General features: G+C 39.8%; 1 long non-coding RNA gene across 2 annotated transcripts; it reads left to right on the top strand.

Annotated features, from left to right (window-relative positions):
* Positions 1-19,589: 19,589 nt before the first annotated feature.
* Positions 19,590-50,291, top strand: LOC119261089 (uncharacterized). Of its 2 annotated transcripts, XR_008549154.1 has the most exons (4): positions 19,590-19,687; positions 29,916-29,959; positions 49,130-49,339; positions 49,971-50,291. It is a non-coding gene; the product is annotated as an uncharacterized LOC119261089 (long non-coding RNA). The 2 variants fall into 2 exon arrangements; XR_005128908.2 differs by lacking the exon at positions 29,916-29,959.
* The last annotated feature ends 12,991 nt before the right edge of the window (positions 50,292-63,282 follow it).

The following is a 63,282-nucleotide window of genomic DNA, read 5'->3' on the forward strand; positions in this document are numbered from 1 at the left end:
TTGTGTAGGTTGCCAATCATGCAGGTATACAAAATCAGAGCTAGGCATCAGTATGGACATATATGTTAGGAGGTAACTTGAACAGTGCTCTACTGTTCATCGCAAGCTCCTTATCATTTTGCCTTTTTCAGGCAACCTTAGATTTATTTATTAAATCCATCTTTATTAAACATCCTCTGTGTATGCATGATACATCGATGAATAAATCACAGCCCCTGTTTTTAAAAGGGTTGCTGCCTTGTGGTGGAAAGTTACCTCCTACCAGGCTGCTACATGGTCTCTGCACTGACTGCAGAGCCTGTACTCCCTGCAGCGGCGCTGATAGGGCACTGCCTGTGCTGATCAGTTGTTCCATATTTTGAACACCACTCCCAGATACAGAGATGACAGGAGTGCAATGTGCTAGACATATCAGAGAGGAACACAGGGTGATGTGAAGGTGGCAGGAGAAGCCTTTGACCCTGGAATCAGGGAAAGGGTGGGAGAGAGGGCAGGGAAGAGGATCCCTGGGCTCAGTCTCTAAGGATGGACAGGACATGCTGGCCGCCAGAAGAGGAAATATTTCAGGTGGGGGCACCACTAACTTGGATATAATCTGAGAATCAAACATGTGTTTGGAATTAGACTTCTACACGAGAATTAGCAGAGGTTTGAAACAGGAGTTTGGAGCTTGTATGACATGAGAAAGGGAAGGAAAATCTGGAACTGAATATGACTTTCCCCTTAGGCATACAAGCTATGTCTAGGGGTTCCTGACCTGTGTGCTCATAGAGGTCATGTCTCAGTGACTATATCCCATCCCCAGAATCTCATCTTAGCCAAACTGCAGAGACAGAGAGCTTTAATGAGACCCCTTTCCACTATCACCCTGGGAATCCACTTTACTACAATGAGTTTGTATTCTTTGGGCTTTTACTTGTGTCTTTCCTTGTGCCCCATACGTTTTCCTTTTATCCTTAGCATATTTTGCACATCTGTCTATCTCTCCCCTTGTGAGATTGCTCTGAGAAGCTCCTTCAATTTCTCTTTTAGTGGAGATTTGATACATGTATAAACAGTATGTGGATGGATGGGTCATGAGATTTTTCATTATATACTCTGATTTATTTATAGATAGATACGTGTAGATAGAGCTGGCCACTGTTTAAAAATTTAAAAACTCATTTATGCTTAACTACTAGCTAATGTTTATATTTCATATAGATGAAATGGTTTAATCATATCTTAGGAACTATAATCTTTCACCCTGGAGAAATCTCTAACATATAGCTTTAATAATTTCTTACAAATGATATCCACCAATAATAACTGTTAATAATAGTTTATAATGATTTTTCTGTTTATTTGTTTTAATGTGAGGAACTTTATAAAAACCAATAAAATATAAAATAAAGTATAGAACTTTAAAAAATTCAACAAACCCAGTGAATCCAAGAAATCCAAATCCAGTGAATCCAAGAATTGTTTCAGTGTGAAGCTCACCACATCTCTCAGGCCCCAAACTATGCTGGCCTCCTTTCTGTGAGCGAGGGCAGTGAGGCTCCCCACTGGTGGTTAAAGGGCTGGAAATAGACTATATGGCTATCCTTCCTAACTCTTAACTTCTAAAGTAGGCGTCAGAGCAGCTTTTGGCTAGTGCAATTGACTTGTACACAAAGTTGTTAAGAGGAGAAATAGAATCCTGTGTGTTGTAGATGAACCTATGAACGTGTCTTGACTTGATGGAAAGAGGAGAAAATAACAGAGAATTGTGAAACCAGAAGCAGCAATATACACAGCAGCTAGCCACTACTCTGCTGATGGGAATATATATCATCCAGTACAGAGAGACACACTCCAAGAGGTGTTCTGATCTTAAAGGGTAGAGAAAATAACAAAAATTATGATTAGCAAACACTTATTTTTGCCATTCTCTGTGTTAAATGTTTCATTCACACACACACACAATTTAATTCTCATAACAATCCTTATGAGGCAGTTATTTTCATACCCATCTTAGAATGATTGAACTGAAATTTAACAGGTAAACTGACCCAGGCTACGCAGAATTGCAGTGGCAACATCAGGACCCAAATACAAGTGGATTAACTCCAGAGCTCAGGTTCTGCCTGATGACAGCTAAAAGAAAGGATGCAGTGCATCTGGCTGGCATCTATGAGAGAGGCAGGCTCTGTGCTGGTGAAGTCTCTGTATCCCCTGTTAAGAAATATCCTAAATTGGCCAAACACTGTCTTAGAGTAGAGACCAGGCTGAATATTGAAATGAAGAGAAGAAAACCAATTAAAACTCTAAAGAACTTCTGTGGGTTCTTCCATGTTATTGATAGTACTGTTAGAACATGTTACTCTCTAAATGGATAGTGAAATGGTGAGTTAGTGGCTGGACGAAGAAAGAAAGACATTTGCAATGAAAGTGGCAAATATCTTATCTGAAATAGGAAAGTAGTATTCCATTTTCTTTCAAGAGGCAATAATAGGGTAGGTAATAAACCATTATGAAGCAAAAATGAAACCAAGAAGGCAAATGCATCCTTTGGACTGCAGCCTGTGGGACTTGGAATCCCCCACCTTCAGTTTTCAGATTCCTGTTGGCATTGTTTTTGATCATGATGTGTCAAGGGTGAATAGTAGAAAGTGGAGCATATTCCTCCACTTAGGAAGTGTGATGAGTTCACACAGGTGGAGTGATTGAATAAAATTGATTCTTTACTAAAGCAGGTCAAGAGTAGAAACCAACCAAGATGGACAGGAACTATGATTACCGAGGTGAACATGCAAAACTTGAGATAATGCAATGTTAGGTGAAAATAAAGGCCCCTTTGAGCACACCACCTTAAAGAATGGGAGTCAGGGGAAATTTACTTGGGAGATGAGACAGTTCTCTGAGTGTGAGGGACCCAGGGCCTGTAGGGACTTGAAGGGAAGATCTTACAGACAGAGAGGAAATGACTATGAAAGCAGGTGTGATCTGATACAGGTTGGGGCTGGAGAGCACAGGTCCTTAAGGTGAATTAATCAATCCAGTCTTTCATAAGGATACATAAACCAAAACATGAAAAATGCCTTTCAGCCACTCAGTTGGGGTTGGTGTTTATTCTTCATTCTGGGGAATCTGAGTTTGTAACTGCTCATATACCACACCTGATTTCATGCATGTTTTCTCTAAGATCATATATAAAACTTGGTCTGGTCAACAGAATTGTGGCTGGTCAACATGCTAGAACACAACCAGCCTGTCGTCTCTGAATGCATGCTTGCTGCCATGGAGACGTGCTGCCTGGGGGAGGTACACACAAGGGTGGATGACACAGGTGATAAGGTTAATTTGGTTTTAGAAGCTGCATATTTTCACTTCCAGAGGGAAACTTTTTGATTGATAAGCTATGACTCAATGTAGATTTTTCTTTCTTTCTTTCTTTTTTTTTTTAAGCTAACAAGTAGTTTTTCTGGGGATCCCAGGGGACACAGCTAGGAGATTATTTCGGGTATGTGGAACTAGTAAAACCGCTTGAAGTTTTTCTTAGTGTTCCTTTTGCTGATGGCCAGGTAGTGTGTTACCCAAATAAAAAAGAATGGATGTTCAGGGAGAACCTTTGGGGTGAGGTTCAGGAGAGGAAGAAAACAGAATTTACAGAGAAGGTAAGGAATGAAAGGCAGCTGAAAGGAAGGGCAGTAGACTATCAGAACTGAACACTTGCCTGTTGATGGTTTCTCTTCCTTTGATTGTGATGTCACCAAGTCCAGGAATAACAACCCTGAAAAAGATAAAGAAAAGATGGCACTAGATTCTGGCCTGCTTATTGGGGATAGAACTTGGCCTAGCGCAGCGGTTTCTTTGGTCCACATAGTGTTCTATGAACATTTTTAATTTATAGTTTTGAATGTTTATAAAATAAGTATATTCCTGAATTCCCACTTCTCTTGAAGATATAGGAAGACAAAACAGTATTGGACCTCATTTCCAAACAACAGCTGAATAGAGGGGATGTGAGTTCTCCCCCCAGCCCCCCACACCCGGTCCCTAGTCCTCTATAGCACTGCTTCCTGGCTGCTCTGCTCATGCTCCTTGCAGGCATATCAGTTAATATATTCTGAGAGACTAAGAAGGGCATGATATTTGGGGGTAAGGTGGAGTGGGAAAAAGGACAAGTGGGAGCCAGTTTTCTATGGTCCTTTCTTGTTTGGGGTATGATTTGGTCACTACAAGAGAAGAAAAATATGTATTTTATTATTTATTTATTTATTTATTTATACAAACACCAGGTACAGTCAGAAGCACAGGAGGGTGAGAGAATTCACCAGAGCCAGAGCGGGGAACAGAACAGGCAGACTGACGAAATACACTGCTGAGTGGAGCAGCGGGAGGCAGGAGAGGTCTGCGCGCCATGTGGGACCCTCGCCCGGTGGCCGGGGATCGAACCGGCGCTGCAGAGGCTGCGGGCAGCTTCGCAACCCAGCGCTCAACCACTGTGCCACCGGGGAGGCCCAAGAGAAGAAAAATATTATGTGACTGTCTTTAATTACAAGACAAATACCCAAGTATAACAGTCTTCAGGAATTTAAAAAGGAATATAATTTGAAAGATAGTGGGACTGAAGGGGAGGTCAGGTTCTTTACCGATTTATTGAGGATGGGCTACTTGGAGTAGGTTTACATTATAGAAGGAAGGTTTTTAACTTAACAATTAGAAGACATTGCTGAGAATTTTAATGAATTGTAACTGCTTTCTGGTGGACTGTTTCTGACATCACTGAAGAGAAAATTCAGAGGTCTGGTGCTTACAATTTTCTCCTGCTTCTCACCGGGTGGGTTTAAAGAGACTGGACTGGGTTTTTAAATGATACTATCACATTCTGTGGCTTTTTATTCTTTAAAGCAGGAAGGCTGTTTTTATGGTGGAAATAATGCATTTTACTTCAGATCCTTTTTTTCTGAAGCTATGAGTTCTTTGAAAAAGATACCCTAAGATGCTATAGGGTTTAGCCAAAAGAGCATTGCTTGAAGCATTGAGAGCAAGTCCTCCTTTTGTTACATCGAGTTACAAATGGAAACTGGGTCACACTAGTGGAAAATCTAGTAGAAATAAACTTCAGTGTTAAAATAATAGAGGAAGGATTCTTTTGTTGATACCCCTGGTTAAAATGGGTGATATTTTCAGTTTTAGCCACAAAGGAAAGAAGAAAGAAGGATTTCAGGTTAGCTAAAAGGTTAATTACAAGTATTGTCTGTAATATAAAACATGTAAAAGAATTTAGGAATATTAACCCAAGGGTAAGATTTGCTAAAGAAAGTAGAGTGACTAGGGAGAGATATAAAGCAGAATTTCATTTATTTTATGCAAATCAAGCATTCATTTATGGAAATAAAAGATTAGCATATGACTCACATGTGGACCTGTCATTCCTTGCTCTAAAGCTTTTGATGATTTCCATTCGCTATAGAACAAAGTCCAAGCTGCTTGTACAGACTTTAAGGCCCTCTATTATCTGGCTCCGACCTACTTCCCCAGCCTGGAATTTACCATTCTTTCCTCCCCCATCTACTCTTATGCTCTAGTCTCCCGAACTAATTGCTGTTCCTGTTCCCTGGACCTGCTGACAAAGTGTACTTCACATGGAATGTTCTTCCCACCTTCTCTGTCCTTAGACATTCCATTCAGCTCAGATATTCACTCGTTTTCCCATAAAACCTTCTCCAGCTTCCCCAGGAGGCGTTAAGCTCTTTCATCTCTGAAGTCTCATAGCACTTTGGTTTTATCTACTTTAGTTCCTTCGTTTTTTTTTCCTAAAAGATTTATTTGTTTATATATACAAGCACTGGGTACAGTCAGAAACGCGGGAGGGTGAGAGAATTCACCAGAGCCAGAGAGGGGAGCAGAGCAGGCAGAAGGACCGAAGCACACTGCTGAGGGGAGCAGCGGGCGGCAGGAGAGGTCTGCGCGCCATGTGGGACCCTCCTCTGGTGACCGGGGAGCAGCCGGGAATTGAACCGGCGCTGCAGAGTCTGCGGGCAGCTTCCCAACCCAGCACTCAACCGCTGCGCCACCGGGGAGGCCCTATTTTAGTTCTTAATCCCTTTCTGTTTTGTATTATGACAAAGTTGTCTCTCTCAGTATACTGTCTAGATCATGTTCACATTTTATTTCTAACAGTGCCTGCATCAGGTTCTTGCAACTTTACTTAATCATTGACTATTGACCAATATTTCCAATGTTTACTTTGAAAAAAATACTTGATTGATCAGGCTATGTTAACATTCCAACATGTTGTGTATTTAAGTTCTAATCTAACATGTCCATTGTCAAATCTATCAACTTCTCCAATCTGCTCTGTTTTTATTAGCGGTCTCAGCATTTTTTAAATCAATCACTTTTCTAGTTTGGGTGTCATTTTTGACTCAATAATTTTATTCTCTCTGTAAAACATAATATAGTTTGAGCTCAAATTTTATTGAATTTTCTTTGAGATAATTTTCATTCTCTCATTTTTGCCTTTGTTTACTTTTAGTTAAGGTTTGGTCACTTCTTAGTTACTTAATTTCCAGAGTACTTTGCTGAATAACCCTTCCAATTACAAACCCTTCAGAGGACCACTATCGACAATACTTACATCATGTATACTAAAATCCTTGCTTCTGAATCTGCCACCGTATAAAATGGAAGCTTCTTCACTTTCCTCTGCTGCTACAATAGGTATCAAATAATAACAGTTAAGACTATAGATTGGAACCTGGCAGAACTAGGTTTGTCCTCACACTTATAGCCTGGAAACTGGAGCATTTTAGAACTTCCAAAGCCTCATTTTCCATCTCTCTAAAAACTGTCCTGGGACTGGCATGTGATGATGCCGGTAAGTGATTAGCAGAGCTCATGGGAGGAAAAAGATCTCAATAAAGATTAGCAGCAATTGTTCCATTTCCCATAACACTCCAGGATGACTGCTCTGCTCTGGGTAACTAAGCCTTCTTACTGTGAGGAAGGGTGAAGAGCAAATAGCAGAAAATTCCAAGCAAGGGTCCTGCTGAGAACTAAGCACATCCTATTCATGGGTCAGGAGTTTATGTTTAGTACCAAGGAAAGTAAGGGGTGACTGCTGGGAGGTGGACAATTGCTGAAAGACCCTTAATTTAGACAGAGCGCAAGTGGTATGAAAAAGCTAGATAGGAGAGGTCTTTTACTGATCTAGACAGATTGTGTTCTTACTGCTAGGGTCTGGAGATCTGGGACGTTGTTGGTTCCTCTGGCCCCATGTTGGTCGTATGCCCAGGGGAGTCATGTGACAGAGATGAACAGAGCCTCTTCAAGAGAATAGGGGAGGATTAAAGCAGTTCACAAGACTTCATAGGGGTTAAGTCTCAACACTATCAGGCTATGACTGCTACGGCCTGAGTTCAATCCCCAGCCGGGGGCTAAGCTAACCCACATATGGCACAGCAGACCTCTCCTGCCTCACCCCCTTCTCCCCTCAGCAGTATATTTCAATAGATCCATCCATTCTGCTCTCCACTCTGGCTCTGGTGAAGTCTCTCACCCACTGTGGTTCTGGCCTACACCCCAGTTCTTCTATGCATAAATAAACAAATAAATCTTTTTTTTTTAAAGGGGGGGAAAAAAAAACCCAAGCATCTGAACCATGTTTTTCTCCATTATCAGTGATGATTATTGGCTGAAGCTAGTAAACCTGTAGCTGGGATTTGATTTGATCCATAAGACATCAGAAGCATTGTCAGTATTGTTGATTCTTAATGGTGCATACCTGAAACTTATGTACTGTTATGATGTAATGTTACTTTAGTAATAATTAAAAAAAAAAAAAACACTTACAGTGTTGTTCCAAAATGCCATGTTCTAGCTGATTCATTCTTTTTGGCACAAGAGTTATTTACTCATCCACTTAATATACCTTATGATTTTGTTTGTTAATAATGTAGTAAGAGTTTCAAACACTGAATAGTTTCTAATTTGTGTCTGAGTGTTTACATATAATTTGTGAGAATTAAAAAATTCACAATTCTATGTGAATAACATTTGACACATGAGGAGAGCTCATATATTTGTTCAATCTGAAGTATAGTTAATTTTATTGCATACTTTGAGATGCTTACTGATTTGGCTTATCACATTATTTGTCAAGTCTAGAACAGACAGTGGCATTGGAGAATCTTGTATGGGAGAAATCTGCCATAATATTAAGTAGGAGTAACATTTAATCCCACTGCATGGATTTCCTAACAAGCATGGAGGAAACATGGAAGAGAGAAAGGAGACTTGTACTTGTCCCAGGGCTCTGAACAGAACCAGGTTTTTACTAACTACCTGGGTAGCTTTGGGTACCCAGGTCTAGCTGCTCTAGACTTCCATTTTGTTGTCTGCAAAAGAAAGGGAGGGAATTCTTATTAATTTCAGCAGATTAAACATACACTTTATCTGTGCTTTCTCTTCAAGCTCTACTTAATTTTGCAGTAAGGAAATAAGGCACTAAACATAAGTATGAAGAGTGAGAGAGGACATCACATTGAAAGCAGGAAAAGAGAGGTAACTCAGTAAGTGGTTACTGAGCTGACTTGAAACAGAAACCTCAGCTGGGAGTAGGCAAGGCTCAGAGGAGTAATGTAATTGCAGAGCTTAGAAAGTAATCTGAGTCCACATGAAGTCCACATGAATCCACTGTGCATTATAGTCAGAGATAGGAAAATTGGCTGAAGATATGTATCAAAAGCAGACATAGAAAGGCGACCCTCCCTAGCCCTGCCTAATATCTCTGGAGATGAGGAAATGCTGGATGGACTCATTTTTGGTCCAAATGGTCTTTCATCCTTCAGCAGGCTAATTCCACCCTTTCACCTTGGCCTGGCAGGGATCCTGGAGAAAGAGTCAAAGTAAGGCTATTGAGACTTCATCTTGGAAATGACTCAATGTCTGTTCCATGCATTCCACTGGCAAAGTGAAGTTACAAGCCCAGCTTGGCCTCAAGGGGAGGGGATATAGATTCCATCTCTTGATGGACAGAGGTGCAAGTCGCATTTGCTGAAAAGATGTTTTGATTTAGAGAGAGGAATAATTGTGGCCAGTTATGCAAATAATCTACCATAAGATACAATATGGTTAGGATTCCTAAAAAACAGAGTTCTTAAACTTTTACACTAAAAATACCAAGACCACATGGGGGAAAAAAGGATTGGGTTAAAGAACTCAAAGCACATTCAAAGCATTAACAAAAATAGTAATTGACACTTAAAGAATTCACTTTAGGTGACTGCAGGTAGGTAGCTTTTTTGGCTGTGGCCTGTAATAAGAAATCACAGAAATTGGGCCTCCCTGGTGGCACAAGGGTTTGAGCGCAGCGCTGTGAGCTGTCCGCAGCCTCTACAGTGTGGGTTCAATCCCGGCCGGCGAGAATCCTACATGCCGCAGCAGACCTCTTCTGTCATGCCCGCTGCTCCCCTCAGCAGTGTATTTTGGTCCTTTTGCCTGTTTTGCTCCCTGCCCTGTCTCTGGTGAATCCTCTCACACTCCTGCACCTCTGGCCTGTACCCCAGCTCTTGTATAAAAATAAATCTTTAAAACAAAAAAAAAAAAGAAATCACAGAAATCATTGAGGGGTGATGGTAACATTTAACAAAATATTGCATATGAAATAATGTGATTTCTGCATTGTATTGACAATTTTTCTATGTGCCAATTTATATTATTGAATCATACTTTGAGGGAATAAGTAAAAGTCTGCATGGTGCATAGAGGGAACTTTAGCCTTCATCCCCTCTTGGCTTCCAAAGCATGTCTCCAGCTAGACTAATAGCAGCCAAACAAGAGAGCAGAGGGTAGAATGAGCCCAAGAGGAAAGATCTAGCGACATCAATTAGGGAGTTCTAAAATCATCCTAAAGTGAAGTCTGGTACTTCCAGCACACAATCAACTTTTTAGTGCCTCATTCTTAAAGTACAAAAGATAGTCTAGAATACCATCCTCTTCATAAAAGCCTAACATGAAAGATAGAATCCAAAGAGGTAACGGGAACAAAAGGAACATGAAGGAAAGTGAAAAAAAGGCAAGAAGTGAAAAAGGAAAGCTCGAGAAAGTAAAACTATAAGGATTATTCTTAGAGAGAAAAAAAATGATATTATACTTTTAAAGCAAGGACAAAATGATTAAAAAATATTCAGGGACAAAATGAAGAAACAAAACAAAGGAAGAAACAAAACTAAATGAAAACAGGCCCTAGAAATCTGCCCTAGAATTGAGGGCACCAGAAGGGAGGGTGGGTGGTAGGGACCAAATGGGGGGAAGGAGCCCAGTAGGCTATGACAGAGGACTCTGGTGCTTTGGTGGCAGGTGTGGTGCCCTAACATACATGAGGTGTGAACCAATAGACTGAAATCATATACAGTTTTGTGCACTAATGGTGCCTCAATAGAAAGCGATACTACTAACAACAAACACCAACTTATTTTCTGTCTGTAGAGTCAAAAAAAAAAAAAAATTCAGGGAGCCCAAAAAGAGCTTTTAGAAAGTAAAAACAAGACTGCACAAATAAAAATGTTGATATCATAATTGGAAGATATAGTGAGGAAATCATCCAGGAAAAGCATAGCAAAATGATAGGCAGTAAAAATAGGAGAAAAGAACTAAAAAAATAACAAGTGATCCATCAGGCTTATTTAGTGGGTTTCTACCCCGTTAACAGAAATTATAGAAAGAAAAAGAAAACAGAAGGAATTATTTGAAAAAGAAACGGATTAAGAAAACTTTTCAAAACTAAAATATGCAAAGTTCTAGATTGAACTGAGAAACTTACAAAGAGATGGGAGAATACATATCACAGCCCACTTCATTGTGAGGTTTTATAATTCTGGCATAGAGAAAATGTCCTAAAAGTATTAAATGTAAAAACATTCCATAATAGATCACTGTCAAAGAAAATAGAATCTCATCAGCCTTTCCTATAGCATAATGGGAATTCTGAGGGCAATCGATAGCCAACTAGAGTTTTTTACTCAATGAGTCTCACAATTAATGAGGGAACCCTAAAAGTTGTTTTCACATTCATCAAATAAATTTCAGACATCTCAGTTTGATCTCCATTTAGCTAATACTAACAAAAGTGCTCAAAGCATACCAAAGGGTATGTCAATAAAGAGGAAAACATGGCATTTGGAAAATAAGAAATTCAATTTAGGCGGTAAGCCCAAGAAATTTCCAGGATGATGGTGAAGGGACATACATTTACAAAGGTTATAAAACAGACTTAAACCAATCCAGAGAAAACTCAGAAGCAAAAAGTCTCCATTAAGATGATACAAAGAGAAGGATGAAGGTCACAGAGTTACTGATGTGTTTGAATCACTAAGAACAGATTTATTCCATCGATAGAGATTTTGAGGATAAATGGATACATAGACTACTAATTGAACAAAGAAAAGATTGTCATTGACTCAAAAATTGTATATAAGTGGAAATGTAGATGATATTGAGATGGTACTAATACTATAAAAACTGAATAATGATTCAATAATAATTAATGATATTATTATACTGGAGGATGGGGAACAGGAAAATCTGTGAGGATTTCTTTGTGGATTGTGGAGGCATCAAGAATAATAAATTTAGAAAGAAAAAGAAAAATACCGGATGGTCTCACTCATAGCAGGAATCTAGAAAACTTAAATAAGGGACCAGGAAAAAGAATAACTATAAGAAAGAAAATATCAAAATCAACAAACAACTATGAATTAGAGACACTCTATGGGGGATGGGGGGTGGGGAAAGGAGATATTGGGGTCAAAATAAGGGGGTTGTAATTGTATGAGGAATATAAAAATAAAACTTAAATAAAATAATAAAAAAAAGAATAATAAATTTTCCTCTTTGGGGCCTCCCTGGTGGCGCAAGGGGTTAAGATGCAACCTATGAAGCTATCCGCAGCCACGACAGCTGGAGTTCGATCCCCAGCCAGGGAGAAATCCACCTGGTGCAGCAGACCTCTCCTGACTGGCCCGCTGCTCCCCTCAGCAGTGTATTTCAATCAGTCTGCCTGTCCTGTTCCCCACTCTGTCTCTGGTAAATCCTCTCACCCCCCCCCCATACCTCTGGCCTGTATCCCAGTTCTTGCGTAAATAAATCTTTAAAAAAAAGAATAAATTTTCCTCTTTCATAATAGGAAGCTACAGATAATCTCTAAATCTAAAACATCAAGAGATACTTGTATGAATATACTGTTTAAAAATAAGACAAAACCAAAGACAAATGTCTGAAAGAACTGATATTAGTTATCTTTAAGAAGAAATTGGTAGTAGAAAAGGTTGAAAAGTCTTATTATTAGCCTTTTATGACAAAATAACTTTAAAAATATGAACATGTAACTTTGATATAGAGCAAAGGATGAAAAAATGCTCAACCCTGGATGAGGGAAGGGGAAAAATAGTATTGAACCTTAAAACAGAAAAATCTTTCTTAATCTCACAATTCAGAGATTAATCATTAGTATTATTTTTACATATTTTCCTACTTAGTTGGAACCTTTCTATACAACCTTTTTAAAGCAAGGACAAAACGATTTTTTAAGATTGATTGATTGATTGATTGATTGATTGATTTATACAAGCACTGGGTACAGTCAGAAGCATAGGAGGGTGAAAGAATTCACCAGCGCCAGAGCAGGGAACAGAACAGACAGACCAACAAAATACACTACTGAGGGGAGCAGCAGGCGCGGGCAGGAGAGGTCGCTGCACCATGTGGGACCCTTGGGGATCGAATCGACGCTGCAGATGCTGCGGGCAGCCTCACAGCCTAGCGCTCAACCGCTGTGCCACCAGGGGAGCCCATCTACACAATTTTGTATCTTGCTTTCTTTATATATTAGTACACTGTAACATTTTCTCCATATCCTATACAACATAAACAATAAATAGATAAGACAAAAGATAAAGTAATTTAAGGAGTTGGACTATATATAGTGATCACAAATCCTGAAATTGGATGGGGAATGTTCCAATTTGAAATTATGCTGTCTAATTACCATGTTTCCTTTTTTGGGGAGGAAGTGGTTCAGAATATGTGATCATTGAAGGAATAAGCATCTATGTTCACAGAAACATGCCATCACCTTCAGGAAAATTGACCCTATAACATATGAGTTGCTTCAATTCAGTTTTACTGAATTTGACAATATCAGTGACATATATACGTAGGGTCTTTTAAGAACTTTTAGGGCCTTTGCCTTTTCTCACTTAACTTTCAAAATAACTCTGTGAGATAGATAAATAAAAATATCTATTTATTTTTCATGTTTTATGTGATATGGAGAAAATGTTACAATGTACTAATATGTAAATTTGGTTGTTTCCACAACACAAATACATTAATGCTTTTTTTTTAAGATTTATTTTTATTTATACAAGAGCTGGGGTACAGGCCAGAGTAGTGGGAGGGCGAGAGGATTCACCAGAGACAGAGTGGGGAGCAGAACAGGCAGACAAAGGGAGGGCACTGCTGAGGGGAGCATCGGGCGAGACAGGAGAGGTCTGCTGCGCCATTTGGGACCCTCACCGGCCAGCCGGGAATAGAACCAGCGCTGCAGAGGCTGAGGACAGCTTCACAGAGTCTCGCTCAATCCGCTGTGCCCTTGGGGAGCCCCAATACATTAATGTCATATAAATGTTAGTAACAGTATCTATCCTGAGTAGCACAATGCATTTGTATAAAAAAGGGCTTTCTCATATAACATTGTGTAAGATTTTTTGCTTAGGAGAATTGGGCTATAGAAAATTCATGAAATACTGGAACTCCAGAGAAAATTTTGCATTGCTCATCTATATCCATCCATCCATCCATCATCCATCCATCCATTTGTACATACATCATGATGTATGAATGTGGGCTATAAAAGAAGTCATGTAGATCATCAGATAATTTTTCCTTTTGGCCTGTTATGGAATTACATCTTAGTTATAAAATTAACTTCTCTTTTCTTTCTCTAATGGCGATTTCCCTCAAGACTTTCCCCCTTAAACAGAATAAGCTCTGGATTGTATTACTTGTAGATCCCCAGCAGAGCTGGAGGGGGGATGTGGGAGGACTTCTCCATTAAAACAGTGAGAATGAAGAACTATTTTATTTTATGCCACTACCCTTAATTATGAGCAGGTCTGGGATCTAGAGGACTCAGAAGGTCAGTCAGGATAAAATGCTCTAATCTTTTTTTTTTAACTGAATCTCATTGCATGCAACATAGAAATAGAGTTCGGAACCTTTCAAAAGCCCTGCTGTGAAGATCATAATAAATTTCTTCATTTTAAGATGTTTAGGAATCTTTATGTTGAAGAAGTTGGAAGTTTTTATTCCTCTAGTGCATGAAAAGTAGTCAAGATTCAACCCAACCAGCCATAACAAAGTTTGAGAGTTGAAAGAGAAATTAACTCTCTGGGTACACTGTCCTCCTCCAGACTGAGGTCCAGGGATGAGATGCAAGATCCCTTTTTCCACTCGTATGTGTGTGTGTGTGTGTTTGAGTGTGTAGGATTTACAGTGTGTTTAGCTGGAGAAAGACTTTCGTCTAAACTCTGGTTCTTCTTAATTATCATTTAGGTAGTGTCAGATTAAGTTTAGGAATTTCGTACTTAAAAAAAAGGAAATTCCCCCTGTAGTGTGTCTCTGGTTTATAGTTGCCTGTTGATTTTGATTTGATTTATAATTTACTTAGAACTTATCATTGTCTTGTTACAGTCCAAAGAAAAGGGTGACCCTATCAGGGACCTCCCTAGTGGCGCAGGTGGTTGAGCACAGCGCTGTGAAGCTATCCGTAGCCTCTGCAGCACCGGTTCGATCCCCGCCGGCCTCGGAGCAACCCACACGGCGAGCAGACCTCTCCTGTCTTGCCCGCTGCTCCCCTCAGCACTGTATTTCGTCAGTCTGCCTGTTCTGTTCCCCGCTCTGTCTCTGGTGAATCCTCTCACCCTCCCGCGCATCTAGCCTGTACCCTGGCTCTTGAATAAAGAAAATAAATCTTTAAAAAATATAGACCCTATCCTATCAGAATGTACTAGGGACATTGTTTACTCTTCCCCACACCCATATAGTTTTGAGAGTAAAACAGCCACTGAACACCTGTCTTCCTCATCATAAACGTGGACTTTCTGTTTCATACCACACACGCAAAATAGAGAAAACAATTAACTGAAGTCACTGAGAATGCTGAATAATTAATATATATGTTAACATACACACATATATTTTTTTAAAAAGTTGCAAACAGTCATTTGCTGTGAAACTCAAAGCATTTTTCTTTTCAGTGTTAGGAATGTGGGGATCTTGCACCATTGGAGCTATAGATGAGGGTTTTGGAGGATCCTCTCTTCACCCTCTAGATGGCAGCAACACTCTTTAGTGGCTGACTGGTAAAGCGCTCTGAAGCTCAGCCAATTTCTATCAAAGGAGAAACTGCAAGTCCCACCTCTTTAATCTTCTCACTCAAATTTACCTAGTACCTTTGTATTTACTGCTATTTCTGTGCTTGCTTATTAGTGAGTCTACTATTTGATAACAAGAACAAGTGATTTTCTCTTTTGTGTGGAAAATGAATGGCTTGGTATTTCCAGAAGCATTCATAAAGCTAGACTAGTGTTTCTCAATATTGGCATTTTTGACCTTTTGGCCTGGACGATTCTCTGTGTGTGTGGTTGGGGTGGGGGTGGGGGGTTCCTGTGCATTGCAGGATATTTAGCAGTATCTCTGGCATTTACTCCCTAGACGCTAATATATTGCACCTGTACCCTCCACTCCATTTGTGATAACCAAAATGTTCCCATATATTTAAATTGTTTTTATTGAGGTAATGTTAGCTTACTTTACTGTTTGTATTTTGGAGAGTATAGAATCCTCCCCTTCAGAGGTTATTACCACCAAAGCAGCCAAGGTCCACCGCCACAGTCCATTGTGTTTCTTTCCCACTTTGTTCTCGACATACCCAGATATTGCCAAATACCCCCAGATAAACTCCTCAGATATTCTCCCTGGGAGGGGACTTGGGAGGTGGACAAATTGCTCCTGGTTGACAACCACTGAATTAGATTTATTCTTATTGTTAACTGGGGTAAAAGGGAGAGCCAGTCAGTGGCCCTGAACACTGGCTTCTTATGTATTTGCACGTTTAATTTTGTAGGAATAGGGTAAAGCATAACCACTGTTAACTTAAATATATTCTACTTTTATGTTTATTGCTTGGAGGATTCTTTTTCTGGAGAAGAAAAAATGAAAAGAAAATGAAAAAAAAAAAAAGACAATTAAGGTATAAAGATGTTATATATGTCATCCCCAAAGGAGGAGATTGAGGTTTTCAAATTATAGTTTCCTATGAATAATAACACAGGCATATGATTCTGTAACTTTTTTTTCCTTTTGATTTTAACTAGCCTAGCTAAATGTGAATTATGAGGAGAAAAACCTAAGAGGCCTTACTTGAAACACTTTTCACTAGATGAAAACGTTTCAAATTATATAGATTTTCAAGTTGGAAATGACTTTAATTGGTCACTTGGTTCGACTTCTAAGTCTCTTAAATCTGCGGTGCAGGGTGTAACCTGAATGGAAGGAAGGACAGTAGTATCACAGATTCTTAGACCTGTGGCCTCTTCCAGGTGCTCTTGGTGAAAACCAATTTAGAATTAAAGAGAGATTTGGTTCTTTGCAAAACAAAACAAAGCAAAACACACAAAACAAAGTCCAGCCCTCCTCCTGGCCCCAGTGCTGTACTCTAACAGTCTAGAAGAATGTGCCCCCAGGGCTGGAGTTGGACATCATTCGAGCAGGGTTTCCGAGTCAGGCCCATCTGAGAGGTGATGAGGGCCAGGTGTGAGAACAAAAATTCCACCTAATGTTAAGCAGGAACTTATTTTTTTCTATTTGGTCTAAATAATCCGCACATTATTAAAGCATTCCAGTGAGTGAGTGGGAGAAAGAAATGGATGTGAGGCCAGAACCCCAACATGTCACAAGTTCAATAGGTGAGTTCTCCATCCCCCCCATGCCCCCCCCTCTTTGGAAATGTCTTCATTGTTAGAGATGGGAGATAATTCTCTGAGCAACCAGCCAGTCAGGCAGGACGTTTATCCAGAGAACCTCCTCAGCTGGGAGTGGTCCACTTCCACACCTCTAGAGTAGATGATATGATGTCTGAAATAGTAGGCATGCTTTTTCTGGTGCAGAAAAGAGACAAAGGCAATGGCCTTTGGGGTCCATATGGAATCATTTGGGACATCTTCATTTCAGCATGTGATGGAATCACAGGACTTAACACATGGTCTTAAAAGGTTTACTGTTGAGTAAGGCCTGGGGTAAAAGAAGGCATGGGGATGCAGAGAGAGCAAGCAAACAGTTTACATGTACAGGATGTATTTATTCTGTGAAGACACAATCACATTTTACTTGAGTTTTTCTGCACTGTTGTTCAAGTTCTGTCATTCTGTCACGAATGTCTGTCTCCCCCCATGAATCCCACTAAGTCAAAGATTGACGTCCAAACAAGGCATTCCTTAGAGAATGGCTCCAGGAAGACTCATTGGAAGCCTCCCAGCACTGATTAGACTTCGTGGCCTCCATCCAAGATGTCCGGAGTCTTTTAAGTATGAGCTTTGCACTGCAACGTGGGCCATAAAGTGCTGTGGGTGCACTGGGAGGCTGAGGATGTGAGAGCAAGCAAAGGTCAACAGAGAACTGGGGCCAGGGCCAGGGATAGAATTTGATTCCCTAACTTTTCTTCCAGAATTCCAGCAGCCTGGCTTCACCGGGGCCAGCCTGGTTCTGTTCATAGAGTTGTCGTTTGATTTTTGATTACTTCCACACCATTTGCTAACTGTTCATAATTCCTATGCAGTTTTGCTCAGAACATGGGAAACAAAGATAGCAAAACAAGGGGCCTTTATGCCTTTCTATGCTGTCTTCAGTGAATGAAATTGGCTGGGCAGAGCACAGCTTTTCTTGCTGCATTTGATGGGATTTTTTTTTTTTTTTTGCATGAGTGTTTTTAGGAAGAAAATATGTGTGCAGAATAGTTGCAGGATACCTTGTAAAGTGTTTAAAATTTTGCATTCATCCTTCTGTTTTGGCAGAAAGGTACAGTCAGTAGAGTAATGATTTAGTAAACAAATATTTGAATAGATATAAATCAAGCATCATTGTCAGAGCTGCTCCCACTCTACAGTATGTCCTGCAATTTAGAGAAAGTCCATGGTCAGAAGGACCCCTGACCTTAGTCTCCTTCCCCTCTCAGTTGGGTGCCTTGGTGCAGTGTACAAACTGTACAACTGTACATGACTGCACACTGAGGTGAGAAAGTGAGCCATCAATTACATCATTAGGTTGGAAAATTTCTTGAAGGAATTAGGTCCTGAGCAGAGTTTAAAGGAGAAATACTTCTCTTTTAGATATGGCAGCCAAGGGGTGATAGGCTATTTATTTTGAGGGAAAAATCATAAAGACTTGCCAGGTTCTTGTCCCTAAAGTCCTTATCCCTACAGATGAGTTAGTAAAGCCTCCAGGCTGTAGCCACATTCCAATATAGGGGGAAGGGAAGACAGAGCGAAGAACTTAGCATTTGGAATTAATTTCCTCACCTTTCAGAGTCCTGGTACCACCTCATATTTGTCAGTATAGCTTCTTCTTGTTGATTTTCGCCACGTCTTTAGAGTTTTCTTAGTGATAGAATTTTGTGTCTCACTTCCAGCTTTCCCCTACTACCCCCCATTGCTGCCTCTTTCCTTGTCATGGAGTTTTATTCAAATCCAAGACTGTGGTCTCATGACAGAAGGCTATATTTTTTCTGATATGATGGGGCTTCCTGATCTTCTGGCAGCCTGCATGCCTCCAGGCACCTACCACCTGGACTTCTGACCATTGGCTTCATCTCTTTGGGTGGCCTTTTGGATCAAGGGTCATTTTGGAAGTACATTTTAACGTACAAATGCTACTTGTGTTTACCCCATACATTGCTCTCTTGTCTTTAGACTACCCTTTAGAACAGTGATTCTCAAAAGCGACTACTTATTAACATTGCCTGGGGAGTTTTCTAAAATAAGGATAAACAGGAATGACTCCAGATGAATGAAAGCAGTTTCTGGAGATGCCCAGGCACTGGTAGTTTTAAGTCTCCACACGTTATTCCAACAGACAGGCACAGTCAAGGACCACTGTTTCAGCCTCACCTTCCCACAGCTCTCTCACCTAGATAAGTCAGGGTTTACCCTGCTCCCAAGGTAAGCCCTGAGGTTTTGTCCCAGTCAGTGAGTTGAATTGCATGTGTGGTTCCAGTTTTCCCTGGAATGACCTGGCTCCTGAGATTATCAGAGCACCTTAGATTATGATTATGTTTTGGAACCAGGAGGCTGAGAGGGATATCTGGAGATCCAAAGCAAGCTGTTTGTGGTCTCTTTAGCCTGTAATTCTAATAAATACCATCCTCAGCCTTGTCCTGCACAGGAAAAAACATCCTTTGTAGGAAGTTCCCAGCTTCTAAATGGGTTGTATTCCAACATTTGTTTGTGGTCAGTAGTAGCCTGTTTCCATAGTAACACAGTGACAGAGGAAAGTGGCAGGTCACAATAGTCTCCTACTCCTTAAGAAGATGAACTTTAGAACGAACAGAGCTAAAGAACCAAGACATCCTATGATGAGGATGACACATGAAACTGACATTTTCGTATGTCAAAAATGGTGGGAGATTGGCATTTTTATGTGCACTCAACTTGTCTGAGTTTTACATTTGGGGGTTGGGGGTGGAGAAAGAGCAGTTTTAAACACTTGATTGGAGTGTTTAGAACACATTCGCCTGAATGAGGATTCCATGAGGACAACTATCCCTGCGCTCCCACCCATCCCTCTAGCCAAGTGAAATGTGGCAAGGGACATAAGGATGTCCAGGGGAACAAGTACACAATGAGCATGGATCGCTATTGGTCTTGGGATAAAGAGGGAGTGAGAGGGGAAGATGGGGCCCTAATGTCAGTTAGCAGCAGGAGGGCAGACATTCTCGAAGAAGCCAAGAAGGGATTGCATGGACAACGGACCCTTTCTTAGGCTGTCCTCCGGGAGTTGGGGGCAGTGTCAGCTGTTTTGTCAGGAGCTGGGCAGACTGCAGCATGGGTTGAAGTGAAGCATCAGTTCCTCAGGCGTGGGTCCTGTCCCAGCCCAGAAGGTGTAGGTGAGGTCAGTGAAAGTTTCCTTGTGTGATGAGTGTGATGAGTGACGAGCATGTTCTGTGGATGAGCCAAGCCATATGAGCCTTGCTTTATGTGCAGAGTCTTACAAGAGAAAGTACATCTTGACAATGGGTTGCCTTATGAGTCATGCGGTTGCATTGTGTCTTTTTCCTTACGAATGCACAAAGTCCATTCTGTTTTCAGAGCTCAGGAAAGCTGCTCGTTGCACAGTAGGTGTAGCTAAGTGTTGCCTGGGAAACAGGCAATGCTGATTCTTTTTTCTTTTTTCTAATAAGGTAACATTTTTACACCATTACTTGTGATCCTGAGGTACAGGATCACACCTCTTCATGTGCATATCATGGCATCACACCCAACACCAAGGCACAGTGCTGCACCATAGTCTGCTGGGACCCCTCCCCACTGCTTTTCCCCCTCCCCCTTTTGTAACCTCAATTCCATGGTCAGATTTCTAGGTTTTGTTATTGATTTGGTTTTGTCTGAGCCCCCTTTTTAATGAAAAAGATCATGAATGTGATACCTCTAGAGGGAAATGAAGCAGTTCTCAGAAAAATTTTCATGTATTTTTATTATCGCATTAACTGTTTTAGGAAAAGGCTGTATGTTTGCTTAGAAGGAAGCTGCTTTCTGTATTTCAAAGTTCATTGTGTATCTTTCGTAGGAAAACACCATTTTTGTTGATGATTATCCTTTTCCCAGTAATCTAAGCTCCTATTTTGACTCTACATACATTAAAATCTGATTTGTAAATAAAGAGGTTTGAGATCTGTGCTGCTCCATAGGAATTCCAGGTCAACAGGGGAACTCTCTGGCCTCTACCAGAGTTGGCTGTCTGAGGACAACTGGGGATTTATATTTGGAGCAGATGAGAATGGAAGTGATATTAAAAAAATGAAAAAGATTTGATCACAAGAACTACAAAGATTATGGAAGCTCTGTTTTTCTCCTCAGTCAAGCAAAATAAATTACAAAGGAAAAAAAAAAAGCCCAAAACCAACAAAAGCCATTTATGGCAGTCTTCACAATAGCCTGGGTCACATCTTTCAAAAAAAAAATTAATGTAGCAGCAAACAAATGATTATAAATTCCATGGACTCTGAAAAGCAGGCTGATCTCTATGCTTTTGCAAGTGATTTCCATAATGCATTTCCCTTTACCATCACATTTTAATGCCATCTGTTGCCTGTTTTAATGCGTGAGGTCAATTCTGGATCACTTCATGCAATTATGCAAATAAAGCTCCTATAAAATTCAGGAAAGCAGTGCTATGTCAGTCACCTCTGAAAGCCTCCTAGTGATAGCCTCCCTCTAGACCAGGAAACTGTATCATTTTTTCCATTGTTTAATGCATCTTAGAAGTAAGAGTTTGTAAACCTCTTTTAGAAATGGCTTCTAACATTTTTTTCCATGTTTTACTTATTTTTGAGATGGTCTGAAGTAGTCTAATTTTTTTAGCTTGTGAGCAGTGCTAATTGGGCTAATTTCTAGACTGGGGCTAATCTGACTCCACATCATCTTCTGCACACCCAGCAAAACACAGACACACCAGGCTGTGCTAACCTGATGGGGACTGTGCCCCAGCTGCAGTCAAGGGGAGGGGCATGTGGACTTCCCTCATCATTTTTCTTCTATGAGTATGCAGCGCACACAGCAATAGACAGTGATCCTCAGCACAATACAGGAAATGATATCACACCAGAGCTACCGTCTAGTATTTGTGCTTGTCCAGGGCGGAGGTCAGGGCTGGGTAGCGGTAGAGTTAAGAAGAGAACATGTTTTTTCTCTACAGAATAGTATGCTTGTCTCCAAAGAAACATAATAAAAATACTTTTCCCATTGTGGGCAGATAGGCTGTATTTGGACTACTTAGAGAACAGAGTGTTTAGGTAAAAAGGCAGAGATGTAGCCTTTAAAAAATAGAAAGAGAAGCTATTCTAACCATAATTAGAGAAGTGGGTAGTTGGTATGGAAGAAAAAAAAAATTCAGTAGGTAAGAACTGTAAGCAAAATGAACTATGGGCAAGTTTATAGGCAGATAACAAATAAAGACCATCTCCAAAAGAGAAATAGAACCTTGTGGAATGGGCTAGGACATCAGAGATTCAGTTATTCAAATAACACATATTTATGGAGTGCCTGCTATGTCTAAGCACTAAGATAAGCACTGGAGCAGAGCAGTGAACCAAAAAAAAAAAGTCCCTTAGAGATTACTTCCTAATGGAGAGGCAGAGAATAAACTATAAATGGGCAAATAAATCCATTTATAGATAAATGCATATGGACAAATAATATACTTATTGCAGTAATAATAAAATTAATGTAATTCCAGATAATACAAAAGACTCTAAAAATTTAAAACAAGATAAGGGAATAGAAAGAGCCAGGGGTGCTTGTAACTGGCAGCATGAATATTCTACTGAATTCCTCTCTGAGGAGGCAACATTTCAGCAGAGAGACCTGAGGTCTGTGGAGGGTGGGCTACTGAACATTGGGGGGAATATTGTCCTAGGAGGAGAAAAAGCTGGTGTAAAGTCCCAAGGCTTGGAGCATACCTGGAAGTATCAGGGAGGCCTGTATGGATGGATCAGAATTAGCGAGGGGAGAAGGGGGCTTGATGAGATCCAAGCTAGAGAGGTGAGGCTGATAGAGGGCAAGCATACACAAACACACACACACACAAACACAGAGACACATACAGAAATTGGATAAAATTATTAGACTATCTCCTTTAAAATATTTTTTGCAGGCTTTTGAAAAACTTACTGAATTGTGGTTTGACATTATATTAGTTGTTTCAGAATAATACAGATAGTCACACATTCACAGGCATCTTGTCAAAGGCATTAAAGAGAAGTATGCATTTTTTAAAAATAAACTTTTTTCTTTTCTTTTTTTTAAGATTTATTTTTATTATGCACAACAGAACTGGGGTGTAGGCCAGAGGTGCTGGGGGTGAGAGGATTCATCAGAGACAGAGTGGGGAGCAGAACAGGTGGATCTACTGAGGGGAACAGCAGGTGAGACAGGAGAGGTCTGCTGCACCGTGTGGGCAGCTCCCTGGCCAGGGATCGAACTCAGGCCACAGTGGCTAGCAATAACTTGATAGTGCTGAGACTTTAACCCCTGCATCACCAGAGAGGCCCTAAACTTTTTTATTTTCTTACATCATTCATTTTCATACAATATTTGATTTCTCCTGTCAAGTGTAGTCCCCATATATCTCCCACCACAAATCATCTGTGTACTATTCCCATAGTCCCTTGTGTTCTTTCCTCCTGGGTTTTGATCCCATCCTGGCCCCTGCTCTATGTCTCAGCTCTATAGTTTGCCTGTAAGTTTTGTGGTAACTACAAGTTTTCATTAGAATTTTATTTTTTAACTGCATGTATTTTAAAAATGTATTTATTTATTTATACAAGAACCGGGGTATAGGCCAGATGTGCGGTAGGGTGAGAGGATTCCCCAGAGACAGAGCGGGGAACAGAACAGGCTGACTGACGAAATACACTGCTGAGGGGAGCAGCGGGTGAGACAGGAGAGGTCTGCTGTGCCATGTGGGACCCTCACCGGCCGACTGGGATCGAACCAGCACTGTAGAGGCTGCGGACAGTTTCACAGTGCTACACTCAATCGCCTGTGCCACCAGGGGAGGCCCCACTGCATGTATTTTATTTTTTCTATTTTACTATATTACTAAATGAGTTGAATATGCTTTCATTTGATAATAGTTCACAGGGCATGTGGACACAATTTTATTCCTTTTAGAACTCAAGTATTTTCACAGTATATATTTTTGTCAAATCATTATGTCATACACCTGAAACCAATATAAATTTATATGTCAGTTATCACAATAAAAATAAAACAATCACAAAAAAGAACTCAATAATCATATCTTTATCCTGAATAATAAAATTTTAGAGCAAACGGGACTGAAAGACAGAGAATACCTAAATATTTCATACAGCAAAGCAATTTGTATAATAACAAGAGCATTGGTGTGAATCATAACTCTATAATTTACCGTCTGGTCTTCTACGTTGAAGGGGTAGGAGGGGACCGCGCAGGATTTCTATGATTCGAGCAGATGGGGTGAAAGAGGAGAGTCCTGGAGCACCTGGTGGCTTTTGCAGGCTTTTATTGGGTTTACCAGGTACACAGCAGGCAGGGGTGCTGGGGAGGCCTGGAGGCTGGGAGGCCTTCCAGCCCCCAGCAAATCTTCAGTCTTTCTGGTCTCTCCGACATTCTCTCATGGTCACTGCTTCTCTTTCCCTCTCCTGTTCCATTCTGCTGGTGTCCCTGTGACACCACCTGTAGGGTAAATGCTTTTTCAGGCTTTTCTGCCCTCCCACCATTAGGATTGCCCTGCAGATGGGGCACCTGCAGTTGTTACATTGTTGCAAACTATCTTATTTACTTCTGTGGGCCATGGGAGGAGTATTGAGGCAGTCACCAAGAGAAGCAGAAGAGGCAGGAGAGAAGGGCAGAAGAGAAGCCAGAGAAGCCCAGAGTGAAGACTTGCCGGGGCTTGGAGGCCTAGCAGCCCCCTGGCTCCCCTGGGACCCCTGCCTGCCGTGTATCTGGTTGCTGCTTTATATGTAACAGCTCAGTAAAAGCCTGAGAAACCCACTGAGGGCTCCAGGACTCTCCTTTACTGGCCTGTTTGCTTGGATCCTAGAAAACCTGCTCAGTGGCCATCCTGCCCCCACACTGCCCTTATAAGCCCAGTCTCAGCCCAGACGTACCCATCTATATATGCCTACACCCTACTCCAGGTGCCCGCCATAAGGCATACATTCAGGACCGCAGGGTTTCATCATTAATCCTAATGGCAGGAGAAAAGCCTGATATCATTTACCCCTCATATGTGTTTACAGAGTCTCAATTTTCTTGTGTACAAAATGGGGACAAGAGGGACTTCCATGTTTGTGGAGAGCTATGTGTTAAACACATGGCTGGTTTGGGGTAGGAGTTAACAGCATTGTTTGCCCTGACTCACCACAGCTGAAGTCACCAACATAGAATCATAGAGCTGAAATCAGGGCCCTGGTGTTCTCACTTGATTTCCAGATTTCATCCTTTTCTAATAGTTACTGACTTGCTCATGTTCTGGATACTGTGATTTCTCTAGTGAAGCTTCATGGTCCCATGTGAAAGTGAAGGAGGATAGGCATCTTGCTGTTCTCATCTTGAGTCTGTCATCAGGGCCAAAGAGAGTCACTGGGACCTTCACCTGGGAGTTGTTTGTAACATGGGGACAAGCTGCAAACAACCAGATGCTGCCTTGTCCGTGAAGGCTTTCTCAGAATGTACGGGCATTGGAGTGCCCTGTGTAGAGACATTTAAATGAGAATCAGTGCGGAACATCATTCTCTTCCCAAATCACTGGTCTTCCAAAAACAGTGAGGGGCCTGTGCTAGCTTTTTGTTTTAAATTCTTCTTTTTTAAAGATCAACTGAAATACACTGCTGAGGGGAGCAGCGGGTGAGGCAGGAGAGGTCTGCTGCCATGTGGGTCACCTCCCTGCCTGGGGATTGAACTCGTGCTGCAGTGGCTGCAGATAGCTTCATGGGTTGCGTCTTAACCCCTTGCACCACCAGGGCTTTTTTTTAATTCTTAAAGAAAAGGGAGTATTTTCTCAACAGAACCAAGAACTGATCAATTCCTGATTTCTGCCATCAATTCCCTTTCTCCAGGTAATGCAGGCTACTGCATATTTTTAAGTCACATACTTGTGTGTTTCCATCTGTGTATTTGTGCCTGTATCTTTCTCATTTTCCCCTTCATCTTCTCTCCAAACACTGGAAATCATCTTGCTCACTCTTTGACATTTGTATAATGCACCCATCACCAGAAGCTAATTGCTTTCCAACATTTTTCTGCAAATTCCAATATGGAGTTGAGCTCTCCCTTCTTAGAACAATGGGTAACTGTTCCATCTACAGGATTAGACCATGCAAATTTGACAAAAAGTCCAACACTGCTCACAATTTCCCTGTGGCTGGCCATGCTTCTGGAATTTACACTGATGACAGACCTCTTCAAGGGTTATCTTAGTCCCACTAAAGATAGAAATAAAACCTATAGACTTAATTTATTTCTATCCACAAGCTATGTTCACCTTCACAAACAATATGAAGCAGCAAATACTACCTCTGAGCCTCTCTGTCCTGAGATTGAGGATGACTCAAGGGTGGCTCAGGGTACTTCTGATGGTCCACACCGAGTAAGGAGGCTGAGGTCTAGACGCTCCCTGGAGAGAAGATTATATCATCATCCCTCTAGAAGGATCACATCACTCCTGAAACAACTCTTGTTTAAAAATCATCAAAAGCTGCATTCCATAAACTTAGAGGCTAATACTAAAATTAATGCTTAATTATGCACACACTTGCTCTGTGCATGTGCCCAAAAGAGAACCTAAAAGAGAATAGTGTTGAGTGGGTGGCTATGCAAAGAGCATGTGCAATGGGAGCAGATAGATTCAAGTTCAAATCCTGACTCGACTCAGCAACTAGCTGCGTGTTCTTGAGCAAGAGGGACAATCTCTGCAAATCTGTCTCCTCATCTTTTTTTCTTTTTCGAACACATTAGGGAAGTTTATTTCTTTTTTTTTTTTTCCTGATCATAAACTCTCCTAGGAATGAAAATAAAAAATAAAAATAAAAATCACAAACAGTTGAATCATGAATCTTTTGAAGTGTTTCTCCTTATCTGTTAAATGGTGGTGAATATATCCTTTGCTTTCTTTCTCCTGAGGTCCCTCCTGCAACTGCACTCAGCTGCCTCATCAGCAGAGGACTGATTGTATTTTCAAATTTACCTCATTCTCTTAGATGTTTAGCTGAGGGCACTATCAGAAATGTAGGGACTAGAGCCAGAAATGGAGTCTGGATGATACTCTGTGTCTACTACTTGTACTGAAGAAGCAGATGCTCATTGGACCCATGAAGTTGGATAAAGGTGCATGGCTGATAACTGAGTTGAAGTCAGTGTGACCTGTGTCTGCAAGGCACAGATGCCCTTGCAGGTGGTTATTTCCCCCAGGGCAAATGGAAGATTGCAGAAGCTTCAAGTCAACATTTGTAATACATGGGGAGTGGTATCTTTGGCTTTAGATGGCTATACGGATTCACAACACTGACACGCCTTGCATGTATTGGGTGTTCAGTAAATAACAGTTACTCTTTTTTATCTATGGGGACAGAGAGGAGGATGAAAGGAGATACAGGAGATACCACCGGTAATAGAGTTTTTGGTTAATATCAGAACTGGGAACATCAGTAGCATTAGTCCAAGACTGATTTCCATCTGTCAAGAGCTGCATGACTGACTGTGCCTGTTCTACTCTCCATCTGACAACTGGCATGATTTACTGAAGTCACCATATTGCATCTGGTCTTTCCTATCACTAGGATGCTAGTCTGGGTAGATGGAAGGGATGTGAGCAGTTTGGTCCTACTGTTGACACTTCTATTTGCTTGTCTCCAAACCAGAGCACTGGGTGGAGGAGGAGGCAGTGGGCATGCTGGCTGTGGGTTAGCTGGTCCCCCATGTGCTTCTAACATTCCCTTTGAGGTAAGTGGAGCCACATTTCTTTCCTGGCAACTGCAGAGCCCAAGCGTCAGCAGAGAGCTTTGAAGTTTCCCAGAAAGAAAAGGCATTCTATAAAGAGAAGGAATTATTATTGCTTCCTTACTTTGGTGAGTTAGCGATGGTCTTGTGCGTTTGGAAAGCAGTGGTTGACTTCACTTTCAATTGTCTTGACTTATTTTGAATCAAAAATGAAAACCCTTTTTAGTTATATATGATTAGCAAAAACAAACAAAATAACACAGATGAATATAACCCTGACTTCTTTTTTCCTTCCAGGGTTGTACAAATACATATTTGTGAATCTGAAAGTAAATAAAAGCAAATGAAAAATGGGTGTGATTCTAAAATCTTACAACATGCTGCAGGAATTTAAATAACATTAATTTTATTGATATGCTTTTTTGTTCCATACTCAGAATTTGTATTTAACTTCTCTTTTAAAATAGGCCTTGGGATAGGCTTGTTAGTTTGCTTTTAAGATTGACCCAAATTCAGTCCTCCAACTTTCCCTCCTAATCACCTCCATTTTCACTGCCTCTTTCTTTTCAATATGGGATAGTTCTTTCTCCTTTATCTCTGTGTGAGAAATAACTCTTCCCCCATTGTATGCACAATGCAGTTTGATTTTTTGCCGGCCTCAAGAAAGATCACCTGTAGCAATGGAGTTTATGGATGTGAATATAATAGTGGATCTTTAATTGACTCCAAGGGGACAGAGAGGATTTAGTGGCCGTAGCTGACATGCTTGATTAGAACATCAATATTAGCCACAGCATATCCAGTGTCTACTGTATATAAAGCATTGTGTTAGGTGAGATGGGATATTTCCAAATAGAGAAGATACTCAGCGGATATTTACTGAAGGTGTGTCACCAGGGATGCAGACCATAGAAATCCAGAGTGGCAAGGTTCAGTGGAAGGATCAGTGGAAGAATCCCACAGCACTGGGATTCACTTTTATCTTGAAAGGCAGAGAGTAGGGGAAAGGCTTTTCCAAGCACAGGGACTTCAGAGAGAATGTTAAAAAGACCCAAGAATCCTGAGGTGAAGAGGAGAGAGTGAACAGACCCATTACCTTGGAGCAGAATGAAGAGTTAGGAACTTGGAAGGTGGGTGGAGAAAAGTGAGTTGGGAAAGGCAAAGGTCAAGGAGCAGAAGTGGTGACAGTATCTGGGAAAAGTAGATCTAGCTCAAACACCTAAAAACAAAACCTTAACTAAAGTTAAGGGATCAAGGATTCAGGGAGAGTAAATAGTTTATCGGACTGGGCAGAGGTGGAATTAATAAATAGCCTTACAATAAAGGCAGGATTGTGAGGGGAATTAAGGTGTGTGTTTCCTTCCTGACCTCAAACACTGACCTCCTCCTCTTCCCACCTTCAGACTGGCAGTGTTTCAGGTCTCTTGAAGACAGTTAATCCTAGAGATTAAGCCCATAGATTTCGTTAATTCTCTATCCACCATATTGGCTCTATAACCAGAAAATCAACATTTCTGTGCTTCAACATCCTCATGGGAATAGTAGTACCTACGTCAGGATTGTTCCTCCCAGTGGGGGAATGGTAGTACCTATGTCAGGATTGTTGAGAGAACTAAAAGAGTCAAAGCTCATGATCTACTCACCATTACCTGGGCATTAGCTGTATTATTGAGGCTCTTCTTTGTTGCCATGTTTCCTGTGCATACAACCAGGAGAAAAAGCTATTCCTGGAAATGAGATTGGAGATCTAGTGTGGTTGGAGTAAAAAGGCAAATAGTTTTTGAAAAATTAGAAATCAGACCCTTTCCTATGGTGCAGTTAACTGGTTCCTTTCATGCTCAGAACTGGAAAAGGATTGAAATCCCCCCCACCCCCACCTTTTACCTTCTGCCTCATGCCCTGTCCCCTTGCATCATACATGGTGACCCTCTATGCTGATACCTTCCAGGTAACATTAAAAGAAAGTTCCTATGTTAGAGGACAGCTGAAATAGGAAGACAGCATGGGAAGCTTGTGAAGTCTCCCAGTAAATTGAGAAGGCATCACTTATTTTCTGTATGCAAATTGTTGTACTGAATATCTACTGAATAGCTACACTTCTTTTTTTTTTTTTTTTGGTGGGACCCTCGCCAGTGGCCGGGAACGAACCAGCACTGCAGAGGCTGCAGGCAGCCCAGGTGAGGCCCTGAATATGTACACTTCTAAGGGAAGAGGAAATTAAATTCAGTGACTTACAAAGTACTAGGTGCTTTCACATGTATTATCTCATTTAGTCCTTATCACCATCCTACAGAATTCATTATTCTCACTTTGAGGATGAGGAGACAAATTGAGAGCCATTAGGTTACATGTTTATGGGTAAATTGCTTGTAAGCAACTCCTAAACTATGTCTCCTATAATGAAATCATTAAAAACAATGCTTTGATTTTTTTCCCTCCTAGGAAAACAGGAATTTTTCTCTCAAAATATTAGTGAATCCGGATGATTGTTTAGCATGTATTCCTGACCTCTGTCCTTGTGATTATAGTTCCTGAATTTCTACTGGTCATAGCAGCTGGTGATAAGTGTCCGCAGAGTAATAGCAAACCAATCCAGACACCTTAGAATCCCTGTTCATAAATCAGAAAACTAGATGACCACACTGTCCTTCCTGCCTATGGAGTGGAGAAAACAGATTTCATGGGGAGGTAAAGATGTATATGAGGGTATGTTTTATAGAAGTCACTGAGCTAGGTTCTTTTGAGAACCAAATCATTTTGAAAACTTTGTACAGCCTCGAAAGGCTTTTGGTACAACCGTTAGTGACCAACTCAGATGGTAAAAGCAGATTCTCCTGCCTGGACACTCATCATTCAGTTGTTTGGGTTCCCAAATGGGCACCAACCTTATAGGTGTCTTCTCTGCATGTCAGCCGTCAGAGAACCACATACTCCCTGCCTGACGTTGGCACATGTGGCTGGGGGAGAGGATCTTTGAATATGGGCCTGCCCTTCTGTGGGAGTCATGTCACATTTGCTGGAGGGGAGGGGGGAGGCTATTGTCTTGCCTGTAGCTTAGCTCTGGGGCCTGACTGCCTGCCATCCACCTTCCTCTAAAGAAGGTGAGGGGTGAGCCTAGCTGGACGATGATTCTGGAAAGGAAGTGTGGGATGGTGTTCTTTCTTCAGTCCTCATAGTTCAGTCCTCTAGAGAAGGTGAGGGGTGAGCCTAGCTGGAGGGTGATTCTGGAGAGGAGGTGTGGGATGGTGTTCTTTCTTCAGTCCTCATAGTTGTTGCTGACATCCTTTCAGACATGGAGTGAGACCTAAACCTATTGCACCCAAGAACATGCTCAAAACTCTAGCCGGCTAGCTCCTCCCTGTGCATGCGCACAAGCTCAAGTCTTCCTTAAAAGGCCTGTTCTTATGTTTTTGATAGGAATTTTTAGAACTATTCTGTGTACAAACAAAGCTATGTGGATGAAGACCTTGTTTTTATTCTGTTGTATTGGAATTGAACATCCTAGTGGTTTTGACAAATGTATCTATCAATACAATCATAGTATCATACAGAATAGTTTTGTTGTCCTAAAATTCTTCTGTGCTGTACACATTTGTCCTTTTCACTACCTAATTTCTTTCACTATTTCATTGTTCAGCCTTTTCTAGAATGACATAGAGTTGAAATCATATAATATATCGCCCTTTTACAAAGGTTTATTTCACTTCATAATAAATATTTGAGGACCCTCTATGTCATTTTATGGCTTGACAGCTCAGTTCTTTTAAGTGGTGAATAGTATTCCATTATATGGATGCAACAGCTTATTTATCTGTTAGCCTACTTATGGAGCATCTTAGTTACTGCCAAGTTTTGACAGATATGGGAATAAAACTGCTATAAACATTTGTGTAAGTTTTTGTGTGGATGTAAGTTTTCAGCTCATTTGGGTAAATACTATGTGTGTGTTTGCTGGATTGTATGGCAAGCCTGTATTCCAAAGTGATTGCATCATTTGGCATTCCCACCAGCTGTAAATAAGGGTTCCTGTTGCTCCGCATTCCTGTAAGCCTGTGGTATTGTCTTGTTTTAGATTTTGGCCATTCAAATAGGTGTGTATTAGTATCTCATTACTTTAATTTGCATTGTCCTGATGACATATGGTGTGGAACATCTTTTCACATGTTCATTTGCCATGTGAGTATCTTCTTTGATGAAGTATCTTTTAAGACTTTAGTCTCACTTTTAAATTTAGTTAGTTATTTTCTTGTGGCTGAGTTTTAAGCTTTCTTTGTATATTTTGGTAACAGTGCTTTATCAGATGTCAATAAAAAGGCCAGGACCTTGCTCTTGAACAGCATCCTGCATCCATCCTGCATCCATAGCCTGTTCCACGACTCCCATTTCTTTTTTTTTTTAATCACTGTGGAGTTGCTGATGCAACAATCAGGATTTTCTCCCATGCAATTATCTAAGAGTTTTATAGTTCTGAGCTTTATATTTAGGTCTATAATCCAATTTAAAATAATTTTTGTGAAGAGTATAAGTCTGTGTCTAGATTCATTTTTTTTGCACGTGGATGTATAGTTGTTTCATCATTTGTTAAAAAGATGACCTTTTCTTCATTGTATTGCATTTGTTCCTTATTAACAACAATCAGTTGACTATATTTGCCTATATTTATGTGGAGATATATATGTATGTATGCATGTGTGTGTGTATGTATGTGTGTGTATGTGTGTGTATATATATATATATATATATATATATATTATAAACTTTTCTAGTATGACTTCTGAGTTTTGTGTCCTTAAAAAAGATCTTATGTTTTCATCTAGTTGTTTTGTGGGATTATTATTTAAGACATGGTTTTGTGTTGAGTGGAAATTTGAAAAGTTATTTTTCAGTTGTGCTTTTGTAAGACCAAGGCTACCATTCATCAAACACAAGCCCTTCTCCTGAGAATATATACTTTATAATCTATTTCTTCTCCTTTCCCTAAAATTTTCATTCAGTGGAAAATAAATTTTATTTTGAGTCATCCCAAAACGGAATCAACTGCTTCTTAAATACTCTTCTGTACCTGGAAATGTTCAAATTGAGATTGTCGCATGGATGTTCATAGAGGACTCTTTTCTGCATTGCTTGAGATAAAATCTAAAGCAGTGAAATATGGGACCATTTATTTAACTTTATATTTTCAAGTAGTCATATTTAAGAAAGTAAAAAAGAAACAGGTAAAATTAACTTAAAATACTTGATTTGTTGAAATAACATTTCAACACAGAATAAAAATGAAAATTATTAATATATTTAGTTCTATTTATCACATACCAAGTCTTCAAAATCCATTGTGCATTTTACACGTACAACACATCTCAAATTGGATAACTACATTTCGAATGCTCAATAGTCACTTGTAGCTAGCAGCTACTGGATATCACATTGGATGTCTCAGGTCTAGATAGGACCCATGCCAGTGGTAAGTCATCATAGAATAGCCTAGTAAATGGTGCTAGATCAACTATGACTTGGCCAAGTGTGGATAAGTGGAGATTGCTTGGGAGTGAAGTCAGAAGACCTGAGGTCTACACAATACAAATTAGCACAGTGGATATATGAACTTTGCTCTACCTCTGTACTTCAGCTTCTTCATCTTTAACGTGGATGTCAGAAGACTTGTTTTACTCACCTTGCAGAATTGTTGTGTGACTCAAAGGTGTGAAGGTGTTTGAAGAGTTGAAAGCACATCAAATGTGATGCAATTGCTTAAGCAGAGCCAGTCACTCAGCAGTGGCACTGTTCCCAGTTCTGCCACAGCCTTGTTGAACACCCTTAATCTCTTTATGACTCTGTTTTTCCAACTGTTATGCAGGAAATATTTGAAAGAACCCTTTGAAGTGAATGATATAATGGTAACAGATAAAAGGAATTGTAACGGTATAGTTTCCGGGTGGCCATCACAGCTCTCCATCTTCAAAACATACAAGAGGCATGTGAATAGTAGACATTAAAGGAGAGAAGTCATGTTGAACAAACACTGGATTGTGGGCTGCTTTGCTTCAAATTCCATCTCTGTACTGGGTTAATTATGTGGCACAATTTTTATATCTATACACTGGGAGTCTTAATAGTCCTCCCTCATAGGTACTATGGATGAATTAGAAGTAAAGTGGCGCCATTCTTCCAGTTCTGTGAGTCTGTAAGGAGAATCATTGTCATGCTGACCAAAGCAGAGGAAGATATTGCTATGGAAGAAATAGAATGGGACATGGTTCACATTTGATTTCATAAACTCTCATGTTTCATTTCCTTTCTCAGTTTGGAGAGCTATGATGTTTTTCTTCTCTAGGACTTTCGTTCAGTCTCTAAATATTTATTGAGGCCCATCATGATGCTAAGAATTGAGCAAAACAGACAGAAACCCTACATAACTTCATGGGACATGTGGGGGAAAAGATAAATAAAACAGCTATACAAACACAGCACTATGAAAGGACAGCTGCAGGGACTGTGGCGTGTGGAGCAGGCACTATGTGTTTCAACATGATGTTTTATGTGTAATGGGGATGTTATAATATTGGGGAGACATTATGATATAGATAGTACAAGAATTTTTCACAATTGTTCTTTAATTTGCAAGAGCAGGAAATCATTTAGGTGTATAGGGAAAGGATTACTAGAGAGAATAAAGAAATTCTTATAAGATCTCTATCTAGATAGGAATCAAACAAAAATACCATTCTCCCAAACAGGAAAATATTTTACCTGAGAAGGTATTTTGATGAATGTAAGTTTTAGGAATGGCCCATCCTGGATTAGCAGTAGTCTTTAGGATTAGCAGCAGAGAGGAGTATTCGATTGGCCTGTTCTTTGGGATGAATATTTTGTGAAAGAAATTATACCTTGAAATCACGTTGCAAAGTTTTATCAAGAAATGAAAATGCTACCTTCATACACAATTGCTACAGGTCACAGTGAAAAAGGGTGTGGCTATTTATCTGTCTTAAAAAACCTGATTGCTAGATCAGAATTAATCTATACTATTGCTCTGCCTTATGGAGTAAAAACACTTGCAGATCATTCTGATTTCACTCTGCGGGGAAGGGGTAATCTGTTCATTTGATCCTTCATTTTATTTTTCAAGTGAAGGTTTTCTCACCAGTGTCTTCCTTCATACCAGTCAAAAGTGCATTTGAGGCAACACCTGATGTGAGATTGTGATTGCTGGCAAAGCTTCAAGTGTCCTCATTAAGTCTTATCTTTTTCAGATTAAATAACTTTTTAAAATTTCAATTAACAGTTTTGAGCACTGACTGTATGCCAAGCAATAGATTAAGGCTTAGTGTTGAAGAAAGAGTGTAATAATAGGATCTGTCTTAAAGAGGGACTAACCACATATTTGTAAATGGATCAAGGAAGTCTTCCGAGAGGAGACGATTCTGTGGCTAGATATTGAAGGATATGGAGAAATCAATAAGGAGATAGAAGAAGGGCATTTTAAGTAGAAAGAAGATCATGGAGAGGTAATAACATGGAGTAGAATCCGTACATGGGGAAGAGAACGGTTTTTCCTCCAGTACATCCTTCAAAAAGAGGGACCACTTCAATGACTTTTAGGATATAGATTGACATGATGATTAAGTATTGATCATGTTTTGATGAAAAGACAATAACAAAGAAAAGGAATACACAACATACGGAGAAGGTGTGTCTGTTTTGTCTGCTGAGGAACAGATGTCAAGATGTGTAGATCTTGATTAAATATGCTAGAAATTTTGTGGGAGATGTAGTTGAGGGGGGGCAGGGAGAATCTTCAGATCATGAGATAGCATCCTGCCTGTGAGGTGTCAGGGAAGGGAGGATCACTGGAAGGAAGAGTGTCACCGCAGCACTATTTTAAAGAAGTTGTGGCCAGGCCAATGGGGAGACCTGAAGTCAAAATTACCCTTTTGGTGAGTGCTGTGTTGCTTTGGGTTGGGTCAGCCTTGGTGCCCTCACCATGCTCAGACTGAGAGCAGCCCTTCGGTATTGTGCCTTCTTTATGAAGGAGGTGGACAATTGGGAGGTGCAGTGGCAAAACATTCAATTATGCTTCTGATGGCAAGAGATCTGAGGGACACATTTTTACAGTGGCAGAGAAGGATACTCCTATGAGCCCCGGTTCAGGCCTTACCCATCTGGACTGCACTCCCCACTGCAGACTCACTTCTCTGATGCAGAACTGACTTACAGTTCCCATCACATCCATGAGAAGTGCAAGGAGTTAGGTATATTTGGGGTGAAAATATACTGAGTGGAAGAATTAGAGGTGAGTTTGGTCATGAAAAAATGATTCTGATAGTGGAGGGTTTTGGAGACTATGTTAGAGTGTTTGGACTTTATCTTGTAGACAAGGGCTTGAAAGCAGAGGAACAAGGGCTTGACTTTTTATGAAAATACTCTGCTTATATTCTTAAAGGTGGATTGAAGTGACATAAAACTAAAACATCCAGCTGGGAAGCTTTAGTAACAGTCCCAGCAATGGATATTGAAAGCTGAATAGTTCAGGCTGGTGGAGAGAAAAGAACAGTTTTATTTTAGTAAGTGACAGGATGAAGGGACCAATTATCAAATTATCAAGAGTGAGAGGGGTGGTTGGGGGTGATATCTAGGTTTCTAGAGTGGGAGGAGGGATGGATACATCATGTCATTAACCAATGTGGTACACAGTGGAAGATAAACAAATGAGGTTAGGGGAGAATAGAAAGATACATATTGGAACTGTTGAATTACAGGTCCCAGCAACTGTGCTTCTGATATGGTTTTAGACTCATTATAGTACTGGTTGTTCTCCTCTTAAGTATACTCTGATGCACATCTCAAATGTGTTGTGGATCACAATATATCCAATATTTGATGTAATCAGAGCTCAGGGGATGAAAGCTCCCCTGATGATAGCACTATTTGTTTTTTTGTTTTTTTGTTTTTTTTTTTTTCAATGTAGCTTAAGACTGCACTTGCTTTTTCGGCTGCAGGCTCATGCTGTGGGCTTATTTTGAACTTCTCATTCACTCAAACCCTGAGATCTTTTTTGCATGACCTGTTTATAAGGCAATTTCTTTATTCTGCAATTATTTAGTTTTTAATTTAGTTGCAATATTTTTTATTTGTTCCATTAAATTTTATCTTGTGAATATAGGTATATCACTGCAGTTTATCAAAGCTTATTTTTCAAATATTGATTCTCTTGGTCTTTCTATTTGTGTGTTTTTAAATCTATTTCATCCTCATCGTTGATAGAACAGGGCTAATGGAGAGCTTTGTGCCACTATAGACTTCTTACTTTGTAGATACCTACTACTCAACTTTCTTCTGGAACATTTTTTTTCAATGAATCACAATTATGTAATATGATTTTAAGAAGTTTCAGACAGAATTGCCAATATGTCATTAAGCTCTGATGCTTTTTGTCTCCAGAATGTCCACAATCTACCAATTCGGTGACCCTCTTAAAATAATGACTTGTCTTTCATGAATTCGGGCTGGAATTTAGTCTTACTACTTTTTTTTTCTAAATTCATAAACTAGTTCTTGAGACACCTACTTCCTAAAATATGATGTCAGGCTCATTTACATAATCTTGTCAGATATCATTTTCGTAATCTTTTTTTCTACTTTTGAAATAAGGCTTTGACCCTTGTCCCATTCTTAAGTACTTCCTCTGCCCCAAGACTAGTATCTCAGTTGTTGTATCTTCAGGATCCTTTGAAACTCAGTGTAACAGAGTGGTGAAGAGTGAAGTTAACCTGCCAGGGCAGGAGTACTGGCTGTGAAACTTCCCACTACTTATTTACCCTTCTGAACTGTGACTCCTTGTATGTGAAATGTAGTTAATACTATCAAAGAGTTGTGAAGATCAGAGAAATTAAACCACTTAAAGCTCTTAAAACAGCGCCTGCTGTGTAGTGTGCATAGTCTGTAAAATAGAACTTCATTATTACTCTAGAATGTCCTTTAACTGGACCTGCCACCCTGCTTTCTCGCTATTACCCTGATCTGTCTTTTCTCCTGTTCTCTGTTAAGGATGTAGCCTCTTCTTAAGGACAGGAAGACTGTTATTTTAATAATGAAGATGGAGTTTTAACTGTGAAGCTAGATAGATTTTAATCAAATAACTTGGTTTTCTTTTGACTTTTATGATGCAGAATAATTTATTGACTTATTTTCTTTCATTAGCATGGCCTATTCCTTCAGCTTACTGTGGGATTAAACTCTTGCTTCTGCCTATTGGGAACTTTTCTTGTTGGCACATGTTGTATATCACTCCTCTGGGAAACATTATGGAATGTCTGGGCCCAGCATGTAAATATTTGGGGTGTTGGGTTCCTACATCTGTAAATGGAAGATCCTGGAAGGTTTAGTATCTGGTGATTCTAAAGATTGTTAGGCATTCCATGGAGAAAGGTTTAGCCACAAGGGTGCTAAGCCTAGGTTTGCTGTAGAGAAAAACATTGGGCTCCTGGAACAGAAAACTCCTTCAAGGAGAATGGGAGACTCCTCGCATTAAGGGGCACTTACCATTTTACTGTGTCCCATAGGGCCTCTATCAAGCACAGTGTCAGGGAGGCTGTGGGTGCTTCTCAAAACTGAGTGAAGCAATGAAATGATACTGTGGAACCTAGAAGCAGATCCTGTGAATTCTTAATATAGGAAACCATTCTGTGTCAGGTTTCTGTAAAACCCTCTATCATCTGCAAAATTCCTTCCATTCTGTGTAAACAAATGGCTTTGTCTATGAATAAGACAAAGTTCCTGTGCATAAGCCATGTGGAAGGGATAAACTTGTCAAATTACAACTGGAGTAGCACAGCAATTAAAGAGGGAAATGGATTTTTTCAGGACTGTTGCAATAAGGGAAAAGAGACCACACTAAGGTCTCTCACAGTGGCTCAATTCTAAATACATCCTGAGCAAGTGGGAATTTGTAGGTCAGTGGATAGAAAATTACTAAGAGGAAGCACCAAGTGTTACTCGGGTATTCTGGCTAAACTGACTTTACAGGATTTTGGTTGAAGAATAGATGTTAAGGGTAGAGAATGAGGAATTTGGTCAGATACTGGTGGTGGAACTTCCTCGAAATGAACTTAGCAGATTTCTTGCTAAAACTGAGCTTTTGAAGACATACCCAAGGACAGGGCCTACTTGGAAAAAGGTGACTCAGAGGAGTCTGACTAAAATTTGGTTGGAGTGGGAGTTAGTATATGGGATCAAACTCTAGAAGAACAATAGTTCTGACAAATTTTCCTTTCCTATCCTTTTAATTCATTCAATATGAGACTTGTGAAATCTGATTACCATGGAGGTAAGCTGGCTAGGAAGCTGCATCAATTTTTTAATTGATGCAGCATTCATGAAATGAGATAAGAATTTTCTTTTTTGGCTCTCCCCATATTTCATCACCCCACCACCCCCACCTCCTTTTCCCTGGATATCCTTGTGTTGCTACTTTGAGCAAAAGCTCAGGAGAAATCCCTGGAAAATTAGACTTAAGTCTTAATCGAGCTACAAAAGTTCAAAGCATCACAAGAGACATTAGAGGAAAGCTTACTGAGACTTAAAATTTCATTTTTCCTATTTTTCATTTGAAGCCTTTATTGAAAGGAAGAAATCAGATACTTCTTTCTTCTGCAGAAATAAAGACTGGTATTTCCCCTTTTGTCTCTTCCTAAGATTTATTCAAGGACCTCAGGAGAAGTGGAATGTAACAGGCAAGGCAGCAATTTGTTTAGCTAAATGGGCAGTTCCATTTCCTTTGCTCCACTGCAGTAGGAGACCCCGCCCCCAAGTCACCGGCTAAGGCATTGATATTTGTGTTCATTCACACCCTAGAGAACTCCCCAGCTTCTCCAAGTGCTAGTTTTTGTTTTTTGTTTTTTTTTTTTTGTATTTTTGGAAACAAGAACCGTAAAACTCTTTAAAACATATTGCTTCTGTCAAACCCATCTCTGCTTAGTTGAATCCTGTGGTCACCTTCTAAGCTCCCTCCTTTTACTTCTCCAGAGGACATCAGCATGGGGGCCTTTTTTAAAAATGAGTTTTTGTCATTTCTGGTTTTGAATGGGAGCCAGCTATTGCCTGAAATATCTCTGAACTACAAATGATTTAAGCCCCTGAGGAAGCTTATTCCTCGAAAATGATCTTCTATTTCATAGTAACTGAAGACAATGCTTTTTTTTTTAAAAAAAAAAAATGTAATCTCTGCCACTTCTCGTTTTAACTTGAATGGAAAGAGAATTTCCCTTTGAGGGACCTTCATTAGAAAGAGAAAGAGCAACTCCTCTTCCAACCCTCACCCTGTTCAGTTTCTAGTTCCTTAAAAAGTTGAAGAACTCTGGCTCATGTGTCTTTGTTTCTGGGACCCAGAAAATTTTGGTAAAGGAAGATAGCCCAATTTTTTCCTGAGGAGGAAGTGAAGGTCACAAGACTTGACAGGCTCTTCCCCTAATGTTCTCAAACAAAACCCGCTGAAGAATTGTCTAGATTCTCATTGGTTCTTATAATAAGTCTTGGTGAGTGAATGAATGGTGTTAACTTTTCCATTTCTTTGAATAATTGATTCACAAAGTACTGCTAACCAGCTCATTCACCCTCTACCCCCTTCCCAATTTGTCTGCATGGGAAGGGTTGGTCTAAGTTTGATCATCTTATTTTCCTTAACCCATAAGTTCTGTTAAATTAAATGGAGAAATAACTTTGATTTTATTTCCATTATGTATACTATTGAGTAACATTTGAAACTTTAGGGCTTATCTATTTTAGAATCTAAAGGAGATCATTTATCACCCTCTGCTCCCACTTTCTCATAGAAATCTCAATAGATTTCTTTTTACCACCCATCAGTGAGCTGTTTACTGCAGTGACTCAGAATCACATAATTAGATATCATTGTGGATTATTTGATAAAGATATCTAACTGAAAAATATTCAGGCAAAAAAGCAAAAGCAAGTCAGATTGAAAAAAAAAAGACAACTAACAACTCATAGAACAATAAATGACAGTATAACTATGCAAAAGACTTTGTTCTCATTTTAAATTTACTTTGTCATTTTTTTGGTTGGGGGTTGGATTTCACAAACCCTTCTTGAATATGCTCTCCAAAGAATGCCTGTAGATTGAGGATGGCATTATTGACACTCATGGAGCTGGGCTGTTGGACAGTTCAGTATGACCCAGATGGGATTTGGTGAGCAGGTTTCTTGGGTTCCTTCTGAGAAAAATTTCAGCAGAGTTCTCTGTCCAGTGGGAAACATGGTGAGCTTATTAAGACAGGAGTTTATTTAGGAAAAAAGACGTTTGTATCGACATGTTCAGCAAAGGCTGTATTTTAAAAGAGCAGATGTATTTAAAAAAGAAGAGAAAAGGAAAAAAAAAAAGCAGGCATTTGTATAGGTGAAAACAGTGAGTGCTTAAAGGGCAATAAGTTGCCTTTGAAAGAGACAAGTTTATTAAGAAAAAGAGATGACTGCATAGGTGTCGGTGGACAGTGTTAGGACAAGATCTGTGTTTTGCCAGAGCAAGGGATATCTTTATATGGTGTTTTTTGTGGAATTTTTATAGCTTTGGGGTCAGATTGGGTTAATTGTCTTTAATGACAGAAAAGACTTCCTGACCCCACCTCTGATTCCTGGAAACTTCTATAGCCACTTTAATGACTTGTTAATCATCCCTACCCCCGCTCTGGTTTTTGACCTTCTGAAAACTTTCATCCTAAATTTTCTACTCTAAACTTCCATCAATCCCATAGTCTGGTTTACTCATCCTGACAATGACTAAAGTTGAATGCTTTCAATCAGGTTCGAATAGCCCTCAGTTAGATCTGAACATCAGTGAGATACCACTTTATTGAAAAGTAACAAATTCAGTTTTATACATTAAGGATATGAATATACTTTTGTAAATGCATGTATATTTATGTGTACTCCTCTACACAGCAAATTAAACCTCCTAGAATGTCGGTATGATTTATAGTCAGTGGTTTTCAAGCCATGTTTTGTTGAGTTTAGGCCTGCCACAGAATTACTCAGGTGATATGCTTTATGGATTGAAGGAGATCCTGAGAAGATGAACTTTAGATTCTTTTATCACAGTTCATCTATACCCATTTTTCCTGTGATGAAATTTGGTTGGAAGAGTTCTCCAGCTCAAATTTAAAAAAACACGGATCGAAAATGTCATTCAATTGTGAATTACAAATTTGTCTAGGATATTGATGAAAATTCTTTTGCTAGAATGGTTGGAGTAGTGGCCTTCATTTCAACCTAGTCTTACTACTGGTTCTGATTCTCTTGTGTAACCCTCTCAATTGTTTTCTGCCACTTTCGATTGCATCAGTCCTCTACACTGCAGAAATTTCTGTAACAACTGAGGAAACTGAGTGTTTTTTGTAAAGCCACAATCCTCCTTTATGCAAAATATTTCTAATAGAAATAAATGGTCATCACACCACTGACCTTGGAATAATGTCTTAATTTGGATTCTTAGTTCTTTCTCTTGCTCCTGCCATCATAGTCTTTTGTTCATACCATGTTTATATTTACTTACATTTCCTTTCTGATTATAACTGTATGAAATAATAGTTCTGGGAAAGTTGGAAAACACAGAAAAGCATGACAGACCTCATGAGAATTTATTTTGAGACTATCATTTTAGTTTTATTGGTGTTATCACTGACTCTAAAAAATTTTGTTCTTCACTATCTGAATTAACTTCTCAAATCCTCTTTCTGACTGTTGCCTTAACCATGTTATTTTCCCTACCTACATAACTAGAGTAATGAAACTTCCTTTTTTCTTAGAGTTTTAGTTCAGTTATGAAGGTATCCCATCCCCAAGTTGATCCTTTATTATATTCTGGTTTACATTCTTTCTTTTGTTGTCTTCATTTTACTTTTAAACTCTTCAGTACTTTGGCGCCAGTAAGGAAGCATTTTTTTCTCTTTAATCTTTCCCCATTCCTCATACCTTGACCTAACGTGCACTCGCTTCTAAATGTTTTGACTCACATCTCATCCTTCACTTGACAAAATAGTTCACTTTTATTCTCCAAATCTCTTTTTAGAGTTTTTTTCATTAGTAGCAGAATTGAAGTTTTTTTTTTCCACTTTGTAATTTAATTTGTGGTTTTCATTTCATAGACTTTGCTTCCCAAATGTTCTGAGGTCCATTAAAACAAATAGACAAAACAACTGTTTGCCTAAAGTTATGAAAAGATTTATAAGCAGTGTGGAGACTAGACCCTTTCAGCCCCAAATTTCAGTTCTGTGATCTCTTTTCAAATGATGGTGTGTCTCACTAATTTCTTTTTCTTTTTTCTTTTTCTTTTTTTAAAGATTTATTTATTTATTTATACAAGCACTGGGTACAGTCAGAAGCGCAGGAGTGTAAGAGAATTTACCAGAGCCAGAGCAGGGAGCAGAACAGGCAGACTGACGAAGAAGTACACTGCTGAGGGGAGCAGCGGGCGGCAGGAGAGGTCTGCACGCCATGCAGGACCCTCCTCAGGTGGCCGGGGAGCAGCCGGGGATCGAACCGGCGCTGCAGAGGCTGCGGGCAGCTTCTAACCCAGCGCTCAACCGCTGCACCACCGGGGAGGCCCTCTCACTAATTTCTTGATGGAAAACTAATAAAACCTGAAGATGAAATTTTGATTAATACTCAATAACATATAATACTGATTCATGAGCATTCAGATAATTCAGTGTTACTTCATTTCAGAAGAGTATTAGATAAGGGTGGTTAAATGAAGACTAGCCTGCCTGTTCCTCCTAAAATGTGCTCTCTTCACTTATCCCAGTATTTTCTATCCTTTAGGAAGATACAAATGATGAAATATTTTATACTTTTTTTTAGCATCTTATCAATGAGAACTTCCCTGATCCCTCCATTTAAAACAGAAACTCAGTCACCCCAACACTCTCTATAATCCCTTGCAGATAAATAACCTTGGTTTTTACATTTTGACATATTATACATTTTGCTGGTTTATTCACTTATTGTTGGGTCTCCCATCACCCTCATCTTCCCTATACACAAATGTAAGTTCTGTACGCAGGAATATTTGCCTGATTATTCATTGCTCAGTCCCACTAGGGGGAGCTTTGAATATGCCTCCCTATTCCTTCAGTGGCCAGCAATTAGTGTGTGGCCGGTAAGGATTTGATGAGGAGAAAATCAACAGATGAATTGGTTAAGCATCAGAAAAAAATCAAGTGGGGTAAAATAATATTGTTATCACCGTTTAGCAGATGGAAAAATAAATTTACCTTAAGTCTATGCTGTTTGGCAAAGATCTCTGGATTTAAGAGTTCCCTCTTTATCCTATAAGCAACTAAGCTTTGCAACTGATGAAAATCTGCAGTGATATACATAATTCATAGAAATACTGTAGAATTCATTCTACAGTCCTACTACTCTAACTATAGACCCAGATGTTTGATGAGAACACTACTTAAGACTGCAGTATATGCAAATTTGGTTAAATCCTTTAGTCAAATGACAACCAAGAGCAAATGGAAAACATAACCTGTGCATTAGGACAGTGTCTGATGGCTGCTCCAGACCTGAAGATTCTGTCAACACTTAGACTGCTCTGCTTGTTTTAGAGATCCCTGGCAGTATTTGTTATGCCAGGAACTTGGCAAAGTCTCTCTATGGGATTAAACTGGGAGAATGATTTGGTTTCACGCCAGCTGGTAGAATCTCTATTACTTGCTAAGTCTATTTAATATAGTTGTTATTGTACTTTGCTTTATATCTAAAGTCTGGTTGTAATTTGTGCATAAACTGTTTTTTTTTTAAGATTTATTTATTTATACAAGAACTGGGGTACAGGTCAGAGGCGCAGGAGGGTAAGAGAATTCACCAGAGACAGAGCAGGGAGAAGAACAGGCAGACGGACCAAAGACACTGTTGAGGGGAGCAGTGGGTGAAGCAAGAGAGGTTTGCCACGCAATGTGGGTTTCTCCCTCGCCGGCTGGGAATGGGATACTGCGCTGCAAAACTACGGACAGCTTCACAGTGTGGCACTCAACCCACTGCGCCACCGGAGAAACCCCTAGACTGTTATTATTAATGACCACAGTGGGTTATTTTGAGTGGGATTATTTTCATTTTATCACATTAGGGATTTGTTTTGCCCTAAAATAATTGGACATCAGTTATCATGGGCTGACTTTATTTATATTGACAAAGATGCCTGATTATCTTCATTTCAGTTTCTTAATTTTTTTAAAAAGAAAGAGGTAAGAGAATTCTGTAACGCAAATTTCTAAGAGGCAGGTGTAGCTGCAGGAGGGCATAGAGCAGGATCTCTATGACCTGAGCAGATGGGGTAAAAGAGGAGTCCTGGAGCCCTCCGTGGCTTTTGCAGGCTTTTAGTGGGATTTACCAGGTACATAGCAGGCAGGGGTGCTGTGGGGGGGAGGAATGGGGAGACTGGTAGGCCTCCCAGCCCCCAGCATGTCTTCACTCTTTCTGGGCTCTCCGGCATTCGCTCATGGTCTTGGCTGCTCTTTCGCTCTGCTCTCTTCTACTGGCGTCCCTGTGATGCCACCCTTATAAGAACAGTCTCAGCCCAGGTGTACCCACTTATGTATGCCCACACCCTACTCCAGGTGCCCACCATCAGGCATGCATTCAGGACCACAGGTTTCCATCATCAGTCCTAATGGCGGGAGGACAGAAAAGCCTGATACTTTACCCTATAGCAGGGAATGGATAAGTTTAGTCTTGAAATATTTGCAAAAATAATAGGAGCCACAAAAATTGTACTAGATCAAATAATGATGCCTATGTCTTTTATGTTCTGGTCCTTTGCCATTGTCGGTATATACACAGATGTACTCTAAGGGCCAGGACTGGACACAATGCAGGTTTTCTGATCCCATGCAGACCAGGTAAAGGAGTAGTCAGAGTACTTAGCGGTTTTTTGCAGGTCTTTTATTGGGGTTCACCAGGCATATGGCAGGCAGGGGTGCTGGCTGGGGGGCTGGGAGGCTGGCAGTCCTCCCAGCCCCCAGCAAGTCTTCACTCTATCTGAACTCTCTGGAGTTCGTTCTGCTGCATCTCAGCTTCTCTTTCGGCTTCGGCTTCTACTGCTGCTGCTGGCGTCCCCCTGAAGCCGCCCTTAAAAGCCCAGTCTTAGCCCAGGTGAATCACATCTACCTATGCCCACACCCTATTCCAGGTGCCCGCCATCAGGCATGCATTCAGGACAAGGATCCATCATCTATCCTGATGGCAGAAGGGCAGAAAAGCCTGATATTTTCTTTACCCTACATGTACGCTAGCACATCCCTTTTATGTTTAAATATTCACAAAATTCTGCCATAGACATATTTTCTGAATGCAGTTCCATTTTTCCTTTTTAACATCAAATGAACAGTGAGAGACTTGTCATATATGGAGTGAAGTGTGCTTCCTAAAAGTTAATGATCTCAGCTATTGGTACTGGTTCTTTTATTAATTTGCTGTGAGCCAATTAATTCTTCGTAGTTTAAGTATTCTTATTATAACAGAGTTGATAATCTCTACTGTATCAACCTCACAGGGTTGTATGAGATTTAGATGAGATAATGTATGTGGAAATTGACATACAATTTATAGAGAACTGGGTACATAAAGACACCATGATTGTTTGAGAACTACATTTTAGCCTGGTTAAATGCAGGATTCTTTTAGAATCACAGTTAAACAAATCCAGAAGATTTTTGTGACTCAAAGTTCAGTTCATCCGTAAATATCAGTATTTTTTAATGCATAAAAGTATCACAGATACTTTTAATGCATAAAAGTCACATCAGAACAATGAATAAACCTACAGCAACAAAAACCAAGTTGTCTGCTCCACCTCTGGGTAGTAATTAGCATCTGTTTCCCAGGAGCACAGTGTCATATTTCCTTCCATATGTGGCAGGCTCCAAACAGCTTCTGCTCTGCAGACTACCCAACAGCCTCCCCACTGAGTCCACTTGGTGTCTGAATATCTCCAACTCTGCTTATTACTGTGCATTGGGATTACCATGAAAACTAAGGAAAATGTGAAGTAGCTAATGACTACATCATGGATAAGCCTCAACCTTTTGAGCTCACATCTAACTCTTCATTGTCTCTAAGAGCAGGAATGGACCTAATTAGCTTAGGAATGAAGTAGGAGGGATGAAAGGAAGAGACAGCCTCTCCTTGATCTATGGCTTCTGGGTGGGATTCAAATCCATATCTCTTTCTAGACCTGCACACTGAAGTCAAAACTCCCTACCCAAGTCATCTGCGGGCTGCTTGTTTTGTTTGCCAGAGCTTAATTTCAAGATTGCATTTCCTTTCCTCTGCCCTTTTGTCTTTCCCTTATGTAGGGGGCAGGAACGGGCACAGTGCTGGTTTTGTGATCCCATGCAGACCGGGTAAAGGAGGAGTCAGAGTCCTCAGTGGATTTTTGCAGGTCTTTTATTGGGATTTAGCGGGTACATGGCAGGCAGGGGTGCTGGGGGGCTGCGAGGCTGGCAGGCCTCCCAGCTCCCAGCAGGTCTTCACTCTGGGCTCTCCGACCTTCTCTCACATTCTCTCTGCTCTTCTCATGGCTCTGCTCCTCTCTCGGCTTCTGCTGGCGTCCCCGTGATGCCACCCTTAAAAGCCCAGTCTCAGCCCAGGTGAATCCCATCTACCTATGCCCACACCCTATTCCAGGTGCCCGCCATCAGGCATGCATTCAGGACCGCAAGGATCCATCATCTATCCTGATGGCGGGAGGGCAGAAAAGCCTGACATTTTTCCTTACCCTACACCTTACCATATCAGCAGTTAGAAAATTGCTAACTGGAGATGAGGAGGGAAGGAAGGAAGGTAGGAAAGAAGGCAGGAAGGATGAAGGAAGGGAGGGAGGGAGGAAGGGAGAGGATATTTTTCTATTATTAAGGAAGCTGCAAAAGAAATATACCGTGAAGGCAGAGTAAAGATAAACACACATTCTGCTCCACTTATATTTCCTTTCCTTGCCACTTGTAGGGTAAGGTAAAAAGTATCAGGCTTTTCTGCCCTCCCGCCATCAGGATAGATGATGGATCCTTGTGGTCCCGAATGCATGCCTGATGGCGGGCACCTGGAGTAGGGTGTGGGCATAGGTAGATGGGATTCACCTGGGCTAAGATTGGGCTTTTTAAGGGCAGTGTCACAGGGACGCCAGTAGAAGCCAAGAGAAGAGAAGCAGTAGAAGCCAAGAGCAGAGGAGCAGCAGAGGTCTTCAGAGAGCCCAGACAGAGTGAAGACTTGCTGGGGGCTGGTAGGCCTGCCAGCCTCTGGGCCCCCCAGCACCACTGCCTGCTGTATACCTGGTAAATCCCAATATAAGCCTGAAAAGCCACTGAAGGCTCCAGGACTCTGACTCCTCCCTTACCTCATCTGCTGGGATCATAAAAAAACCTGCCCTGTCATTCTTGCCCCTATACCACTAAGATGATCCTAACACTAACTAGGAAATAGACTACTAGGCTCTGCCATTTCCTTGTGTTCACTCCTAAGCTGGTAGGTTGCAATGTTGGTTTCTGGTGCAGTGCCTGAGGTTGGGTGAAGATGCTGTGGAAGCGATGACTCCAGCAAGACCACTGTGACCCTTGTCTTGACGCAGAACTACCTCTTTCATGTGTATGCTATTTGGTCATTATGAGGTTTGTTGGAATATGGTTCTTCCCCTAAATGACCACTAGTCTGACCAAAATCTGCTTTTATGAGCAGACATCAAGGGTAATGAGTTAATGAGAGCTGCACACTTGGTTAAGCAAGTTTTATTTGGTCTTCTAGAATCTATTTTACAGATGCAAAGGAGTTCACTTAAATACCATATGGTTCTGATTAGCTGGCTTTTGGTTAACCCAAACATGCAGTTAAGCAAATATGATCCAGCTTATCCTCCAGCCCTGAGGCCAAACCTCCCTAAACTCTTGTGTTAGCAATAGATCTCCACCATCAGAGGACTTTCAGAATATGGAGTAAATTTAGTTAAAGATAGGTTACTGATAGGCCTTCCAGTAATGTGGTAGCTAAGGAGACTCCATTTATTGACCAAGAACTAAACATATTAATATTTTCCCAAAGTGTAATTTATGTGAACAAAGTCATGTGATTCTATAAAGCTGGTGGGATAGACCAGGTCTAAAAGTGATTAAGAAAATGCTATATATTTGTTTTTCCTAGTGGAGTAAACTAAAGTGCCTGGAAAATCAGAAAACTGGTTTGTGGTAGTTGTGCTTAGGGTGGCAAAGTCGTCCCCTTTTCTGATGTTACTATCCTCAGGCTCTACATAATTGTCTTCTGCTGAGTTTCTGCATTATATTCAGCTGTGATGCAGGCTATGGTCAATCCTCGTGTGCTACCTACCCAATGACCCCTGAGCAGTTCAGAACATGTATGGTGGCTGCAGAGGGACAATTACAGAACGGCTGTGAAAATCGAGACTGCTGAGGGAAGGCGCTGTGGTTTACTATTATGGCATGATTTAGAAGGCCGAGATCCTGGTTGGAGACAAATGCTGAGGACTAAGACTTTCGGTATGTATAGCGGGACTCTGTCCCATTTTGTTTTTTCATGCATAGATTTTTCTTTTTGAAATTGGGAATCAGGCCTCTCCGGTGGTGCAGCGGTTGAGCGCTGGGCTGTGAAGCTGCCCGCAGCCTCTGCAGTGCTGGTTCAATCCCGGCCACAGGGCGAGGGTCGCACATGGCCCACAGACCTCTCCTGCCGCCCGCTGCTCCCCTCAGCAGTGTACTTCATCAGTCTGCCTGCTCTGCTCTCCCCTCTGGCTCTGGTGAATTCTCTCACCCTCCCGGCTTCTGACTGTACTCAGTGCTTGTATAAATAAATAAAAATAAAAATGAAATTGGGAATCCAATTAATTGCCCAGAAATAGGTTAATTAAGTCATTTGGGGAAGGATGGTGATGCAAGTTTTGGGATAGAGCAACCTGTGTTTAATTCTGGGCATTGACGCTGCTGTGTGACTTTGCGTAAGTGCCTTAGCTTCTGAGTTTTAACTTCTTTAACTGTGAGATGGGTGAAACAGTAAAACGATGCTGGCAGGTTTGTGTAAGGATGTGAATACTATGTAAGGACACTGTAGGTACTTAATAACTGGCAGCTATTATTATTTAAAGGGCTAGTTGGTATCTCCTTTTTCTTGCAGAGGCCTCCATTAAGAAGCAGAAGTTCGGCAGCCTGCAGTAAGTCAGCCTTGGTGTTGAGAAGGCCTTAAACATCCTGGGGAGCAGTGGGCTGTGTTAAAAAGAATAAAAGAGCATGTGTTGTATTAAGGAGAATAAAAGCTTTAACATGAAGTACTATTTCAGGACTATTTATGCCTTTCAGCTGAGACAGAAGTACTGTACACAGTGGAGCGCGTGGGATCCCAGAGGCTGCTGGGCTGGCGATTTCTGAGGCAAAAATGTCTAAATGCACGTGAATTACAATGCTTTTTAATTTTAAATTATTTTATGTATATTTGGGTCTTGTGGTAGGCATCTTTAATATTGCTGATTTAGAATTTGAGAGGCCATTATTCCTGTTTGTCCCCCAAGTGCCTCACTCAAGTGCTTTCCACCCCCTTCTGTTCCCACCCACTTTATAATTCTCCCAAGTTCCTGACTGTGAAATAGGGGCTTTCCTTTGTTATTATCTTGAGCACATCTTAGTCAAGTTACCAGTCTAGCTTGGCTCAGAAAGCTCTTGAATCCCATTTTCTGTTTAAAATGCAAAGGTTTAACATGCAATTTGCAGCAACATGGATGGAGCTGGAAGGGATCATGCTCAGCGAAATTAGCCAGAAAGAAAAAGAAAAATACCGGATGGTCTCACTCATAGCAGGAATCTAGAAAACTTAAATAAGGGACCAGGAAAAAGAATAACTATATGAAAGAAAATATCAAAATCAACAAACAACTATGAACAAGAGACACTCTGTGGGGGTGGGAAAAGAAGGGATTGGGGTAAAAATAAGGGGGTTGTAATTGTATGGGGAATATAAAAATAAAATTTAAATTTAAAAAATAAATAAAATGCAAAGGTTTAAAACTGTGTGAGATGTTATGACTTCAGTGTTTGAGAAGTCTGCTTTGGCTGAGTATCTCATTCCATGAAATAGGGGGAATAAAAATCTCATTGTGACCAGAACAAAACTGACTCTGAGATATTTTGGGCAACACATGACCACTTAGGCATCAATGTGGGGGGGGGGTGACGGACTTCAATGTATGGGAAGACAATTTGCTAATGAGGCCTTGGAAGATCCCAGTGGCCCTCAGGTGGAAATGATTCTAGAGAAAGGGAGATGGTGAGCAAGAGCAATGGGAGGGCTGCTAGTGCAATGGAAAGCACAATTTAAGGATTAGGGTTAGGCACTGGAAAGTAGAATTCAGTGCTCAAACAAGCTTGGGGTGATGGAGGAGTATATATCATCCATCCATCCATCCATTCTGTATGCCAGATCTGCCCACCCACCTGCTGGGCCTTTCATCCATCCATCCGTCTATTTGAATTCTCTTTGGACAAAGGTGAAACAATTAGCTGCATTAATTTTACATTGTCCTAAATAAATAAAAGGGAGGGTGCTGATGTGTGTTCTTGAGTGAAAAGACCATGACTCTCCTAACACAGGCTTGTTCAGTGACTTATAGCTCTGGAGCTCCAGTATGGGACTTTATTATAAAATGCTGTTTGATATGTGATGCAAATTCTTAGAGAAGTTAGGTTTGGGGTTACAAGGAATCTTCAGGACACCATGTGAGTTTCCTAAAGTCAGTGTGATAAATGAGAACTAACAATGTGATTTGGCAAGGGCTTTGCTATCATTCTATTACTGTGGGCTCCACAGTCATCCACAGATGGTACTTTCTGAAATGATGACATAAATAATAAATACTTTGGTTATAGTTAGTTATGCAACTGAAACCCTTTTATTATTAGTTACTCAAAGTGCTATTATTCTTATTTTTTCCAGATCAATGAAACTTCAATTAAATCAATCCATGCAGAACCATAAGTTTTTTGCCCTACCTACAAAATGGCAATTTTACATATTAATAATTACAACTTAATAGTGAATGATGATGGCACTGAGTTTTGAACTTGGGGAGTCTGACTCTAGAGTCTTCTCTTAAGTTTTATGTTATTCTTATGATTCTCATGTATGCCAGTAGCTGTTGATTTTCAAAAAAAAAAAGGAAAACCCTCAGATTGAATTACATTACTGAATTTCAAGGTTGGTATATGATGGGATTCTGAAAATGGAAATGTGCTTATATAACCACTATGAATAGGACACAGAGATGAGGGGCTAGGAGACTGTAGAGTAAAGGAAGCTACTGAAATTACATGCTCTTACCTCCACTTAGTGCAGATGGAGTTGGTAATAATGCTATTATTAATGCTAATTTTCTTCTAGATATATGGGACTGAAAAATCCTTTGTGCTGACATAATTTTCATCTTGGTTCCAAACCATAAGAACTGCAATTTTAGAGTATGACTAGAATATAAAGTTGTTCTGTCTATTAATTTTCAGGCAGAATAAGTTTATAGTAATAGGCTTGTATAGTTTTGTGTGTTCAAGGGCCAAAGTTTGTAAAATCTGTGGGAAATTGGAAAAGGAAGGAAAGAGTTCTTGCCAAACTCTTCGATACGTTTGATCCTTCAGAGTGACTAAATACACTATGGAGACACAACAAAGAAGAGACTTGCATAAAGAGGCCATATGTAGTAGCTTCCCTCCCCCAAAAACAGGGTATAAAAATATTTCCTATAAGAGGGTTATAATCAACTAATTTTTAGTGTGTGGCTCATAGAAACTGAAACTTCTTAAAAGGAGTATTCGTTTCACTGTGATTTTTTTTAGAAGATTTATTTATTTATGCATACAAGAGCTGGGGTACAGGCCAGAGATACAGGGGGTGGGAGGATTCACCAGAGACAGAGCAGGGAACAGAATAGGCAGACTGAAATACGGTGCTGAGGGGAGCAGTGGGCGAGACAGGAGAGGTCTGCTTTATCATGTGGGTTTCTCTCTCGCCTGGTGGGGATTGAACTCATGCTGCAGAGGCTGCAGATTGCTTCATAGTGCGTTGCTTAACCCCTTGCACCACCAGGGAAGCCCTGTTTTACTGTGATTTTTGCTAACAACTGTTACAAGCTACAGTTCTTAACAGAGGGTCTTTATGTGAAAAATGTTTGCTATATTTTTCAATGATAAATGAATCAGCGTGGTGATGATTTAAGCATGAGAGGTAAAATGAGCATGCTCTAAAGACACCTAGGATTACTGGAGCTAATGGAACCTGACAGGAATGACTGGAGTATAAGGGCTTCCTGACTTGTAGTTGGAAATGAATCCAGGAGAAGCCCTCAGTGAGAGTGGCCAGTTATGAAGGGGCTGGGCCTGCGCCATGCAGTTGGTCACTTGGCACTGAGAGACAAGCTGCACCCGTGGAGAAGTGTTTTTTGAGCGGCTGTTCATTATTTTAGAATGTTTCTTCTCTTCTTGTAAAATACCTTACAAGTCTAGAAAATTGATGGGAACCAGTTCGATCACAACTACTTATCACTTTCCCTCAATATATTTACTTGATCTGTATTGCTCATACATTTTCAGCATAATTAGCATCATCTAAGATAAAGAAAATGACAAATGAAGTTAACAGTTACTGATTGCTTTTTCATTTTATATGGTTGATCTCTTTGCTTCTAAACATGAGAAGGGCCTTGAGTGAATTCAAATTCACAACTGAGGAATGTGTTTTTTAGGAGCTGTGACCTAAGCACTTTCAACTTGTGTCTAGTTAAAAATGCTTCCATATTTTTATTTTATTTTCTATAACAAAAGGAATGTGTTCTATATGTTTGGTAAGTACATCTTTGTATGCCAACACCTATCGCTTGTTATCTTATAAACATATTTCTCTAGGCTTCAAAATGTGACTTGTCCCACGCTTTGAGTGTCATTTAAAGTACGTTTCTTTATTAAATTAAAAAACTTACACGTGACAACATAAAATTGTCCATCCTAACCACTTTAAATGTATAGTTCAGAAATGCTAAGTATATTCATGTTGAACAGCTAATCCAGAATTTTTAAAATCTTGCAAAACTGCAATTTTATACTCATTAAACAATTCCCCATAAACTTCCTCCCAAGTTTCTGTGATCACTATTCTATCAGTATGTTGTTTTAAAATAAATTCTCAGGAAGTTTAGAGGAATGAATAAAACTAAAGAATGAGTAAGAAGTAGGAAAATATATTATTTGAGAACTGAATGAATTACTTTCTGTTCAAATACTGGGTTTGGGAGGAAGAAGAGAAAAACAGGGCAGAATAGCTCCAGTTCTGCATTAAAGTGATATTGGATGTTTCCCATGTCTAAAGTGTATTCTCACTTCATACTCCTGAAAATTTTACCTCTGTTCTGATGTCACAGAATTGATTAATATGGATATGTGATAAGATAGCACTGTTTCACCATGACCCTTAACTTGCAAATAATAATAAAAGGAAAGTAAAGGAGAATCCTTAATCTTGGTAGTCTCAGGATTAATGAGAAAAATTTCTCACCATCACTCTTGCTATTCCCATCAAAAAATATTAAAAGTAGAGAAAAGTAGATTGGTCATATGAGTTTCGTTGAATTCCTAACCCTGCAGTTGTGGAGAACGTGACCTTATTTGGCTATTGTCAATTCCCTTTACAGAGGCAATTAAGTAAAAACGAGGTCTAGGGTAGGCCCTAGTCGTATTTGGTTTATTTCCTTATAAAAGATGGCAAATTTGGAGACAGAGATGACCAGAGGGAGGACACTCTGTGAACCTCACAGTAGACAGAGATGGAACAGCGATTTTATAAGTCAAGGAACACCAATTGCTTGTAAACCACTCAAATATGAGAGCGAATTCTGAGCAGATTTTTCCCTTTCAGCTCTCCAAAGGCTCCTGGCCTGGGAGACCTCTTGATTTTGAAGTTCTAGCCTATAGAGTTGTGAGACAACACATTTCCATTGTTTAAGCTACCCAGTCTGTGGCCCTTTGTTATGGCCACCCTAGCAGATGACTACAGCAGGGATGGAATTAGAATCCAAGATTCTATTTACAGGGACTGTGGCTCCAAGATCTTGGCAAATAAATCTCCAGCCTTTCTCCTTGCTAGATGGGATGCTTCAAATACAAAGAGGAACTGATAGCATATTGAGTTGTTCTAAATGACCTCATTTAGCAATGTCCTAAATAAAACCTTGCCTAATTTCCTCGGCTTCAGAAATATAGCTGAGTAAAATTGATAAGAAAGATCTTGCAGTTTACCACCAAAAATATGACTTCTAACTTACTAATAAAATTTAGGCTGATTGACAAAAGATTATTCCTCACTCATCAGAGTTGCTCTCATTTTTCTAGGTCACTAGATCACAGAGATTATACTCATTTGCATAAACTAACGAAATTGCCACTCAACCACTGTTGTGAGGTGTTCTTTAATTCTTTATACTGACAGAAGCAGGGCATGAGGGGAGGGAACAGGTGTTATTCCCTGGAAAACCATTAATGTTGCTGTGCTCTGTCATCTAAAGAATGTGGGATAGAGTTATATTTCATTTTTTATTTTTTCATTATTTTATATATTTTACATCATTTTTCATTTTTGTACAATGTATGCATTTTCATACATTGGTTATAGTCCCCATGAAATTCCCACCGCCCATTTACCCGTGAACTATCTCCATGGTCCCTTGTGCTCTTCCCACCCTTGTTTTGATCCGACTCCCTTCTCCCTCCCCTGCAGTGTGTGTCTGGTTTATAGTTGCGTGTTGATTTTGATTTTTACTTTATATAAATGGAGGCGGCATTGCAACTACTGGTGAACAAGTAACACCAGCACAGGAAATAAATAGATGCCAGTGTTAGGAATATAGTTGGCTCTTGAAAGAATGCAGCCAAGAAAACAACCCAAGTCAAATACCTTAATAGAGAGAATTTAATATGCTAAATTTGCTGTAAAGGTCTTTGAAGAGCGAAACAAACAGGGAAAGAAGAGGCCATCCAGAAACCAGGCCTGAGGGACAAATGAGGAGGTGGTGTTTCCAGAGCCTGAGACTCTGGATGATAGGATAGGAATTGAGAGCAAGGAAGCAGAACCAAGGTTAAAAGAAAAGGTCTGACTTCTTAGTGACCCCCCTTCTCCCCTTTATTGTTGTTTGTTTTGTGTTTTCTGTGGGAAGTAAGCAGCAGGAGTCTTTTGATCTTTGGTTTTTAAACCTTTCCCTTGGGATGACTGGGAGAAGCAGGCCCCACCCAGCTGTTCTCACCCACCCCACCTTGGCCACACAGAAAGATGAGCTGTTTTGGGAGAAGGTAAAGACCCGGTTAGACAATGGCTCTACTGTAGGCAGTTGGGAAATGTGGAAATATTTTTCCAGGGAAACAAAATAAAAAATACTAGTTAACATTAAGTTTTTAAATAATTGCCCTTTTTGCTTCTCTACTCTTCCATTCTCAGGATGGCTTTCCTTCTCTATTAAGGAAGTCCAATAGAAGATGCTGATTTGTGGGTGGCAATGCCTTCAATACAACGTTTTTTCAAGGGAAGACAGACAGGATAAAGTTAGCAGAATGCAGTGTATATTCCAAAGCAATCTTGCTCCTATTAATATATCTAGAAATTCAGGAAAAACAATAAAACATGCTCAGACACCACCAGGTCCTTCTTGAGGGTGTTTTCTTTTACTCATTAAGGTAGACTCCATTCTTCATCTTTCTGGTCACAAGAATGTTATTTTGAGAGTTTGCACGGGCCATATAAAGACATACCAATAGTGTAGGTCCCTCTATTTTAGGAACAAGATTAGCACTCACTTAGCCAAATCTCAAACAGAAATTTCTAGGCTAGCTGTCTCTTTCTAAACTGTGATGCCCAGCAGAGGGAATGTGGCAGATCATTGTGATGAATTTACAATTTCTTCTAATCTTTGGGAGTAGGAGTTTTAGAAGGAGAGGGAGGGCTGGGATCCTAGTGCTTGATCACAGTTCTTGGCCCTCTTGTGATAACTTGCTCTGATTAGTAATTTTATTAGTTCACAACTTTTTTGCTGTGGCCATTTGGATAGGCCAGCCTCTTCTTGGTCTAATTTAGGATTGTAAAGATCTGCAAGGAGCTGGCAACTCAGTTTGATAAATAATAAATGAGCCCATTTCTAGGTATATAAGTATGATTGCAGGGAATAAGGTTTTTAAAAAGCTAGTCATTATTTAGCCTCCCCATACCATAATAGGGCATTAGAACCTCAGTGAGGAAAAGAGACTTGTTTTTAAAGGTGTGTGTGTGTGTGTGTGTGTGTGTGTGTGTGTGTGTGTGTGAGAGAGAGAGAGACAGACAGACAGACAGACAGACAGACAGACAGAGTGTGAGAGAGAGGAGAGTGTGTGTTTGACTGCCTGGGGGTTGGAGCAGTAGGACAGGGAAACGGAATGTATGAAAAAAACTAGAATCTGAAATGTAGTACTTATCTACTGAATCTTTCAAGGGTCAAGTGCCCCTATAATGTCCTCTTTGTCTGCCAAGTTATATATGGTGAGCAACCAGGGGACTATACATATGGGTCTAGTTTGATGATCTCAAGTGATGTGATACTAAATTGGTATCATTTGGCAAAAGAGGTATATTTATTGCTAAAACAGACTTTTGGATCTGTTTCTACATTTTGATCCTAGGAGGCTTATTGTACTGTCTGTCCCAATGGACTCTAATCTTAAATGAAAAGTTCCTTCATGTCTATGCGCACCAGTTAAAGCCCCCCCCCCTTTTTTTTTTCTTTTGAGCAGTCTGAAAGTATTTTCATTTTAGCAGCTTGGAGTCAACTGTGTTGCCATGATGACTAAATTCTTGTCCACAGCACCTGGTTTCCTATGAAGGACACATTGTGTAGCATGTGGTCTTGGAGGGGGTATGGAATGTGTGAAGAGGAAGTTTAGAAGGGAGTTGTGGAGATAAATTATGTTCTATGTATCCCTTTGGTCTTCTGTTCAGGTTACAGAAAAAGGATTTGAGCAAGAATATAATTTTCTCCAAAAATAAGTATTTCTGAAACTTTTTGCTTTGCGTTTGTAAACACTGAACAAAGGGCCTACTTTTTCTTGGTTTTGTTCACTTATCTCTGGCATGCAAGAATGTGTTTATAGTTTTTGCAATACTGACTGGGAACTCAGAGAAAACCTAGTGGCAAGATAATAAACAGCAATAAAATTTCTTGATTCAAATAAAAATAGGTATGTAAAAATACTTATTGAACTGAAAAATACTTATAATTATTAGTCAATCATTTGGCATGTTTCAAGAATGCTTCTTGAAATGAAGATGTGATTTAAAATTGGGAGATTAAATAGAGTTGAGTCTCAACAGTGAGCACCTGAAACTGATATAATGTTATAATGCAATGTTTCTTCAATTAAAAACAAGTGTATTGACTTAAAAAATTTAATTTTGGTGAAACACAGACTACATACATTTTACTATCTTAACTATTTTTAAGTATGCAGCTGAGGAATGTTAAGTGTATTCACATCATTGTGCAGTTGATGTCCAGAATTTTTTCATCTTGCAAAACTGAAATTCTATACACATTGAACAGCTACCATGAACTGCTAGAAACACTCATCTGCAAGTAATTATTTGTGAACCTGCTTTCAATTCTTTTGGGTATATACCTAGGAGTTGAATTTCTTGGTCACATGATAACTCTGTATTTAACTTTTTGGGAAACTGCCAAACTTCTTTCCACAAACTCTGAATCAACTTACAATCTCATCAGCAATGTACAAGGGTCCCAATTTCTCCAACACTGATATTTTCCACTTTTTAAAATTATAGCTATCCCTCTGGGTGTGAAGTACATCTCATTGTGGTTTTGATTTACATTTTCCTATTGACTAATGATGGTGCACATCTATAACATGCTTGCCCATTCATATATATACTTTGGAGAAATGTTTATTCATGTTCCTTGCCCACATTAAAATTGGTTTTTCTTTTTGTTATTGTTTTGTATGAGTTATTTATATATTCTGGATATGATTTGGAAATATTTTCCTCTATTCTGTAGTTTGTTCACTTAGCAGTGTTCTTTGATGAAGTCTAATATATATTTTTCCTTTGTTGCTTATGCCTTTAGTGTCATATTTAAGAATTTATTGGTAAATCTGAGGCCATAAAGATTTATTGCTATGTTTTATGAGTTTTAGCTTTTATATGTAGGACATTGACCTATTTGTATTAATTTGTTGTGAGGTAGGATGTAACTTCATTTTTTTGACATATGAATTCCCAGTTTTTCCTGTCTTACTCATTGAAGGGATTCTTCTATCCGCATTTGATTTTCTTGGTGTGTTTGTTAAAAATCAATTTGCAATATATGTGTATGTGTTTATTTCTTAGCTTTCAAATGCCTATTCTTATAACAGCACCACACTGGTTTGATTACTGTAGCTTTGAAGTAAGTTTTAAAATTGGGAAGAGTGACCCCAAATAGCCAAAGCCCTCCTGAAAAAAAAAAGAAGGGAATAGAGGCATCACACGCCCAGACTTCAAACTATACTACAAAGCCATAATCATCAAAACTGCATGGTATTGGAACAAGAAGAGACACACAGACCAATGGAATTGAATAGAAAATCCAGAAATAAACCCACAGATTTATGGTCAACTAATCTTTGACAAAGGAGCAAAGACTATGCATTGGAGCAAAGAAAGTTTGTTCAATAAATGGTGCTGGGAAAACTGGGTTGCTACATGCAAAAGAATGAAGCTTGACCACTACCTCACACCATACACAAAATCAACTCAAAATGGATTAAAGAACTAGACATAAGACCACAAACCATAAAATACATAGAAGGAAATATAGGCGAAACACTTTACATCACATCAAAGACATCTTTACAGACACATCACCCAAAGCAGTGATAGTGAAGGCAAAGATCAACAGCTGGGACTACATCAAATTAAAGAGCTTCTGCACAGCAAAAGAGACAATAACAAAAACAAAGAGAAACCCCACCAACTAGGAGAACATTTTTGCACACAACACTAATGATAAAGGACTGATCACAAAAATCTGCAAAGAGCTGATGAGACTCAACACAAAGAAAATAATTCAGTCAAAAAATGGGCAGAAGAGCTAAAAAGAAACTTCTCTGAAGAGGAAATGCAAATGGCCAACAGGCATATGAGAAAATGTTCAACATCACTTGTAATCAGGGAAATGCAAATTGAAACTACCATGAGATACCATCTTACACCAGTGAGAATGGCACATATTAGAAAAACTAGCAACAACAAATGTTGGCGAGGATGTGGAGAAAAAGGAACTCTCCTGCACTGTTGGTGGGAGTGCAAACTGGTCCAACCACTATGGAGAGCTGTGTGGAGATTTCTGGACCTACTAAACATAGAGCTTCCATATGATCCAGCCATTCCACTCCTAGGTATTTACCCAAAGGACACAGAAACATCAATTCCAAAGAGCACCTGCACCCCTATGTTTATAGCAGCACTATTTACAATAGCTAAGCTATGGAAACAACCCAAATGCCCAAAAATAGATGACTGGATCAAGAGGATGTGGTACATATACACAATGGAATATTACTCAGCATTCAAAAAAGATAAACACATGCAATTTGCAGCAACATGGATGGCGCTGGAAGGGATCATACTCAGCGAAATAAGCCAGAAAGAAAAAGAAAAATACCGGATGGTCTCACTCATAACAGGAATCTAGAAAACTTAAATAAGGGACCAGAAAAATGAATAACTATAAGAAAGTGAAAATCAAAATCAACAAACAACTATGAACCAGAGACACTCTATGGGGGGTGGGGTGCGGGGAGGGGAGGGATTGGGGTCAAAATAAGGGGATTGCAATTGTATGGGGAATATAAAAATAAAATTTATTTAAAAAAATAAAATTGGGAAGAGTGACTCCCACAGTTTTGCTCTTCTTTTTCAATATCATTTTAACTATTCTGGGCCTCCTATAATTCCACAAGTATTTGATGATTTGTTTTTCTATTTCTGCAAAAAAGATTGCTAAAATTTTGATAGGAATAGCATTGAATCTGTCGATCACTTTGGGTAGTACTGACATTTAATAATATTATTGCAGTCCTTGTTTCTTCAACTGTTCATGAGGCTTGGGTAGGAATTTGTAACTGTCTTCATTAATGTTATTTTAGCTCTTATCCAGAAGTTCAGTTAGTAAGGATAATTTCCCCTAATCAGGTAACTAGACCATCTCCTGAAAAGTCTGAACTCTCAGAGGTTTTAATTATATGGGATTTCTTTAGTGTCTGCGTTATTAGGGATCCTATTTATATTGGATTATTTTTAAACATTTATCATTGGGCATAGAAATGGTAGCAAGTACTCCAGAGAATCTCTGGATTCAATACATGCTCTTTTGTCCCTTCACTTTGTAACACTGATATTGTCTTTTGATAATTAGGAACAATCATTCCAGGTGGGAGAGTAATTCCCTTATTTGATGGTTGGCTCAGTGACATGACATGTCTTAAATGACCAGAAAACTAGCTGTCATTTCCCATTTATTGGAACAGTTGTCTTCTGGTGGGACTGCTTCTCCCTTGGGAACTAATGCCTCTGTCTAGCAGATTCCAAAGACATATGGAGGTAATGAATAATCATGAGTATTAATGAGCATTCATAAGTCATATTAATGAGAGAAGCCACTCCTACTTTTATTTTTGGCTCCTGGCTTAATTGTGACCAGAATAGAAATTGACAGCATTTATTGGATATTCTTTGGGATGATACACTACAACTCGTTGGACAGTGCCCTAATCTTGCAAGGTGCTTTTCCCAGGTTAAACTGTAATTGAGTTTAGCATTAAATTCTAATACACCAGCTTCTTCTGAGTGATGGGGTTCATGGTGAGACCATGGATCCTGGTAAAACAAGCCCATCCTCCCTTGCATATTTCAACTCTACAATGAGTTCATCACATTAACTGAATCTAATTGTATCCAGAACATGCTGGCAAGGAAGCCTAAGAAATGTAGATCTCCAGCTCTATAGCAAAGAAAATAGAAGGAAGTGGGAAAGAGTACTGATTATTGCTAGGCAACTATTATTTGTAGCATATTATTAGTATGCAGATCTTGCTCTGTTATGTGTTGTAGTTATTTGCATGGATATAACTTCCCTAGATAGAACTTTTCTAACCATATTATCCAGAATATCACCTAACTTCTGTTTTCTCACTTTGCTTTATTTTATAGAGTAAATAAATACAACTATATAAAACAATGATATTTAGTCATATGCTTCTGGGTTTATTCCCTATTTCTATCAGTATTATGACAAAAAAAAATGCTGCTAGCTAGGCAAAATTAACTTATAATAAATCTAGAATGTGATTTCCATGATTTAAACTCAGGAACAAAGCAAAGTGCAGAAGAAATTAAAAACTGCTAAGATTTAGTATTTTTCTTTCTTGTCTTCTATGTATATATCTTGGCTGTGTGTATGTGTGTGTGAGGATGCAATGTAGATATTAACACTGGAGGTTGATAAGGAAGTGTGTTTAAATATGTATGTTATAATTTAATGCTAAGAAACTACTCTTTAAAGTTGGTAAATCAAACATGTTAATTAATCTGCACTACATTTCAAAAATACATTATAGGGCCTCCTCTGGTGGTGCAGCTTCACACCTGTGAAGCTGTCCGCAGTCTCTGCACAGCGTGGGTTTGATCCTGGCCTGCCGGAGAGATGCTCACACGGTGTGGCAGACCTCTCCTGTCTCACCCACTGCTCCCTTAGCAGTGTATTTCATCAGTCTGCCTATTCTGCTTCTCGCTCTGTCTCTGGTGAATCCTCTCACCCTCCCACACATTTGGCCTGTACCCTGGTTCTTGTATGCATGAATAAATAAATCTTTAAACCACCCCCCCAAAAAAAACCAAAAAAAACACAAAAATCCATTATAATTACAGGCAAACTATTTTCTTTCTTTCTTTTTAATATTTTATTTTATATAATTCTTAAATCATTTTTCATTTTTGCACAATGTATGCATTTTCATTTGGTTATAGTCCCCATACAATTGCATCCCCCCTTATTTTGACCCTAATCCTTCCACCCCCACCCCCACCCTCACCGGTCTTGTGGTCATGTGTCTCTGGTTTATAGTTGCTTGCTGATTTTGAGTTTTACTTTATTATAATTAGTCTTTTTCCTGGTCCCTTATTTAGGTTTTCTTAAATTCCTGTTATGAGTGAGACCATCCGGTATTTTTCTTTTTCTTTTTTTTTCCCCCCTAAGATTTATTTATTTATTTATACAAGCACTGGGTACAATCAGTAGCGCGGGAGGGTGAGAGAATTCACCAGAGCCAGAGCGGGGAACAGAACATGCAGATTGACCGAAGTACACTGCTGAGGAGAGCAGTGG

This window comes from Talpa occidentalis, unplaced genomic scaffold (genome assembly GCF_014898055.3).
Source record: "Talpa occidentalis isolate TD23 unplaced genomic scaffold, MPIMG_talOcc4v2.1 talOcc4.6, whole genome shotgun sequence".
NCBI lineage: Eukaryota > Metazoa > Chordata > Mammalia > Eulipotyphla > Talpidae > Talpa > Talpa occidentalis.